Raw genomic sequence first — 72089 nt, forward strand, 5'->3', positions numbered from 1 at the left:
CCCAGTGTCTGAACTTTGAAGTGTAGTTAATATTAGTTTATGATAAGATTTGTAAAACTAAGTCAGAACATTCTTTTATTCATTATAATAACTACATAAATATGTACTTCTATTAAAACATATAAGTACTAAGTAGGGATTTGCAAAACAGACTTTTTGGCACATTTTATGTTTTAATGGTACTTTTTGAATCAAGTACATATTGTCTAAAGGGAATTATTTGGTACTTTTTACAATTACACGGTATTTTTTTTTAGTTTTCTATTTTAATAAAGCTAGATTAAGCTGTAACAAATTTTTTTGCAAGTGATCCCTTTTGAAATGGGTACTCTTTTTGGTACTATATGTTACTTTTTCTTACTTTAATAAGTACTTTTTGATTTTTTCATTTTATTATATATGAAAACGTGCTATAAAGATTTACATGTGTGAATTTGATCAACTGAAATATTCACTTTTGTTTATTAGCATTAAATAATTCACTGAACACTGAATTCTAAGGATATTTTCATTATTTTTCATAGTAGCAACGCAACTCTACTCTACAACAGGGAAATTTTATTTATTACTGATTAGCTTTAAGCCTTTTTTACATTCCTTTTTGTTGGGCAACCAAGCATATTCGTTTTTATTATAGTATTAGCTATACCCAGTGTGCTTCGCCACCCTTTAAACAATATAAACTAGAAGAAAAAAAGATTAAGATGTTTCATATTTCCTTTTTAATGGGAAAAACGCGCTCCCATTTTTCTAGTCGAAGTATTTGTACTCTCACTATTTCTGTTTCTTGATGAGAGCGCCCAATAGGCTCTAATAGTTTGCCAAATATATAATTTTTTTATTTAGTTCATAGGGGAAGTGCCACGCTCTCTAATGCTTATCCGTCAACTTGCTACCCAAATGTTTACATCGATGTTAAAGTTGTACATGTTTAGCTCCAATAGTTCCCCAGATATAACATTTTTATGAAACTTATATAGGTGGTGCCACGCCTACTGTTTTACTGTTCCGGTGTTCTAGATAAACACTTAATATGGGTGGTGCCACACTCACTGTTGCTATTTCGACGACATTTTTGTCCTAAATATTTATATTGAAATTAATGGTACTTGAGGTGTCTTGCTGTTATAGTATTAGTATTTACTTTATATGGGAGGTGGCACGCCCACTTTTGCTAGATCGTCTTTTTCTGTCCAAAATATTTTTATTTACACTGAAGATACTTGTACAAAAATTGGGCACTTTAGCTATTCAAAAGTTAGTATAATTTTAATATGGGGGGTGCCACACCCACTATTGCTATTTCGCCCACATTTTTGTCCAAAATGTTTATATTGAAACTAATGAAACTTGAGGTTTCTTGCTGTTTTAGTTTTCCCAATATTTCTATTATCTTGCAATAGTAGGTAATGTCAATCATGACATGAAAAATTTGAGTATTCTCTAACGATATCCCAGACATACAAACTTTTATATTTGATTCATATGGGAGATGGATTGCCCATTTTTATCAAAGCTCAGATTTTAGTATTTACTTTATATGGGAGGTGCCACACCCACTATTGCTAGTTTGTAGATTTTTGTTCAAATGTGCCCACTTTTGCTAGATCGTCTATTTAAACTGAAGATACTTGTACAACAATTGGGGACTTCAGCCGTTATATATGCGGAATTTAGTATTTACTTTATATGGGAGGTGCCACACCCACTATTGCTAGTTTGTAGATTTTTATACAAAAGGTTTATATTGAAACTAATGTTACTTGAAGTGTTTTGGTATTATAGTTTTTCCAAAATACCCATTTTGTTATTAGTTTGCAATAATAGGTTATGTAGTATATAGGGGCGTGGCACATCGCTTACTTGAAATTTGCCCCAATTATGAATTTTAAAAAAATTTAGTAGCAAAATTTTAGTATTCTATAATGATTCCCCAGACATGAAATTTTATATTTAATTTGTATGGGAGGTGCTGCTTCTTATGAAAAGTTCCATGCCCCCTAATAATGGATCGCCCATTTTTATGAAAAATATTCATATTGAACCTAAAGATATTCATACAACATTTGAGCAGTTTAACTGTTCTGGTTTCGTAGTTAATCTGATTTTAATATTTACTCCATATGACAGGTGCCACGCCCACTTTTGCTAGATCGTCTATTTCTGTCTAAAATACTTATATTTAAAATGATGTTACTTCTACAAATATTGGCTACTCTAGCTGTTACAGTTTTCAAGATAAGGGAGGTGCCATACCCACTATTGCTAGTTCGCCCACTTTTAGCTAGGTAATGTAGTATATATGGGCGTGGACTATAGCTTTTAACAGACATACAGGATAACACAGAGAAAATTTAAAGAAAATCGGTTCTGCCATTTAGCTATCTTCAAACATACAGACAAACCCTCATCCATTTCTATACTTATACATACATATATACATGGATAATATTATTTTGGCGTTGAACTCTTTTCTTTTTCAAAATGTTTATTAACCCTTTAAACGTACAAGTACTTTAAAATACTTGCTGAAATTTAGAGATAAAAATGTTATTAAAAAAAAAACAAAATGTGTTAAGCAGATAGAGATTGCTTAAGAGAATTTTTTTAAATATTTTTTTATAGAATTATAACAAAACAAAGGATAAGACCTCTTGAAAAAAAGAAGGAAACAAAAAAATTAAGGAATTTTTATACTTCATAAGTTTTTAAATTTTGTATTTTTTTTTTTTAAATATGCACAATTTAAACCCTTTTTGAATTTGTTTTGCTGTTTTTTTGCATTTTTTTTTGTTGGAAAATCAACCATTGATTATTGGTTTTGCTTGGGTTAATTTGAGCATATTGTTTTGCCTGTATTTTATCGGTTTGTTGATGATGGTTGTCTTCCTGCTAGTTGTGTAATGGTTGTTGTTGTCAATTACGTTGTCGTTGTTGCTGCTGTGTTGTTGTGGTTGCCGGGTTTTCTGGTACTTTTATTTGTCGTTTACATTTTCCATGGTGTTTTTCCTCGTTTTTCATGTGTTTTTTTCTTCTACCGACTGTTTGTTATTAGTGCGGCACATGTTTTCGATTGCTGTGTGACACTTCATGACTTTCCACGGAATGTTGGCATGTGATGCTTTTAAGTGTCATTCTTAGACATAAAGCGTAGAAGTTACAACGATACGCAAATATTTTGCTCAAGTCATGAATGTTATTATGGTTTTGTTTAAATTTAAGTTGAAAATTATGTTTTTAAAAAGGGCCATTATTGTTGAAAATTTCACAGAATATACATATTTTTATCAAGACAAATATCTGTTCTCATTTTCATAAGAATTTAAGCACACAATTACTTTAAAATACTCTTAAAATACGTTGATATTTTGTTACGTCTTAAGGCAAATGACAATTTTATTATAAGCGCCTTTAGACAAGCCCTTCAGCAGGCTATTTTGCTGGAGCAGATTATTTTGTTGGGAAATATGTTTAGAGTAAGTTATAGGCTTGTTGGTAATAAAATTTTGTTTTAGCAATTGTCAACAAAATATTTTTTTCTAAAACAAGAAATCTCTTTAAATAAGTAAATTTTCTTAGAAAATGTTAAATACTTTAATTACAGTATAAAATTCCCTTGAAATCTTTGTTATGTGTAAATAACGCCTTTAATTATGCCATAAATAATGACAATTTATGAAATTTGTTTACAATTTTAGTTATATGGCGGAAACGCCTTTAACTTATAATATCTATAGCAACATAAAATTTATTACTGAATCACTTTAAATAAGGTTTTAATTACGTTAACGCCTTGGAGTAGGCAATAATTAGAAAAACAAGTTCATTAATGAATCAAATCACTAGCTTTATATTTATAGCAAATCATTTTAAATTATTTAAAAGTTGTTTGTTAAAGCTTGGCTAGTTTATCTTAATTAAGTTTATTTCCTTAAATTACACTTTAAATATTTTCTTAGTTACACTTACTTAAACTAGACTATAGACAAGACTATAGCCTAGACTTTAGGCTATACTATAGACTAGACTATAGACTAGACTAAAGACTAGACTATAGACTAGACTATAGACTAGACTATAGACTAGACTACAGACTAGACTATAGACTAGACTATAGACTAGACTATAGTCTAGACTAGACTATAGACTAGACTATAGACTAGACTATAGACTAGGCTATAGACTAGACTATAGACTAGGCTATAGACTAGACTATAGACTAGACCATAGACTAGACTATAGACTAGACTATAGACTAGACTAGACTAGACTATAGACTAGAATATAGACTAGACTATAGACTAAACTATAGACTGGACTATAGACTAGACTATAGACTAGACTATAGACTAGACTATAGACTAGACTATAGACTAGACTATAGACTAGACTATAGACTAGACTATAGACTAGACTAGACTATAGACTAGACTATAGACTAGACTAGACTATAGACTAGACTATAGACTAGACTATAGACTAGACTATAGACTAGACTATAGACTAGACTATAGACTAGACTATAGACTAGACTATAAACTATACTATAGACTAGACTATATACTAGACTATAGATTAGACAAGACTAGATTAGACTGGAATACTATAGACCAAAGAATATACTATAGTCTAGTTCATAGTCTCGTCTATGGTCTGGTCTATAGTCTATATTCTAGTCTATAGTCTGGTCCATTGTCTAGTCTATAGTGTAGTCTATAGTCTAGTCTATAGTCTAGTCTATAGTCTAGTCTATAGTCTAGTCTATAGTCTAGTCTATAGTCTAGTCTATAGTCTAGTCTATAATTTAGTCTATAGTCAAGTCTATATTCTAGTATATAGACTAGTCTATAGTCTAGTCTATAGTCTAGTCTAGTCTAGTCTATAGTCTAGCCTAGTCTAGTCTAGTCTAGTCTAGTCTATAGTCTAGTCTATAGTCTAGTCTACAGTCTAGTCTATAGTCTAGTCTATTCTATAGTCTAGTCTATAGTCTAGTCTATTCTATAGTCTAGTCTATAGTTTAGTCTATAGTCTAGTCTACAGTCTAGTCTATAGTATAGTCTATAGTCTGGTCTATAGTCTAGTCTACAGTCTAGTCTATAGTCTAGTCTATAGTCTAGTCTAGTCTAGTCTATAGTCTAGTCTAGTCTATAGTCTAGTCTATAGTCTACTCTAGTCTATAGTCTAGTCTATAGTATAGTCTATAGTCTAGTCTATATTCTAGTCTATAGTCTGGTCCATTGTCTAGTCTATAGTGTAGTCTGTAGTCTAGTCTATAGTGTAGTCTATAGTGTAGTCTATAGTGTAGTCTATAGTCTAGTCTATAGTCTAGTCTATCAGTCTAGTCTATAGTCTAGTCTATAGTCTAGTCTATAGTCTAGTCTATAGTCTAGTCTATAGTTAGTCTAGTCTAATAGTCTAGTCTATAGTCTAGTCTATAGTCTAGTCTATAGTCTAGTCTATAGTCTAGTCTATAGTCTAGTCTATAGTCTAGTTCTATAGTCTAGTCTATAGTCTAGTCTATAGTCTAGTCTATAGTCTAGTCTATAGTCTAGTCTATAGTCTAGTCTATAGTCTAGTCTATAGTAGTCTATAGTCTAGTCTATAGTCTAGTCTATAGTCTAGTCTATAGTCTAGTCTATAGTCTAGTCTATAGTCTAGTCTATAGTCTAGTCTATAGTCTAGTCTATAGTCTAGTCTATAGTCTAGTCTATAGTCTAGTCTATAGTCTAGTCTATAGTCTAGTCTATAGTCTAGTCTATAGTCTAGTCTATAGTCTAGTCTATAGTCTAGTCTATAGTCTAGTCTATAGTCTAGTCTATAGTCTAGTCTATAGTCTAGTCTATAGTCTAGTCTATAGTCTAGTCTATAGTCTAGTCTATAGTCTAGTCTATAGTCTAGTCTATAGTCTAGTCTATAGTCTAGTCTATAGTCTAGTCTATAGTCTAGTCTATAGTCTAGTCTATAGTCCTAGTCTATAGTCTAGTCTATAGTCTAGTCTATAGTCTAGTCTATAGTCTAGTCTATAATCTAGTCTATAGTCTAGTCTATAGTCTAGTCTATAGTCTAGTCTATAGTCTAGTCTATAGTCTAGTCTATAGTCTAGTCTATAGTCTAGTCTATAGTCTAGTCTATAGTCTAGTCTATAGTCTAGTCTATAGTCTAGTCTATAGTCTAGTCTATAGTCTAGTCTATAGTCTAGTCTATAGTCTAGTCTATAGTCTAGTCTATAATCTAGTCTATAACTAGTCTATAGTCTCTTCTTTAGTCTAGTCTATAGTCTTGCCTAAATTCCAGTCTATATTCCAGTGTGTATTCAAGTCTATAGTCTATTCTATAGTCTCGTTTTTTTCTAGTCTACAGTCTAGTCTATATTCTATAGTATATAATCTAGTCTACAGTCAACTGTCAACTGGAATGGAATTGACGCTTTGTTGGCACCAATTTGGAACTGTTAAAAAACTTTTTATACATTACGTACATATGTGTATTTACTAAAAACTCGTTTTCAGAAGATACTTTATCTACTATGAATCCCATGTTCTTTAGTCCTACACCCAATATTTTAAATTAAAAACAAAGAAAAACTAAAACTTACCCAACATTCTAATGACGGCTTTACGTGACTTCAGATGCCTTGATTCTTTATGCATGGAACCTTGCTGGACACCTGTTACAAAAAAAAACGAGCAGGCGCGAAAAATAAAAAATTCAATTATAACAATTGCCAGTTACATGCAGTCGTCTATGATTTCATGCTAAAATAAAACAATAAAAAAATATATATATTTTTTTTTTGAAACTCACCCAATTTTTGTGTTCTTCTTGTGTATATTTTAACACCCATGGAAAAATAAAAATAAATTATAGCCAACATGGGTATAATAAAGAAGGCCAAAGATGAAACCTCAAATATGGGTATATTTTCAGGCGTATCAAAACCACAAAATCCTGACTCTACAATTGTTGAATTATCTTTATGTTTTGGGGGAAAGGGGAAATAAAACTTGTTAATAGAATTGTAGCATAGAATGCAATCACTGGGTTACTATATTTTTTTTTACACTTACCTGGGGGATAGTTCAAGTAATTAATTTCGGTATATATGCAAAATGGTATGGCTCCTAAAAAACTCCATAGCCATAGTACGGCAATTATAAGTAGGGCTCTTTTAAAACCAGTCTGTAGATACAAATATAATGGATGACAAACCGCTATATAACGTTCCGCCGAAAATGCCACTATTGTTAAAACTGATACGTACGTTGATCTGTGAGTTTTTTGTTTGGTCAGGGTTTCAAATAGGAAATAGTAAAAAAAGAGAAGAAGAAAAATGTTTTTGAGTTTATAATTTATGAGGGTAAAAAATATAAAAAAAGGAAATATTAAACAAATTGTATGGGTACAGTGGGCTGAGAAAAATTAAAAATTTTTTAACATAAACTTTTAAATTATAATTGACTTCAGCCAACTTTAAGACCACTGTCTCCACTACAACCACACAACTCTCTATTCAAATGAAATAACTTACGCTTCTGATATATAAGCTCTCGCTTTACAAAACGGCAGACCAAAATAATACGGATATTGATGCCAATACAAAAGCACTTCCATGGGCAGGCCTGTAAAAAAAAGAAGAAAAAAAGTTTGTTTTATAAAAAAGAAAATTATTGGAAAAAAACACAAATTTTTCACACTAAAGAAATAAATCATTAAGAAAGCATATTTTGTGTTATTATTTTACGAAATAATAGAATTTGATTGATTTTTAAGCTGTTCAATATAACAAATAATTTACGATATCTTTACTAAAAAAAAGAAAAATAATTTTTCTTTAAGTTATAAATTTCACACAAAATTTACATGTCTTCTTTCATATAATTTTTTGAGGATTACTTTTATTGTTCATGCAAAAAGTCTGTCTATCGGGTTGTCTGTTTTTGTTATAATATAAATAAAATATACAAATAAACAGAAGACTATAGACAAGGAACCAAAAATATGTATTGATGTTTTGTTTAGGGGGAAAAAATAGCTAAAAAGGAAATAAAGACAAGCCCCAATAGCTACTATTCAAAGGCATTAAAATACATTTTCCCCAACTCCAAAAGAAAAGAATATTAAATAAAAAACCAAATTGAAAATAAAGAAAACATGAAAAATGCCAACATTTTCAAATAAAAATTGTAATATTCATGATATATTATAAAAGTGGTAACTTGCAGTTCGGGGTGTTTGTATCGATCTAACTCTTATTTGGGGATTTTTTTTAAATATTTATTTAAAATGTTATTTCTACTCCACTTCAATAAGAAAATATTGATTTATTTTGAAATATATCAGTTATTGTGCTACTATTCAAAAGTAACAACTTTCTTGGTTACTTAAGTCACTATCGGGCCATTTTGCAAGTCTTTTTGTTACCAGAGTCTCTTGTGGGAATCAAGCCTAAGACCTTCAGAGTGACACTCAAAACCTCTACAAACATTCACTTTATAAGTTACACTACAGAATAATAACAGAATAATAGAATAACCTAATAAGGGATATATCTCTAGATTGCAACGGATACCTATACTCTTTCGAAGGATATTGGGCAATTTGTGGTTTTCTTGTTGCATAAATAAATATTTTTGCCCGTTGTATAAATGTTTGCGGTTTTAGGCCTTTAAGGAATATAGTATATAGATAGGGTGTACCCTTCTTGTTGCATAAATATTTTTGCCCGTTGTATAAATGTTTGCGGTTTTAGGCCTTTAAGGAATACAGTATATAGATAGGGTGTACCAAATTTGTCCCATTGGGAAACTGACTGACTGACCGACTAACTAACTAAGTAACTAACTGACTAACTAACTAACTAACTAACTAACTAACTAACTAACTAACTAACTAACTAACTAACTAACTAACTAACTAACTAACTAACTAACTAACTAACTAACTAACTAACTACTAACTAACTAACTAACTAACTAACTAACTAACTAACTAACTAACTAACTAACTAACTACTAACTAACTAACTAACTAACTAACTACTAACTAACTAACTAACTAACTAACTAACTAACTAACTAACTAACTAACTAACTAACTAACTAACTAACTAACTAACTAACTAACTAACTAACTAACTAACTAACTAACTAACTAACTAACTAACTAACTAACTAACTAACTAACTAACTAACTAACTAACTAACTAACTAACTAACTAACTAACTAACTAACTAACTAACTAACTAACTAACTAACTAACTAACTAACTAACTAACTAACTAACTAACTAACTAACTAACTAACTAACTAACTAACTAACTAACAACTAACTACTAACTAACTACTAACTAACTACACTAACTAACTAACTACGACTACTAACTAACTAACTAACTAACTAACTAAACTAACTAACTAACTAACTAACTACTAACTAACTAACTAACTAACTAACTAACTAACTAACTACTAACTAACTAACTAACTAACTAACTAACTACTAACTAACTAACTAACTAACTAACTAACTAACTAACTAACTAACTAACTAACTAACTAACTACTAACTAACTAACTACTAACTAACTAACTAACTAACTACTAACTAACTAACTAACTACTAACTAACTAACTAACTAACTAACTACTAACTACACTAACTAACTAACTAACTAACTACTACCTAACTAACACTAACTAACGAACTAACTAACTAACTACTAACTAACTAATAACGAACTAACTAACTACTAACTAACTAACTACTAACTACTAACTAACTAACTAACTACTAACTAACTAACTAACTAACTAACTAACTAACTACTAACTAACTAACTAACTAACTAACTAACTAACTAACTAACTAACTACTAACTAACTAACTAACTAACTAACTAACTAACTACCTAACTAACTAACTACTAACTACCTAACTACCTAACTAACTAACTAACTAACTAACTAACTAACTGACTAACTAACTAACTAACTAACTTGTATAGGTATACCGCTAATCCCACAGTCACTCCTGGTATCTGTTGACTCCGGCAACAGCACCGAACTTATCCCGAATTAAAGATTCTACCGTGCATCAGTCTTTTAACCGACAAATTATTTTCCGGCGAATTTCTGTTTACACCACTACGTGGATCCCAAAAGAAACCTCAACCAACTGACCTGCCAGGACAAAGTCCTGCAGGCAACTGGCCACACGTAGTACCAGAATATGTGGTTCTCTGGTTCGACCCAATCAAATTCAAATCATTCCAAGGAAAGGCCGATCAGACATTTGATCAACGCCGGGATTGCAGTACACCATAATTGGGTATTCATCAAAGAAACATGTCCCGGATGGAGTATTAAATTGTAAGGTAAATACCACATGTTCCTGGTGGTAATGTAAGATGTTGAGAGCTTCATATCGAACAAAAGCCAGGGAATTCGGTGGAAAATCAACTGTCAAGACCAGAATTATTTAGCTTATGTTGATGACGTTTCTTTGCTCTCAGACTCAGCGATCGAGAGCGTAAATGAAATGTACGGGATTTAAAATTAACGCCGGCAAAACGAAAGTCCTGAAAGAAGCTGACGTTTTTTATAACGTCTTTAATTTCGGCTAACTGGGCTGCGAGATAAATGTTGACGGAGGTTGATACAGGTATCATTATATTTGCCCCAATAGAACAACCTAGGCTATTAAGAGCTCTTGCAACTAACCGGTTCATTAGCGGTCGGCTGTTATGGGCGCCTTATTGTCCAGTGAAAGTTAGAGGAACTCATATACATACTTATATACTTTCCTTCATAGCCAAATACCGTTCGTTCGGCAAACACTGTACAAATATTTTTATTGCAACACATTTTTTTATAAATTTCATTCCAACATACGTTATTTTTTCAATTTCATAATAAATTTTCTTTTATTGTTATTGATACATTGTTGGTGTTGGTTTTTGCAATAATAATACTATATTGTTTTCTACTATGTCTAAGAATTTGTTTTCTTATATGTCAGCCTTACATGCAAGTCCCTGGAAATATTTATGATGATGATGGTGTAGAAAAATTTTATTTTAAAAGTGTAGAATTTCCTTTTTATACTAAAAAAAACAAATATGCTGAAATATTAGCACTTAAACAGCAATAGCTTTAAGCAGCTGTGGTAAAGGGGTGGCAAAATAAAAAAAACAAGTGATACTTTTTACAATCTTACTGTTTTATTTTTTTCCTGTTATTGGGGGTTTTTAGGAATAATATTTTTCCTGGAAATTCAACTGTATCAAATGATAAAAAAATGTGATAGAAGGCACACAGAGAAGAAGAAAGACTTGTATAGTGTTTCTTTTATTTTAAAGAGATTTTTCTTTTAAACCCTTCGGAATGAAATATAATGAAAGAAAGGAAATTAAATTTGATTTTTAAGAAAATCTACGGAAATTATATGATTTTATTTTATATTGCTATTTTGGCTTCAGGTATAAACTGAAATGGGTTTTTATGTTTTTCTCATAACGCCATTTTAAATTACAAAAGAAAATAGAAGAAAACAAAGAATATTGTTTTGAATATGTACATTATGTGGGTGCAAATTTTATGATTTATAAATGAAAAAAAGAAACAAAATCTATATATATAAAAGAGTAGCGTTACTGACTGACTGATTCATCATCGCACAGCCTAAACGGCTAAACCTAGAATCATGAAATTTTAACAGTAGATGTGTTTTTGGTTATGTAGATCCACTAAGGAGGGATTTTTAGAAATTTGTACATTTACGGGTAAAAAGGGGGAAAAAACGGGTAAAACAGGTTTTCTTAATTATCATACACAATATTAGTGATACAAGAAAAATTTTAAATGCACATGTATCTACTCTTAAAAAGAGCAGATGGGTGTCTGGTACTTTTTTCAAATTCGTACTTTTAAGGGGTAAACATGTGATTTTGGTACCTTTTTTAGCACATTGAGAAAACTTTTTCGGTTTATTGAATTATTCCTATTAAATTACGGACTAACTCCGTAATATTTATTGTAATAACATTTTTGCTATTTCACTGGGGAAAAAAGTACCAAAAAGGGGAAAAACGGGAAATTCATTGAGTAAATTTTTATAAAATTTGAAAAAGTAGTATATTTACTCACACAAAATAAGCTGTTGGTATATTATTTTGGAATTTGAGTACTAAGGACCAAATTCGAGTAAATAGTTTGGTACTTTTTGAAAGCACTACTTTTCTGGAACAAATGAATGCAGATTTGAATCGTTTGAGTTTTATCTGTGATATATAGATTTAAATACGGAACATTTTGTAAACTAAATTCTCGAAAAAAGTATATTTCTAAGCGAAAAGGGAAAAATTGTACTCTTTTTATTAGTACTTTCCACTTAGGTAAAATTTATTCCACTTTTGGTACTTTTTCCTCCTTCAAATGTATTTTCTTTAATATGAACTCAAAACACATGATTATTAAACATACACGGTCCTCATTGAATAAGATTTTTTAAGAGAGAACTTTTTAGTACTTTTTATCTCATAAATTGTACTTTTTTAATTTTCTAAAATATTCATCCTAGGAAGATTAATTTTAACATATGTACATGGTCTTGACTGAATAATATTCTGTAAGTGGGAACTATTTGGTACTTTTCTATTCTTCAAATGGTACCTTTTAGATTCTTTATAATGGTTAACCGGAACACACGGTCCTTATTAAATGAGAATTTATTGAGAGAGATTTTTGTACTTTTTCCTTTTTCCGATGGTACTTTTTGATATTTTTACGATATTGAACATAGATATTGAAAATAAAATTTAAAATGTAGGGACATTAGTGAATGAGAATCTACTGAAAGGGACTTTTGGTACTTTTTCATTCATTAAAATAATTATTTTTTAAATTGTATATATTATTGAACAAAGAAACATACAATTTTTGATTAAATGATAATCTATTAAAGGCATTTTATAGTACTTTTTTCAAATAGTACTTTCGAAATTTTCTATAATGTGGAAGCTAAATGAATGAAACTTAAAATAGAAGCTTCTTACTGAATGCGAATTTAATCACGTGATATTGAACGTATAAAACTGAAACATTAAAAAAATTTTAATCAATTTTAATTTTCTATAAAAGTAAACAAAATTTTGTATGTATTTAATTTAAATTAGGGTAGCGAAGCACCTAGGGTATGCTAGTTTTATTTAAAATTGTAAAAATTTCAAAAAAGAAAAATATAATTAAAAATCTTTGATTAATTTTAAAACATTGCAAATAGATCAAGAAGAATGTATGTATGTATCTCATAAAACATGTTTAAAATGTTGGGAATCGCTACACAAAAAGATTAAACTTAATACATTTGACTAAAAATGAAATACGTTATCAAGATAAAAAGTTACAAATAAAAAAAAGATACGCATTCAAATCTATACCACAGCAACAGTGACGGCAACAAAAAATAATAATAATAATAGTAAAAATAAAAATAATAATAGTAGTAATAACGATAACAATTTATTTTACTTACCAAATATTAAATAAATAAGATCTGACACAGCAAGACTGAATAGATAAAAATTTGTTGCCGTATGCATATTTGAGTGTTTATAAATCACAATACAAACTAAAACGTTACCAAAAAGACCCGTAATTAATATGCCACCATATAGAATTGTTGTCTAAAAAAGTGAAAGAAAGAAAATATATTGAAATTAAATGGAGCTTGCAAAATTCTATAAATCATTATAAATTATATATACTATAATGATTTTTTCAGTGAATAGATCAAATAATAGTAATAGTCCAGACTATAGTCCAGACTTTAGTTTAGAATATAGTCCTACATTTGGTGGACCATAATCTAGACTATAAAATAGAGTATAAAACTGGGCCCAAATTATGGCATACGATATCGATCGAAATCTCCATTTATATCCTATTGAGATTTCGATCGATATCGTATACTGTAATTTGGCCCCTGAATAAACTGCTGACAATAGTTCGGACTATAATCCAGGAAGCTGTTCACACTATAGTCAGATCAATATCCCAGACTATAGTTCAGACTATAGCGTAGCCTCCCACTTATAATTCTGCTTATAGTTTAGACTATAGTCCAGTTATAGTCCATACTATAATTCACACTATAGACTATAGTCTAGACAGTACTGTAGACTATAGTTCCATCTGTAGTCTAGACTATAAAACGAGCTCCCGATAGTAAAATCTAGGCTATAGTCCATACAGACTACAGTCTAGTCTATAGTTGAGGCATTTGTCTAGTCCATAGTCTAGTCTATAGTCTAGTCTATGGTCTAGTCTATGGTCTAGTCTATAGTCTAGTCTATGGTCTAGTCAAAAGTCTAGTCTATAGTCTAGTCTACAGTATAGTATATAGTCTAGTATATAGTCTAGTCTATAGTCTAGTCTATAGTCTAGTCTATAGTCTAGTCTATAGTCTAGTCTATAGTCTAGTCTATAGTCTAGTCTATAGTCTAGTCTATAGTCTAGTCTATAGTCTAGTCTATAGTCTAGTCTATAGTCTAGTCTACAGTCTAGTCTACAGTCTAGTCTATAGTCTAGTCTATAGTCTAGTCTACAGTCTAGTCTACAGTCTAGTCTATAGTCTAGTCTATAGTCTAGTCTACAGTCTAGTCTACAGTCTAGTCTATAGTCTAGTCTATAGTCTATTTTATAGTTTAGTCTATAGTCTAGTCTATAGTTTAGTCTATAGTTTAGTCTATAGTCTAGTCTATAGTCTAGTCTATAGTCTAGTCTAGTCTATAGTCTCGTCTATAGTCTCGTCTATAGTCTCGTCTATAGTCTCGTCTATAGTCTCGTCTACAGTCTAGTCTATAGTCTCGTCTATAGTCTAGTCTATAGTCTAGTCTATAGTCTAGTCTATGGTCTAGTCAATAGTCTAGTCTATAGTCTAGTCTATGGTCTAGTCAATAGTCTAGTCTATAGTCTAATCTATAGTCTAATCTATAGTCTAGTCTATAGTCTAGTCTATAGTCTAGTCTATCTAGTCATAGTCTAGTCTATAGTCTAGTCTATAGTCTAGTCTATAGTCTAGTCTATAGTCTAGTCTATAGTCTAGTCTATAGTCTAGTCTATAGTCTAGTCTATAGTCTAGTCTATAGTCTAGTCTATAGTCTAGTCTATAGTCTAGTCTATAGTCTAGTCATATAGTCTAGTCTATAGTCTAGTCTATAGTCTAGTCTATAGTCTAGTCTAGTCTAGTCATAGTCTAGTCTATAGTCTAGTCTAATAGTCTAGTCATAGTCTAGTCTATAGTCTAGTCTATAGTCTAGTCTATAGTCTAGTCCTATAGTCTAGTCTATAGTCTAGTCTATAGTCTAGTCCATAGTCTAGTCTATAGTCTAGTCTATAGTCTAGTCAATAGTCTAGTCAATAGTCTAGTCTATAGTCTAGTCAATAGTCTAGTCAATAGTCTAGTCTATAGTCTAGTCAATAGTCTAGTCTATAGTCTAGTCTATAGTCTAGTCTATAGTCTAGTCTATAGTCTAGTCTATAGTCTAGTCTATAGTCTAGTCTATAGTCTATCTATAGTCTAGTCTATAGTCTAGTCTATAGTCTAGTCTATAGTCTAGTCTATAGTCTAGTCTATAGTCTAGTCTATAGTCTAGTCTATAGTCTAGTCTATAGTCTAGTCTATAGTCTAGTCTATAGTCTAGTCTATAGTCTAGTCTATAGTCTAGTCTATAGTCTAGTCTATAGTCTAGTCTATAGTCTAGTCTATAGTCTAGTCTATAGTCTAGTCTATAGTCTAGTCTATAGTCTAGTCTATAGTCTAGTCTATAGTCTAGTCTATAGTCTAGTCTATAGTCTAGTCTACAGTCTAGTCTAAGTCTAGTCTATAGTCTAGTCTATAGTCTAGTCTACAGTCTAGTCTACAGTCTAGTCTATAGTCTAGTCTATAGTCTAGTCTACAGTCTAGTCTACAGTCTAGTCTATAGTCTAGTCTATAGTCTAGTTTATAGTTTAGTCTATAGTCTAGTCTATAGTTTAGTCTATAGTTTAGTCTATAGTCTAGTCTATAGTCTAGTCTATAGTCTAGTCTAGTCTATAGTCTCGTCTATAGTCTCGTCTATAGTCTCGTCTATAGTCTCGTCTACAGTCTAGTCTATAGTCTCGTCTATAGTCTAGTCTATAGTCTAGTCTATAGTCTAGTCTATGGTCTAGTCAATAGTCTAGTCTATAGTCTAGTCTATGGTCTAGTCAATAGTCTAGTCTATAGTCTAATCTATAGTCTAGTCTACAGTCTAGTCTATAGTCTAGTCTATAGTCTAGTCTACAGTCTAGTCTACAGTCTAGTCTATAGTCTAGTCTATAGTCTAGTCTACAGTCTAGTCTACAGTCTAGTCTATAGTCTAGTCTATAGTCTAGTTTATAGTTTAGTCTATAGTCTAGTCTATAGTTTAGTCTATAGTTTAGTCTATAGTCTAGTCTATAGTCTAGTCTATAGTCTAGTCTACAGTCTAGTCTACAGTCTAGTCTATAGTCTAGTCTATAGTCTAGTCTACAGTCTAGTCTACAGTCTAGTCTATAGTCTAGTCTATAGTCTAGTCTACAGTCTAGTCTACAGTCTAGTCTATAGTCTAGTCTATAGTCTAGTTTATAGTTTAGTCTATAGTCTAGTCTATAGTTTAGTCTATAGTTTAGTCTATAGTCTAGTCTATAGTCTAGTCTATAGTCTAGTCTAGTCTATAGTCTCGTCTATAGTCTCGTCTATAGTCTCGTCTATAGTCTCGTCTATGGTCTCGTCTATAGTCTCGTCTACAGTCTAGTCTATAGTCTCGTCTATAGTCTAGTCTATAGTCTAGTCTATAGTCTAGTCTATGGTCTAGTCAATAGTCTAGTCTATAGTCTAGTCTATGGTCTAGTCAATAGTCTAGTCTATAGTCTAATCTATAGTCTAATCTATAGTCTAGTCTATAGTCTAGTCTATAGTCTAGTCTATAGTCTAGTCCATAGTCTAGTCTATAGTCTAGTCTATAGTCTAGTCTATAGTCTAGTCTATAGTCTAGTCTATAGTCTAGTCTATAGTCTAGTCTATAGTCTAGTCTATAGTCTAGTCTATAGTCTAGTCTATAGTCTAGTCTATAGTCTAGTCTATAGTCTAGTCAATAGTCTAGTCTATAGTCTAGTCTATAGTCTAGTCTATAGTCTAGTCTAGTCTATAGTCTCGTCTATAGTCTCGTCTATAGTCTCGTCTATAGTCTCGTCTATAGTCTCGTCTATAGTCTCGTCTACAGTCTAGTCTATAGTCCTCGTCTATAGTCTAGTCTATAGTCTAGTCTATAGTCTAGTCTATGGTCTAGTCAATAGTCTAGTCTATAGTCTAGTCTATGGTCTAGTCAATAGTCTAGTCTATAGTCTAATCTATAGTCTAATCTATAGTCTAGTCTATAGTCTAGTCTATAGTCTAGTCTATAGTCTAGTCCATAGTCTAGTCTATAGTCTAGTCTATAGTCTAGTCTATAGTCTAGTCTATAGTCTAGTCTATAGTCTAGTCTATAGTCTAGTCTATAGTCTAGTCTATAGTCTAGTCTATAGTCTAGTCTATAGTCTAGTCTATAGTCTAGTCATAGTCTAGTCAATAGTCTAGTCTATAGTCTAGTCTATAGTCTAGTCTATAGTCTAGTCTATAGTCTAGTCTATAGTCTAGTCTATAGTCTAGTCTATAGTCTAGTCTATAGTCTAGTCTATAGTCTAGTCTATAGTCTAGTCTATAGTCTAGTCTATAGTCTAGTCTATAGTCTAGTCTATAGTCTAGTCTATAGTCTAGTCTATAGTCTAGTCTATAGTCTAGTCTATAGTCTAGTCTATAGTCTAGTCTATAGTCTAGTCTATAGTCTAGTCTATAGTCTAGTCTATAGTCTAGTCTATAGTCTAGTCTATAGTCTAGTCTATAGTCTAGTCTATAGTCTAGTCTATAGTCTAGTCTATAGTCTAGTCTATAGTCTAGTCTATAGTCTAGTCTATAGTCTAGTCTATAGTCTAGTCTATAGTATAGTCTATAGTATAGTCTATAGTCTAGTCTATAGTCTAGTCTAGTCTAGTCTATAGTCTATCTATAGTCTAGTCTATAGTCTAGTCTATAGTCTAGTCTATAGTCTAGTCTATAGTCTAGTCTATAGTCTAGTCTAGTCTAGTCTATAGTCTAGTCTATAGTCTAGTCTATAGTCTAGTCTATAGTCTAGTCTATAGTCTAGTCTATAGTCTAGTCTATAGTCTAGTCTATAGTCTAGTCTATAGTCTAGTCTATAGTCTAGTCTATAGTCTATAGTCTATCTATAGTCTAGTCTATAGTCTAGTCTATAGTCTAGTCTATAGTCTAGTCTATAGTCTAGTCTATAGTCTAGTCTATAGTCTAGTCTATAGTCTAGTCTATAGTCTAGTCTATAGTCTAGTCTATAGTCTAGTCTATAGTCTAGTCTATAGTCTAGTCTATAGTCTAGTCTATAGTCTAGTCTATAGTCTAGTCTATAGTCTAGTCTATAGTCTAGTCTATAGTCTCGTCTATAGTCTAGTCTATAGTCTAGTCTATAGTCTAGTCTATAGTCTAGTCTATAGTCTAGTCTATAGTCTAGTCTAGTCTATAGTCTAGTCTATAGTCTAGTCTATAGTCTAGTCTATAGTCTAGTCTATAGTCTAGTCTATAGTCTAGTCTATATCTAGTCTATAGTCTAGTCTATAGTCTAGTCTATAGTCTAGTCTATAGTCTAGTCTATAGTCTAGTCTATAGTCTAGTCTATACTCTAGTCTATAGTCTAGTCTATAGTCTAGTCTATAGTCTAGTCTATAGTTTAGTCTATAGTTTAGTCTATAGTCTAGTCTATAGTCTCTCTATAGTCTAGTCTATAGTCTAGTCTAGTCTAGTCTAAGTCTAGTCGATAGTCTAGTCTAGTAGTCTATAGTCTAGTCTATAGCTCTAGTCTATAGTCTAGTCATAGTCTTTGTCTATACTCTAGTCTAGTCTAGTCCATATTCTAGTCTATAGTAGTCTAAGTCTAGTAGTCTAGTCTATAGTCCTGTCGATAGTCTAGTCTATGGCCTACTATATAGTATAGTCTAGTCTATAGTCCTGTCGATAGTCTAGTCTATTGTCTAGTCTATTGTCCAGCCTAGTCTATAGTTTAGTCTACAGTCTATAGTCTGCTCTATATTCTAGTCTATAGTCTAGTCTTTGGTCTAGTCTATAGTCTAGTCTTTGGTCTAGTCTAGAAATAAAAGATATCTAGAACTTTATAAAATACATAAAATACTTATTTTAATTAAAGTGATTTTGCTTCTAAAGTGACCAAAAAAGTGACAACTTAAAACATTTCATATCTACCCAATCGTTACATTTATAATGAAACCTTCTACATCCCACACTTATCGACCAATAAAATATAAAAAAGGAATTTTGCCATAATTCCTGCCATATAAAAAAGGATTTTAAAATTCTAACAATTTTAACCAAAACGATATAAAAGAACAAAAAGGAATATATAAATGAAAACAATATAGAACAAAAATTTAATGAAAGGTGGTAAATGAGTGAAATAAAAGAAATTTTCCATTGTATTGGGAATTTAGAATATTTTTTTGGGAGAAAATTTATGTGGTTTTTCATTTTTATTGTTATGTGAAACAATGTTTAAACAATCAACTTTAATAAAACTCATGTTGTTTTATTACACATTTTTTATACAAAATTTTTTCAACAAAAATTTTATAATTTTTTTTTTTTTTGCACAATGAAAATGAAAAATAATGTTATTTAACTTATGAGGAAAATTATTGCAAATGAAAACATTTTTCTAAGAGCCTTTTTAAGAGCAAATTTGTATGTTAACTGTCACCAAGTTTGAAAAAGCGTAAAAGGTCATAAAAAACATTAAAACATATTTAAATATGTCCTTAAAATATAACCAGCTATTATAATGAAAAAAAAACTGAACAATTCAAAATTAAAACAATTATTATTAGCATTGTCTGTCGGTTGTTGGTTTCCGCCTCGTTCTTTGTTTTACATGCCCTTTATATACATATAAGTTCACCATATAGGGGGGGCTTTTTTGGGGGAGGCCTTAAGACATTAAATACATTTGTGTTTCTTTTCATTTGTTTGTTTACTTGCCTGCCTGTCGTTTTTTAACAAAACAATAAAATAAAAAACGATTTTATTTTTACCGAAAAAAAAAAAAATGGCAAAAATAGAAAATTGCATATTCATTTTCCAAACAAAAGAAGCCTTTAATAATACAAACAGGACTTTATTTAAGTACCTCGCAAAAAAGTGCAAAACAAAGACCCCAAAAATAAAACCCTAAAATACGCAAATAAATAAACAATTCATATTGAAAAGAACTGTTTTTAGGGGATTTTTTTATTTTTGGTATTTATTGTTTAACTTCATGCAAAGTCATATAGGGGGAAGGGATCAGAGGCTCTTAAAGTATTAAATAAAGTAGGAATCGTAAAACGTATGGACAGACACGTTCTACAATGTCATACCGTAGATTTTCGAATGTCAATCATGAACCGATCCTTTATTAAACGATAGTGTTTGAGCTAATGTGATGGATAAATTCTCAGCCCAGATTCGGCTTCAGCGTCGCTCAATCCTTCTCATATCCAAAAGTATAAATTGGTCTCCATATTTATAGATCTACAGTCAATAGTTTTGACTATAGTCAAGACTATAGACTGGTCTATAGTCAAGACTATAGACTGGTCTATAGTCAAGACTATAGACTGGTCTATAGTCAATACTATAGACTGGTTTATAGTCAAGACTATAGACTGGTCTATAGTCAAGACTATAGACTGGTCTATAGTCAAGACTATAGACTGGTCTATAGTCCATACTAAAGACTGATTTATAGTCAAGACTATGGACTGTTCTATAGTCAAGACTATAGACTGTTCTATAGTCAAGACTACAGACTGGTCTATAGTCAAGACTATAGACTGGTCAAGACTATAGACTGGTCTATAGTCAAGACTATAGACTGGTCAAGACTATAGACTGGTCTATAGTCAAGACTATAGACTGGTCTATAGTCCATACTAAAGACTGATTTATAGTCAAGACTATGGACTGTTCTATAGTCAAGACTATAGACTGTTCTATAGTCAAGACTATATACTGTTCTATAGTCAAGACTATTAACTGGTCTATAGTCAAGACTATAGACTGTTCTATAGTCAAGACTACAGACAGGTCTATAGTCAAGACTACATACTGGTCTATAGTCAAGACTACATACTGGTCTATAGTCAAGACTATAGACTGGTCTATAGTCAAGACTACATACTGGTCTATAGTCAAGACTATAGACTGGTCTATAGTCAAGACTATAGACTGGTCTATAGTCAAGACTATATACTGTTCTATAGTCAATACTATAGACTGGTCTATAGTCCATACCATAGATTGGTCTATAGTTCAGACTATAGACTGTTCCATTGTCAAGACTATAGACTGGTCTATAGTACAGACTATAGACTAATCTATAGTCAAGACTATAGTCTGGTCAATAGTCAAGGTTATAGTTTAATCTATAGTCAAAACTATAGACTAGTCAAGACTATAGATCAAGACTATAGATCTATAGACAAGAATATAGACTGATCTATAATCAAGATTTTAGACTGAGCTATAGTTAAGACTTCAGGTTGGTTTATAGTCAATGCTCTAGACTGTTCCATAGTCATGACTTTTAACTGGTCTATAGAATGAACTATAGTGAATACTATTGACTGATCCATAATAAAGACTATTGACTGTACGTTGTACTTAAATCATTTTAAAATTGGAAACTTTTGCAGCTAGTTTTAAAACTACCCACAGTTTGAGTATCTCTGACAGCTAAAACATTAATATCATTTAGAATTGTTGGGGAGTAAATATGTATGTATAGGAGCGAATAAATTTTGATATACAATGTTAAATAATTTTTTATCTTTTTTTCGAAATGTCATGAATTTGTAATTTTTATTCAATTCAAAATTAATTTACAACTTGTTGGTTAAACAATTTCAATTTCAAAAGTATTAAAAGTTAAGCATTTCAAAAGTAAATTAAGTGTTAGAAAAATATGTATTTAAATAACAAAAAGATAGATGCTATAAGATTAAAATGCATGACAAGTTGGGATCTTAAAATGTGACAAAAATTATTTATTACAACTGCATGATTAATTAGAAGAATTTTATTTATGGTAAACAATTAAGAAATATTTAGGGTCATAGTAGTAGGTTTATGATCCAAAGTTTAAAGTTTTATTATAATAAAATTTAATTTTATTGTGATAAATAAAATTTAAATTCTACTGGTTTTTTATTACATATTATGTTTAAAAGAAAGGAAAACAACGTTTAAATTGAAAGAAAACCTAGAAAAAAATATCAAGGAGAAGAACTATACTGTCATGGTATATGTTAGACAATAATAATAGTGAAGGAAAATATACTTTACATTACAATTATTTTTGGTATAGAATGTACGTAAATGTATATAATTTTATACAGATTTTTTTTGTTTTCTTTAAAACTACAGAAAAAATTAAAACCAAACAAAAAGATACAAAACAATTGAATATATAATTTGAAACGAAATGAAAGAAAAATAGTTTAGGTTTTTTTGTTAGTTTATCGTCCGTAATAAGAATGCATTACAATTTGAACAAATAAAACGGAAACAACATTTTTGCTATTTCATAGTGACCGACCGAATATGCAATTTTAGCTTAGGCCGAAGCTAAACTTGAAATATGCATTAAAAATACGTTATTTTGAAATCAATTTTACTAAATTTCAATTGAAATTTAATTATGAACTATCTGCCCAATAAAATCTAGTCTTCTTTAGCACTTCCCCCCAGAACATGTTTACACGTGTTATAGATAATGATCAGCAATAAATTACAACACTCAAACGTTAGAAAATTATTTTGAAAAGTAAAACAGAAAAAAAACAATCAAAATCTATACTGTTAACTTTACTAAACAAAAAAAAACTAAAAAAAACAAAAAAGAAAATTTGATTGATGTTTTTGCCCATCAATGCCTAAATAATTGTTGGCCATTAAAAACAATATAGAAATAACTTGCTAAAGGACTTACTGCCGTTAATGTTATTCTATTCTTAACGAACAATACGTCAAAGTGAATATCTATAATTAGCATAGATTTGTTAAAAATAGTAACGAAACAAAAAAAAAAGAAACTTTTGCCGACATGCTCTATTATACTTAAGTTATTTCAAATATTGAAACTAAATTGCCAAGAGAATATTGGTATTGCTACGCTTGAAATACGAAAATATTTAAGTTTTTTATTTTGCCTATTTTCGAAAACAAAGAAAAATAATATACTAGCAAGGAAATGTGGGTGGGCCAAAAAGGAAGAAGAAAAAATCCCCTAAAGGAAGTTGGCCATTTTAGTGTTGTTTATTACTGCTAGAATTTTGGTGCAAAAATAAAATAATTTTCTTGTTAAGAGCTTTTTACAGCTGTTTTGTTTGTTCTTTTATTTTATTTATTCGTATTTTTTGAAGACATTAATATCCGACATGCAAATATTAAAAGAAAATTGATATTCCTTTCTGTAGAGAGTTTCTTTTTTGTAGCCTCCAGCTTATTTATTACTATTTTTGTCTGGAACAAATAGAATATTTAAACTGAAAAAAAAAAAAACAAAAAAATCTTTGCAGGGGCCTTAGAAAGGAATTAATCAAAAGTAGAATCATTTCATTTATAACTAACTAACTAACTAACTAACTAACTAACTAACTAACTAACTAACTAACTAACTAACTAACTAACTAACTACTAACTAACTAACTAACTAACTAACTAACTAACTAACTAACTACTAACTAACTAACTAACTAACTAACTACTACTAACTAACTAACTAACTAACTAACTAACTAACTACTAACTAACTAACTAACTAACTAACTAACTAACTAACTAACTAACTAACTAACTAACTAACTAACTAACTAACTAACTAACTAACTAACTAACTAACTAACTAACTAACTAACTAACTAACTAACTAACTAACTAACTAACTAACTAACTAACTAACTAACTAACTAACTAACTAACTAACTAACTAACTAACTAACTAACTAACTAACTAACTAACTACTAACTAACTAACTAACTAACTAACTAACTAACTAACTAACTACTAACTAACTAACTAACTAACTAACTAACTAACTAACTAACTAACTAACTAACTAACTAACTAACTAACTAACTAACTAACTAACTAACTAACTAACTAACTAACTAACTAACTAACTAACTAACTAACTAACTAACTAACTACTAACTAACTAACTAACTACTACTAACTAACTAACTAACTAACTAACTAACTAACTAACTAACTAACTAACTAACTAACTAACTAACTAACTAACTAACTAACTAACTAACTAACTAACTAACTAACTAACTAACTAACTAACTAACTAACTAACTAACTAACTAACTAACTAACTACTAACTAACTAACTAACTACTAACTAACTAACTAACTAACTAACTAACTAACTAACTAACTAACTAACTAACTAACTAACTAACTAACTAACTAACTAACTAACTAACTAACTAACTAACTAACTAACTAACTAACTACTAACTAACTAACTAACTAACTAACTAACTAACTAACTAACTAACTAACTAACTAACTAACCTAACTAACTAACTAACTAACTAACTAACTACTAACTAACTAACTACTAACTAACTAACTAACTAACTAACTAACTAACTAACTAACTACTAACTAACTAACTAACTAACTAACTAACTAACTAACTAACTAAACTAACTAACTAACTAACTAACTAACTAACTAACTAACTAACTAACTAACTAACTAACTAACTAACTAACTAACTAACTAACTAACTAATTAACTAACTAACTAACTAACTAACTAACTAACTAACTAACTAACTAACTAACTAACTAACTAACTAACTAACTAACTAACTAACTAACTAACTAACTAACTAACTAACTAACTAACTAACTAACTAACTAACTAACTAACTAACTAACTAACTAACTAAACTAACTAACTAACTAACTAACTAACTAACTAACTAACTAACTAACTAACTAACTAACTAACTAACTAACTAACTAACTAACTAACTAACTAACTAACTAACTAATTAACTAACTAACTAATTAACTAACTAACTAACTACTGGTTTTACTCGTCATCAATCTGTTATTAAGAAACTGGACTGATCTACACTAGAGTCTGTAAACTGATTAAAAGTGAAGATCTATAGACAAAAGTATAGACAGTTCGATAGTTATGCCTGAATGCTTGTCAATAGACAAGACTGATCTATAATCAAGCATAAAGAATTTTCTTATCAAGACTATAGACTGATCCAGAGTATGGAGTGATTTATAGTAACGACTATATACTGCCCTACCGTCAACTCTACAGACAGATACATTTGTAGATATTTACATTCAGAATTATAGACGGTCCATTATTTCACCTTGCCTCCATACAACTGAACCTTCCGAATAGGGCTTTTGAGTTCATAATTACTTATGTTTAATAAACTCGTATCTCGACAAAGACCCATTTGACCTTAGCTAACTAATTGTAGGATCGTCATCAAGTTTTAATCATAAGAAAACTGAACTGATCTATATTACAGACTACAGACTAATCAAAAATCAAGATCTATAGACGATACTACAGACAGTAACTATTGTCATGGCAAAAACTTGTCAATAGGCAAGACTGATCTAAATTCAAGCATAAAAAGTGATCTTATCACGACTATAGACTGATCCACTGTGTAGACCAATCTATAGTTAGGACTGCTTATATACTGTCATACAGCTAACATTACAGACTGATATATAGTCAAGACTGATCTGTGGTCACGAATATGTCTATAAGTCTATTGTATTCGAGACTGGTCCATAGCCAGGACAACAGGCTGGTTTGCACTCTAGGCCATAGTCTGATCTATAGACTGTTATAAAGTCAATGCTATAAACTTATCTTTACTACAATCTATAAGCGGATGTATAACATGCAACACGAAAAAATATGATCATTTACGGACACCACTACGTGATGATAGAGCAAAAGAAAAAGATTTGCAGTCATGCCATTTCTTTGGATCCCCAAAGTTTTGAGGCTTCGATGACTTTTTTGCAAAAAAAAAGTAATCATTTTCTCAGGCTTATATCTTCGGAATTTTGATTTATTCCTTGAGCTTGTAGCTCTTGTCATGTAAAATCAAATTAAATTCATCTTTTTCAAAATCAAAATTGCAAAAAACCTGAAAAGTTTAAAGTTTAAAAAAAATCAATTGCTTCTCTTAATTAGGCGAATACTTAATATTTGTAATATCAATAAATCATTAACACGTATACGTACAGGTGTCGTTAATAAAAACAGAGCAATTTCACAATGTAAAACTTTCCACCTGAAGTGTAAAAATGAAAATTAACTGTTTTTGGTTTTATTAATCAAAATTCCGATCAATTTGCAAGATGTGAGCCTGAGAAAAAATTTGCAAAAATTAAAATAAAAGAGAAATTTGTTTATTACTGTGTTCGAGAAATTATATATTTCGGATGTAAAATAGAGATCATATTATGGATCAAAGTAAGTCGGTTGTTAATGGCTAGCTAATATTACTCTATTAAAACTCAAACCTTTAACAAATATCAAATAATTGTTAACAGACTTAACTAAAGGCATTATTCCCTACAAACTTTATTAAATTATACAAATTGTCTCAATATTTCAAGGATTTCTTTTGTAAAGCTCTTTCAAATTAAGTTGTGAGAGAAAAACAAGCCTTAATATTATTTATTAAATTTTAAATTTCTGTCTACTTACACCAGCTGCTTTAAAAATACAAGTTTGTTTCTTACTAACAAGTTGTTTTCGTTTCAGCCAGATAGAGTAGAATTAAAATTAAAAACAAGCAAAAGGAAAAAAAAATGGAAAAAACTCTCAATTTGGTCTATACTTTTGTTAAATAAACTACGTGATACGAATTTAATGTGTGTATATCATGTTGGTAGTTTGTGTTCGTTGCTTTTGAAAATAATACTGGGTCTGGTGGTCACAGTTTTTTAGACTTTTACGTTTTTTTTATACGAAATTAAATAGACAATAACAATCATCTCAAGGATAATGCAATAAGGGTCAACAAAAAAAAAGCAGAAAATAATACATTCATAAGTGTCTATTTGCAGACAATAAAATAATTTCAAATTATATAGCAATTTTGGTGGTGTTTGTCTGCCATTTAGGCTTTAATTTTCTTGGAATATGTAAAAAAATGGTAATTCTTGAGGATATTGTTTAACTAAAGAGAGAATTTTTAAATTTATTTTGTATACAAATTTTTAAAGCTAAAGTCATTTGGAGAACTCAATATTTTAATTATTGGAAATTTGTTCAAAGATTTATGTTTAAATATTTCCTGTTTGAGATGATTTTGAAATCAATTTTAAATGAAACTTAATTTCTCTGCCTTATTAAACTTTTTTGTTGCTTATTTAGTTTTAAATTGCTACATTTTGCTTTGGAAATGTTTGTTGTTTCCAACAATTTTTAAATTATTAAATAGAAAAAAATATATCTTCTTATAATGCTTTTAAACTATTACGTTTAGCTTCATTAACCTTAATGTTTATTTTTATACATTTGTTGTATTTTTAGCTTAAGGATATTTTCATAATTTTTTTCTTTTTGTGTTGAAATACATATGTACAGTTCGTGAGAAATGCTAAAGCAACTAGAATTTTAAATAATTTAACCATAGTATTTGACCGAGTTTGAAAGAGTAATCCACGTCATATCTAATTGAAATGCCTGCAGGGTCATAGGTCGAATTTTAAGAGATCAATAGTTTTAGTAAAATACTTTTGAAACACAATTATTGGGACGAACGACGAATTTCGTATAGCACGACGAACTAGTCGACAAAAATTCATTGCGTAAATTCGTCGAATGGAACACAATCAAATTATTCTTACGGCGAATTCGTTTCAAAATTTGTTTGTTCGAAATTGGAAAAAGTAAGAAAAAGGTACAAAAATTATATTTTTGTGAATCTTCACGATTTTGAGATAATTTTAACAGCTTTAAAATTTATTCGAACATTATTTCGAAATTGGAAAATGTAAGAAATTGGCCTCGAAAAGAACTAAAATTATATTTTTATGAATATCTCCAATTTTGAGATTATTTTAACAGCTTCAAAATTTTTTCGAACATTACTTCGAATTTTCGAACTTATATTAAATATTCCAACATTATTCCAACATGTCATCAAGTGTACTCCAGACTTCCAAATTTCAGACAATACGTGCCACGAGAATTGGTTTTAATGGCTTTAAAAATTTTTCGAACTTAAGTTTGAATTTTCGAAAATTTTATTTTTAGTTTTTATGGCCCAGAGATTATTTTAAGAGCATAAAAAATGTTTCGAACATAACTTCGAATTTTCGATTATAATTTCAAATATTCGAACATAATATTGTATTGTCATTAGCTGTACTCACAATCTCCAAATTTCAGCAAATTCGGGATACCGGAATTGGTTTTAAAACAATTAATTCGTCGTTCGTCTGAGTAAGAAATAGAAATAATCCTATCGCATAGTTCGTTACGTACGACGAATTTCGTCATACGCAATGATTGTATACATTTTCATATACCCAAGTGTGTTCTATTTCTGACGACGAATATTCGTTCCGAAAAATTCGTCGTTCGTCTCAATTGAGCGTATACTTTTATTTAACTAAAACTAAAGTTTCATATATTTAACTGTCAATTTAGATTTATAATTATACCCTACACTTTTACTGGGGACGTTATATTGGGTTTTGTGCTGATGTTTATAACGCTTGGCTTTCGAATAATTTTCTGAGTCGATTTATATATGTCCGTCCGTCCGTTCATGTAAACCTTATAATCAAACTACAGCTCCCAATTTAGAATATAATTCAATGAAATTTGCAACAATATCTCTTATTCTGCCAAGGACGAAGGTTATAGTTAAAAAAATTTAAATCGATCCATTAATTTACCTAGACCCCATACTACTGAACCTCCCGAATAGGGCTTTTGAGGTCACAAATATGTTTAATACTTATATTGGTAACCAGACAAAAAAGTAGCACAAGTAAGTTTTTTAATAACTTTAATGACCCTGCCTAATTTTGTAACGATCGGGTCTCACTTGACCCTAGCCCCCATACAAAGACAACTTCAGAAAATGAGTTAAATGCCCACAAATCGCTTAAAAAGGTTAAAAGGCTATACCCAACAAATTTTATGAGCATCGGTCCGCGATCCCCCCGATATAAAACCTCTTTCAGAAAATAAGTTTTTCATCAATAAATTGCTTAAATATAAAAGATAAATTTCTAATTTATCGAAATTGTAAGTCCTTCGATACCAAACTGTATACACTGGGGGTAGGCATGGACATCGAAGGCGCCTTAAATAACGTACATACTGATACTCTTATCCAATCTTTAGATCAGTTTTATATTGACCGGATGCTCAGTAACTGGATCATCAACATGCTAAAGAACAAACGTATAAGATGCGAGAAAAATGGTATTTCGCGGTACACTCTTTACTTAGATAACCACGACTAATAGCCTTCTAAGGGCCCAAACCGAAACAAGATTTAAATCTGCCTTAATACTTGTAAGGATAAAGGATCCAAATTACTTGTGTAGAAGGGCTGACGAGGCCATGAACTGAGCTCAACCTTAAACAGGGCTCAACACAGAAATTGTTTACCTAATCGCAGCACTAGCTTGAAGACAGAAGTTCGAGCAATAACGGAATACGTAAAATGGATTAGAATAAATATGGCGCCAACAGGGCTTAACATATTTACCGACAACCAGAAGCAATAAGGGCGCTGTCAGGTGATAAAGTTAAATCTAAGACAGTATTGGATTGCAAGAAAGCTCTAACCGAATACTCTCCCAGAGGTAAGGTTTACGTTATACGGATACCTAGTCAGTCGGGAGTGGTCGGCAACGATGATCCTATGGCGTGACCCTAACAAGATCAAGACGAGAACCCTCCTCAAAATGAGCATGTCAGAAGTTAGTATGATGGTACATATTCTGAGTGGACGCACAGGATTACTGGTACAGTTATATAAAACTCAGGCAAATGTAGATCATATAGAGAGGACAGTGAAACTCTGGAGCACATACATATCTGTCAGAGACTCTGGAAAGGATCACACAATATGCCCGAATCACTTTAGTACACCGATTGCTCACCTAAGCTAATGGTGAAGGTGGTTTTCAACGTGCGAGAGATAGCTTGTGCGGTTCAGAAGTGGTGAAGACCATGAATCGGTGGCATTACTCAATGGCAGATTGTTATGACACTAAACAAGAGTTATTCAAGCAGCAATTTAAAAATACTTGCGAATAGTAGGATTCATCAAAAATGCTGCTTGATCGAGGCCAAAGCCGAATATCGATAGCTCTAAGTTGGTTCGTTTAAAACGAACCTAGAACAAGAGCACATAATAGCCTAATAAACCATCATGGTAGTGCTCTAAATTATGTTGCGATACTTAATAAAATCTATTTATAAAAAAGTTATTGGCAATTGGCAATAACTTGGCAGACTACTAATTGGTTTCCACCGTTCTTTTTTTGCGGATTCCAATTGATCAAAAATATGGAAATGGTTGCTATCAAAAATATTGTACAAAGGATTCAAAAGCTAAGATTTTTCTTAAAAAGCATTAATTTTAATTCAAATTAAAGTTCAACATTTGAGTTTCCCTAAGCTGAATTAAAATTTTTGACAACTAAATTAAAAATTAGTTTGAAAGTTTAGCTGAATTGAAGATTTTGATAATTTAGATTAGCTGAATTAGAAAAATTTTAAATTTACAATCAATTACGTACAAATAAGCTATAAAATTTATATTCAGCTTTGCTGAATAACTTATTTATTAGCTGAATTGAGAATTTCAAGCAAAAAGGTGTGTTAGAGATTTAAGAGGTTCACTGAATTAAATATTTCTTAAGCTGAATTAAAAATTCCCTAGAAAATATGAAAATTTTTGAAATGTTCATTAGCTGAATTAAAGATTTTGTTTTAAAATTTAAAATTAAATATCAACTATATATAAATATACTATAAAATCTGTATTCAGCTGTGCTGAATAAGTTTTTTATTAGCTGAATTGCCAAATTCAAGCAGAAAAGTTTGTTAGAGATAAGTTCTCTGCAGATAAATTGTTTTATTTTAAGCTGAATTGAAAATTTTGCAGATGAATTAAAAATCTGTTTTGGGAAGTTTTGCTGTATTGAACATTTTTTTAAAATTTCATTAGCTGAATTAAATTTTTTGTTCTAAAATTTAAAACTTACAATCACTTATGTCTAAATAAGCTATAAAATTCACATTCAGCTGTGCTGAATTACTAAATTATTAGCTGAATTGAAAATTTCGAGTACAAACTATGGTTAGACAAAAATTGCTAAAATTATGGACCAAATTTCCTTATATTTATACTATGACTCGCTCCTATAGATAACCTTATCTTTAATAACGAAGTGTATAAAGTAAATAAGTTCCATTAAAATTCAGTAGTTGAAATCACGCATCATTTAGCAACTATAAGTAAAAATAAATTTTACCCCAGAAAACAAAATTGTTGCTTCGTTTCTTAATAGAAAATAAAAATATCAAAAAAAAAAAAAGGAAAAGGATAATAACTACTAAATAATGCCATGTGTTAGACACTAACAAAAAAGGAAACTAAATTTACTATAAAGGGCCAAATTCACTATAGAGCCGACAGTATAATACTCTACACCAAGTATGCTCCAAATCCCTCTTCAGATCCACTTTATATATGCAAGTCCTTCAATCTTGCATATAAAGTCTACATTGCCAACCAGCCGGACGGACATAGCTTAATCAACTCAGAAACTGAGGGGTCGCTAGATTGGTCAGCACAAACGCATAATATCTTCCCCACCATAATGGTGTAGGGTGCCGAAATAACAAATAAATTAAAAAAAAAACTTCAACTTAAATCTTTTAAAATTTCATTAAACTTACACTCAGAGATTTAAAGAGCGGCATTGTTTGGGGTCCCAAAATGAATAACATATAATCGGAGCGTGAACAATTAAAGTTTGGATTTTCTGGATGACATTCATGCATGTCATCATAGTAATTGCTATCATCAGCTAATTTTGTATTTTCTCCAATGAGATCAGCATTTAGTATAAATGGAGAGGAGGATGCTGATGATAACATCGTGGAGGTGGTACTACTAGTGGTGGTGTTGATGATGTTGTTGTCGTTGGCAGGATTTGAAAAATTTGTAAAACTGCTACTGCTGCTGTCGCCAAATAATGACGACGACGACAATGATGGTATGGTATAATTTAAAATACTATCGGTGGGTGGAAACAATGTGGTTGTGGTTTCATTGCTGATACTACTGGTTAAATTTGCGGCAGTTGTTGCTATTGTTGTTGTCAACCATTGTGTGGCATAATCAACAACAGCCGCCGTGGCATTCACTACCAAATCCGTGAGCAACATTGTTGTGTCCGTGGTGTCATTTTGTTGTTGGCTCGCGTAGGCAGACGATGACGACGTTGTAATGGCGGAGTAGGAGGAGGACAATAGCAGATTATCATTATTAGTGTTATTACTTTGATTAACATTTTCTATTATATTTGTTATTGTGGCTGTCGCATTTAAATTGTTCACATCAAACATTTCAATCATATTTTGTTTGGGGGGGCGGTTTTTTTCTTGTTACTTTTTGTGTTTTAGTACTTTTGTGCTGGTCTTGTGTAAATTATCTGATATTTCTTGGAAATTCTTTTCTTTTCTTCACTTTAACATTTTAGCTTTATTCGAAATAGCTTTGGGTTATGTTTATTTTGTTTTTCTCATTCAAAACTTTATCTTGTTGAAACTTCTAGGAAATTTTCTGAAAGTAGAGATTGAGAGAAAAATACATTAAATTAAGAAATTTATTAAAGGCGGCTTTTTATTATATCTAAAACTTAATTTTTTCTTAAATTTCTTAAAGAATTAACTTTTCATATTAAAGCTTTTCGCTATTAATGACATTTGTGATTTATAATCTATTGTTTCATATACCAGTTTTCATGCAAATTTTATAAGACGAATATATAAGTACATAATTTTTGATATCAGTAAATCAATGCAATGTCAGCTGTAAAATTGCAGTAGAAGTGATATAATTACACCAGCCGACAAATAATTTTTGATCCAACGCAGCTCAATTCTTTCGAAAAGTAAACTTTGGTTTGTAAGTTAAAATTCGTAGACCTGTGTTATTTAAACTAAGGTTATCGACACGTATATTTTATCCTAAACAAATAATGGAAAGGGCGTTCAGAAGTCTGTCAATTCAGATTCCTACAAGAAGTAACTACTGAGGAATACGACTATCTAAACTAACTAACTAACTAACACTAACTAACTAACTACTAACTAACTAAACTAACTAACTAATAACTAACTAACTAACTAACTAACTAACTAACAACTAACTAACTAAACTAACTAACTAACAACTAACTAACTAACTAACTAACTAACTACTAACTAACAAACTAACCTAACTAACTAACTAACTAACTAACTAACTAACTAACTAACTAACTAACTAACTAACTAACTAACTAACTAACTAACTACTAACTAAATAACTAACTAACTAACTAACTAACTAACTAACTAACGAACTAACTAACTAACTACTAACTAACTAACTAACTAACTAACTAACTAACTAACTAACTACTAACTACTAACTAACTAACTAACTAACTAACTAACTAACTAACTAACTACTAACTAACTACTAACTAACTAACTAACTAACTAACTAACTAACTAACTAACTAACTACTAACTAACTAACTAACTAACTAACTAACCTAACTAACTAACTAACTACTAACTAACTAACTAACTAACTAACTAACTAACAACTAACTAACTAACTACTAACTAACTAACTAACTAACTAACTAACTAACTAACTACTAACTAACTAACTAACTAACTACTACTAACTAACTAACTAACTAACTAACTAACTAACTACTAACTAACTAACTAACTACTAACTAACTAACTAACTAACTAACTAACTAACTACTAACTAACTAACTAACTAACTAACTAACTAACTAACTACTAACTAACTAACTAACTAACTAACTAACTACTAACTAACTAACTAACTAACTAACTAACTAACTAACTAACTAACTAACTACTAACTAACTAACTAACTAACTAACTAACTAACTAACTACTAACTAACTAACTAACTAACTAACTAACTAACTAACTACTACTAACTAACTAACTAACTAACTAACTAACTACTAACTACTAACTACTAACTAACTACTAACTAACTAACTAACTAACTAACTACTAACTAACTAACTAACTACTAACTAACTAACTACTAACTAACTAACTAACTAACACTAACTAACTAACTAACTAACTAACTAACTAAACTAACTAACTAACTAACTAACTAACTACTAACTAACTAACTACTAACTAACTACTAACTAACTAACTAACTAACTAACTAACTAACTAACTAACTAACTAACTAACTAACTAACTAACTACTAACTAACTAACTAACTAACTAACTAACTAACTAACTAACTAACTAACTAACTAACTACAACTAACTAACTAACTAACTAACTAACAACTACTAACTAACTAACTACCTAACTAACTAACTAACTAACTACTACTAACTAACTAACTAACTAACTAACTACTACTAACTAACTAACTAACTAACTAACTAACTAACTAACTAACTAACTAACTACTAACTAACTAACTACTAACTAACTAACTAACGAACTAACTAACTAACTAACTAACTAACTACTAACGAACTAACTAACTAACTAACTAACTAACTAACTAACTAACTAACTAACTAACTAACTAACTAACTAACTAACTAACTAACTAACTAACTAACTAACTAACTAACTAACTACTAACTAACTACTAACTAACTAACTAACTATAACTAACTAACTAACTAACTAACTAACTAACTAACTAAACTAACTAACTAACTAACTAACTAACTAACTAACTACTACTAACTAACTAACTACTAACTACTAACTACTAACCTAACTAACTAACTAACTAACTAACTAACTAACTAACTAACTAACTAACTAACTAACTAAACTAACTGACTAACTAACTAACTAACTAACTGACTAACTAACTAACTAACTAACTAACTAACTAACTAACTAACTAACGAACTAACTATCTAAGTACTACTTCGGATTTTTAATAAAGTCTTTGAAATCGGATGGGAAATGACAAATATATGGCTCACGAATTTACCCCTTTTTGAGCGCCCATAGCGCTACCTCCTCCCCTAGAGGAGGTGAGGGGTCCATTCACAATACTTTTTGGCTACGACTATGTACAAATTTATCCCGATTGAACAATCCGTTTTGAAATGGCAGATTTTTTCAAAAAATTTCTATTCTGACCCACTGCGCAATGTACTTTTATAATATTATTTCTTGATTTAATAGATTTACATATGGTTGATTAAAAACTTACAATTTATTTTATAAATATTTAAACGCTGAAGTGTATATGAATATTATATGTATAACACGTTTGCTATTAATTATTATTGAAGGTTAGTTATTAATTTATTAAAATATTTCAAAACACTTCTCTAGAAATAACACTTTATTTAAGTAAGACTTTTCAAAAATTATTATTTTTTTTGGTAACTAACACTTTAAAATTGTTTTTCTTCTTAATTTTTTATGGAAATTTTTTAATTTCAAAGATAAAGATTTTTTATATTTTTTTTATATAAATTCCAGCTTGATATTTATAGCATTAATGAAATTTATTGAAAACAATATTCACTTAAAAAATCGAACAACAACAAAAAAAGCCAACATTTACGCGTTTTAATTTCACATACTAAAAGTATTCATTGGTTTTACTACAATTACCGTGAAAAAAATCAAAAAGCAAAAAATTAAATTACAAAAAAATAACGATAAATTAACAACGAAATTGGGTGAAAATTGTGCAGAATCAACGAGCGAGCGTAAAAGCGGACTGTGGTTATCGTAGAAACTGTAAAAGCGGACGGTTAGTGGATGTGGTGGGTGGTTGTTTGAGTTTGAATATGTGTGATTGTGTGTATATGAACGAATGAACAATAATTAAACAAATGAATGTTTAAACAATAAAAAAAAAATGATGTTTAATACTGCAGTAATTTCACTTTATCTCTCACTATCTCTAACGTTAGCTACACACAGCGAGATACACTGGCGATGAAGAGATGAAAAATAGTACAAATAAATTAAAAAAATATAAAATAAAATTTAAAGCGTAATTTAAACTCGTACATATATTGTTTATTAAACGAGTAATAAAAATTAATCAAATTTAACTGAATCAGTAATACCGCAATATGAAACTACAAATTACTTTTTATTTCTACTTTTTTATATGATTTTAAAACACTGTGTTCCCTCTACATGTTAAAGATAAAAAAGTTTTATATTGAGAAATGATAACAGAGTGGCAAATTGAATTGAAAAATTAAAGAGATATATTTTATTCACTAGTATGTAATGAATTCAACTATTTATTTAATTTAGTTGTTTTTATGTAAATGCGTTAAAATTCATTTCCAAGCGTAATATTATTAATTTGCTTGCAATTGAAAATCTTACTGCCACCAGTTATAGTCTAGACTAATAATTTTATCCAAGAGTATTAAGTAAATTTCCTCTAACCTTGAAGAAGTAAAATAAATATTTTATATATTCGAAGATCACAAATAAAATTTTAGCAAAATTTCAAACAAATATAGTCCAGCCCACAGACGACTTTGTAGTTCAGTGTAAAAACTACAGGGTCGTTTTTAGACTATAGACGACTCTCTCTGTATTCCAGACTATAGACGACATTACAGTGCAGATTATATACTACTCTATAGTCAAGATAATAGACTACTCTTTAATATAGACTATAGACGACTCTATAGTCCAGCCTATATTCGACACTATAGTCCAGACTATATACGACTCTATAGTCCAGACAATAGACGACTCTATAGTCCATACTATAGATGACTCTATAGTCCAAACTATAGACGACTCTATAATCCAGATTAAGGACGACCATATTATAGACGACTCTACAGTCCAGACTATAGATTACTCTACAGTCCAGACTATAGATTACTCTATAGTCCAGACTATAGACTACTCTATAGTCCAGACAATAGATTACTCTATAGTACATACTGTAGAACACTCTATAGTCCAGACTATAGACTACTCTATAGTCCAGATTATAGACTACTCTATAATCCAGACTATAGACTACTCTATAGTCCAGACTATAGACCATTCTATAGACCTGACTATAGACTACTTTATAGTCCAGACTATAGACCACTCTATAGTCCAGACTATAAACTACTCTATAGTCCAGACTATAGACTACTCTATAATCCAGACTATAGACTACTCTATAGTCCAGACTATAGACTACTCCATAGTCCAGACTATAGACTACTCTATAGTCCAGACTATAGACTACTCTATAGTCCAGACTATAGACTACTCTATAGTCCAGACTATAGACTACTCTATAGTCCAGACTATAGACTACTCTATAGTCCAGACTATAGACTACTCTATAGTACAGAAAATAGACTACTCTATAGTCCAGACTATAGACTATTCTATAGTCCAGACTATAGACTATTCTATAGTCCAGACTATAGACTATTCTATAGTCCAGACTATAGATTATTATATAGTCCAAACTATAGACTACTCTATAGTCCAGACTACAGACTACTCTATAGTCCAGACTACAGACTACTCTATAGTCCAGACTATAGACTATTCTATAGTCCAGACTATAGACTATTCCATATTCCAGACTATAGATTACTCTATAGTCCAGACTATAGACTACTCTATATTCCAGTCTATAGACTACTCTATAGTCCAGACTATAGACTATTCTATAGTCCAGACTATAGATTATTATATAGTCCAAACTATAGACTACTCTATAGTCCAGACTACAGACTACTCTATAGTCCAGACTATAGACTACTTTATACTCCAGACTATAGACTACTTTATAGTCCAGACTATAGACTACTCTATAGTCCAGACTATAGACTACTCTATAGTCGAGACTATAGACTACTCTATAGTCCAGACTAAAGACTACTCTATAGTCCAGACTATAGACTACTTTATAGTCCAGACTATAGACCAGACTATAGTCCAGACTATAGACTACTCTATATTCCAGACTATAGACTACTCTATATTCCAGTCTATAGACTACTCTATAGTCCAGACTATAGACTACTCTACAGTCCAGAAAATAGACTACTCTATAGTCCAGACTATAGACTATTCTATAGTCCAGACTATAGACTATTCTATAGTCCAGACTATAGATTATTATATAGTCCAAACTATAGACTACTCTATAGTCCAGACTACAGACTACTCTATAGTCCAGACTATAGACTACTTTATACTCCAGACTATAGACTACTTTATAGTCCAGACTATAGACTACTCTATAGTCCAGACTATAGACTACTCTATAGTCGAGACTATAGACTACTCTATAGTCCAGACTAAAGACTACTCTATAGTCCAGACTATAGACTACTTTATAGTCCAGACTATAGACCAGACTATAGTCCAGACTATAGACTACTCTATATTCCAGACTATAGACTACTCTATATTCCAGTCTATAGACTACTCTATAGTCCAGACTATAGACTACTCTACAGTCCAGAAAATAGACTACTCTATAGTCCAGACTATAGACTATTCTATAGTCCAGACTATAGACTATTCTATAGTCCAGACTATAGATTATTATATAGTCCAAACTATAGACTACTCTATAGTCCAGACTACAGACTACTCTATAGTCCAGACTATAGACTACTTTATACTCCAGACTATAGACTACTTTATAGTCCAGACTATAGACTACTCTATAGTCCAGACTATAGACTACTCTATAGTCGAGACTATAGACTACTCTATAGTCCAGACTAAAGACTACTCTATAGTCCAGACTATAGACTACTTTATAGTCCAGACTATAGACTGGACTATAGAGTAGTATATAATCTGGACTATAGAGTAGTCTATAGTCTGGACTATAAACTACTCTATAGTCCAGACTATAGACCACTCTATAATCCAGACTATAGACTACTCTATAGTCCAGACTATAGACTACTCCATAGTCCAGACTATAGACTACTCCATAGTCCAGACTATAGACTACTCTATAGTCCAGACTATAGACTACTCTATAGTCCAGACTATAGACTACTCTATAGACTATAGACTACTCTATAGTCCAGACTATAGACTACTCTATAGTCTAGACTATAGACTACTCTATAGTCCAGACTATAGAATACTCTATAGTCCAGACTATAGACTACTCTATAGTCCAGACTATAGACTACTCTATAGTCCAGACTATAGACTACTCTATAGTCCACACTATTGACTACTCTACAGTCCAGAAAATAGACTACTCTATAGTCCAGACTATAGACTATTCTATAGTCTAGACTATAGATTATTCTATAGTCCAGACTATAGACTATTCTATATTCCAGACTATAGACTATTCCATATTCCAGACTATAGATTACTCTATAGTCCAGACTATAGACTACTTTATAGTCCAGACTATAGACTACTCTATATTCCAGTCTATAGACTACTCTATAGTCCAGACTATAGACTACTCTACAGTCCAGAAAATAGACTACTCTATAGTCCAGACTATAGACTATTCTATAGTCCAGACTATAGACTATTCTATAGTCCAGACTATAGATTATTTTATAGTCCAAACTATAGACTACTCTATAGTCCAGATTACAGACTACTCTATAGTCCAGACTATAGACAACTTTATAGTCCAGACTATAGACTACTTTATAGTCCAGACTATAGACTACTCTATAGTCCAGACTATAGACTACTCTATAGTCGAGACTATAGACTACTCTATAGTCCAGACTACAGACTACTCTATAGTCCAGACTATAGACTACTTTATAGTCCAGACTATAGACTACTTTATAGTCCAGACTATAGACTACTCTATAGTCCAGTCTATAGACTACTCTATAGTCCAGTCTATAGAATACTCTATAGTCCAGGCTATAGACTACTCTATAGTCCAGATTATAGACTACTCTATAGTTCAAACTATAGACTACTCTATAGTCCGGACTATTGACTACTTTATAGTCCAGACTATAGACTACTCTATAGTCCAGACTACAGACTACTCTATAGTCCAGACTATAGACTACTCTATAGTCCAGACTATAGACTACTCTATAGTCCAGACTATAGACTACTCTATAGTCCAGACTATAGACTACTCTATAGTCCACACTATAGACTACTCTATAGTCCAGACTACAGACTACTCTATAGTCCACACTATAGACTACTCTATAGTCCAGACTATAGACTACTCTATAGTCCAGACTACAGATTACTCTATAGTCCACACTATAGACTACTCTATAGTCCAGACTATAGACTACTCTATAGTCCAGACTATAGACTACTCTAAAGTTCAGACTGTAGACTCTGTAGTCCAGACTATAAACGACTCTATCATTCAGACTATATTCTATATTATATAGGCCAGACTATAGTTTATAGAGACCATAGACTACTCTATAGTCCAGACTATAGACGACTATATAGTGCAGACTGTAGATGACTCTCTAGTCCAGACTTAAGAAGACTATATAGTCCAGACTATACTCTACTCTATAGTCCAAACTATAGACTACTCTAAAGTCCAGATTATGGACTATAGAATACTCTATAGTCCAAACCATAGACTACTTTAAAGTTCAGACTATAGACTCTGTAGTTCAGACTATAAACGACTCTATCATTCAGACTATATTCTATATTATATAGGCCAGACTATAGTTTATAGAGACCATAGACTACTCTGTAGTCCAGACTATAGACGACTATATAGTGCAGACTGTAGATGACTCTCTAGTCCAGTCTTAAGAAGACTATATAGCCCAGATTATAGACTACTCTATCATTCAGACTATATTCTGCAGGCCAGACTCCATAGTACAGACTGTAAACGACTCTCTAGTCCGGGCCATAAACAACCCTATAGTCCAGACTATAAATGGCTCTATAGTCCAGATTATAGACTACTCTACAGTTCATCCTCCATAGTCCAGACTGTTGACGACTATATATTGCAGACTATAGACAACTCAATAATCCAAAATACATTCGACTCTATAATCAAGACTATAAACGACTCCATAGACACGACTTGTTGTTCTGAAACAAGTTTTTTTTCATAGTAAGAGTGTGTGCCAATCGGTAACAATTTACTTGAAAATGTAAATTTTTGATAGATATGAGGTGAATAAAATTTTACTAGCTCATAGGGCTATATAAATTTTTGACAAATGAAAAGAAAAATTTGAAAATACAAAAAATAAAATATTTTATAATTTTAGTTTATAATACATTTGTGATTGTAGAAATTTATTTTAATAATAAAAAAATTAATAAAAGTGTTTCATTTATTAAAATAAATGCAGATTTTCTTGTGAAATTAGTGACAATTGTAAAAATTTAATGTAATCAATAAAGATATCGTTGGCACTGCAAAATGTAAAAATGTTCCCACCATAGGAAAATTACAATCCACCATAGAACTTTGCTATCATTTGGCACACGCTCTAAAAATAAAAATTTTGAACACCTTTAATAAAATTCATTTACATTTTAAAAATCAACAGCTGATAATGCATTTTTGTCATTCTTTACAAACGTGTAATGATACATACACACACACTACATATCTCTATGACTTATTTAGAATTTGCATATTTTGCACATACAAATTTATTTATTATCTTTCTATTATAATTCATATTAAATTTAAGTTTAGTTATTTCATTTACAGGCAATTATTTATCTACTTAGTATCTAACAACAAGTAGGTTCATATATTTTTTCCATTTGATATCATAATTTCTACTATACTCGTGCATTTATCTTTGACGACCTGCCTGTAGGATATCATTTTATTATTAAAATATTATTATTTTTTTAAATTTGACATAAATATATACACACATGTCTGTCTGTCTGTCTGTCTATCTTACTGTTTGTCTCTCTATCTAACCACAAGCCAAAAAAAAGTTGAAGATGAAAAAAAAAAAAAAAGAAATAAAACCAAAACATAATACCTCAACCTCTGTCTGCAAAATCTAGTCTGCTGTTTCCTTCCTTCCTCTATAAGAATGAACATGCATTAACTTGTTCATGGTTTAGGTTGTTATCTTCTCTAGATTTTACTTTTGCTACTGATGATTTTTTTTCTATATACATATTTCATTTTTGAGATAAAAAAATTAAAAAATAATAATAAAAACAGCAACACATCATCAACCTCAAGAACATTTAATATGTGTGTGTGTATAAAATAATATTAGCAGCTGGAAAACTTAAAAATGTTGCTGTTGGCATAAATTATAAGGTATTTTTAATGTTCCATTCTGAGTTGTTATTGTTGTTGTTTTTTCAATTTTATTTAAATTTATTCAAAATTTATTAAGATAAAAACACAAAATGTGTCTAACGTGTTTAAATCTAGAGGTGGAAAAAATATGTGCTATAAAAACAAAAACAATTTATAACATTTTATTTACCTTTTATAATGTGTTCACACTAGAGTGATTTAATTCGCCAAAAATTGCTTATTATTGCTTGTTTATTTAAGGCTAAAAAAATATTTTTATATTAACTATTTTGGTTATTTTGACCAATGCATGGAACATTATAAATATTCTATAATCGAAAGTAGAAATTAGTTTACAGTTAATAAGAAAGATCATTATATAATCGAGACTTCAGTCTCAGTCTATAGTCTGACCTATACATCAGTCTGTAGTCTGGCGAATAGATCAGGCTATAGTCTGGCCAATATACCAGTCTATAGTGTGGCCTACATACAAGTCTATAGTCTAGCCTATAGATCAGTCTATAGTCTAGCCGATATACTAGTCTATAGTCTAGCCTATGGAATAGTCTTTAGTCTAGCTTATATACCAGTCTATAGTCTGGCCTATAGAACAGTTTATAGTCCAGCCTATATACCAGTCTATAGCCTGGCCTATATACCAGTCTATAGCCTGGACTATATGCCAGTCTATAGCCTGGACTATAGACCAGTCTATAGTCTGGCCTATAGATCAGTCTATAGTCTGGCGTATAGATCAGTCTATAGTCTGGCGTATAGATCAGTCTATAGTCTGGCCTATAGATCAGTCTATAATCTGGCCTATAGATCAGTCTATAGTCTAGCCTAGTCTATAGTCTAGCCTAAAGACCAGACTATAGTCTAGCCCATAGACCAATCTATGGTCTGGCCTATATACCAGTCTATAGTCTAGCCTATTAACTGTCTATAGTCTAGCCTATACACCAGTCTATAGTCTGGCCTATAGAGCAGTTTATAGTCCAGCCTATATACCAGTCTATAGTCTAGCCTATAGACCAGTCTATGGTCTGGCCTATATACCAGTCTATAGTCTAGCCCATAAACTGTCTTTAGTCTAGTCTATAGACCAGTCTATAGTCTGGCCTATAGAGCAGTCTATAGCAGTCTATAGTCTGCGCTATAGACCAGTCTGAGCTGTAGACCAGTCTATAATAAATCATATAGTCGGACATATATATTAGTCAATAGTGTGGCCTACAGACCAGTCTATAGCCTAGCGTATAGACCATATATATAGTCTAGCTTATAGACCAATCTATAGTCTAGCGTATACACCAATCTATAGTCTGACCTATAGAGCAGTTTATAGTCTAGCATATAGGCCAGTACATAGTCTAGCCTATAGACCAGTATATAGACTAGCTTATAGACCATTCTATAGTCTAGCCTATAGACCAGTCTATAGTCTGACCCATATAGTAGTCTATAGTCTGGCCTATATATCAGTCTATAGTCTGGCCTATAAATTAGTCTATGATCTGTCCTATATACCAGTCTATAATCTGAACTATAGAAAAATCTATAGTCTGCGCTATAGACCAGTCTATAGCATGGGAAATAGTCTGGCCTAAAGATCAGTCTATAGTCTGGCCTATAGATCAGTATAGATTTATCTATAGTCTGTCCTATAAATCATTCTATAGGTCAGTCTATGTCTGTAGACTGTATATAGTCTATACACTGACCTATAGGCCAGTATGCAATACTTTTATGCTATTGTGTTACCCTATTGTACTGTTATAAAAATTTTAAAAAATATTCTCTCTGTGTAATATGTCTTTTCCAAAAAAAATATACCCTTGACATTGAAGAGTTTTTTCTTGATAATTTCCTTTTAAATATGAAACAGTAATAAGCATGTGATTGTTAAAAATATCATGTGTAGAGGTCGACGTCAAACATTTTAGAATTCACGTACTAAAGAAATGGTAACACAACAAAAATAAAATATAATTTATTATTACCTTTTTTTAGAAAAGTTAATGTGCTTTTAGGTTATTTATATTTTTGTCCATAAACTTTTGGTGTAAAATGTTAATAATTTTAAATTATATCAAAAAAATTTAAAAAAAAACTCTCATAATAATTACATTACATGTATGTATGTAGGTGTTTTCGTCTTGAAACTAAAATGAAATGTAACAGGTTTTATATATCTAACTTACGTTTAATGTCAGAGTTCATGAATTATTATCTTTCTTTTAAACAATTTCCAGCTGGTTAATATTGCAGAGCATATAGAAAACGTCATTATCTTTATTAAAAATTAAGTTTACATATAGTCTTTTTTGGTAAATCAAATATTTGTTAAACAATTTTGTCTTATCTCTTAATTAAAAAATATGTTATAATAAAAATATTCAAAACAAATTTACGAGTTCGCAGTCGTACATATATATTTAAACACAATTATAACTGCAGTTATAATAAAAAAAAAAAAACAAAACAAAACGTAAGAGTCTTGATATTGTCTAAAAATAAAACAAGCTAAATGAATAAATGAAGCAGAAAAAAATCTTTAAATTTAGCTGAAACCTCAAAACCAAAATGATAAATCCGGTCAGTTACAAGAACTGTAAAGTACCCTAAAATATGAAAAACCTAATTCTTGCTTTTGTCTAGAATATGTCTTCAATATATAGCCTCGTATTCGTTTCAAAGCGTTGTAATAGCTTGAAATTGCCTTATATTGGTCTAAGATCCATAAAAGTATACACACAGCTAACATTTTACGAAATCTTTGATCACATTCTAGTCATTTCTTTTGTACGATTAAAATGATCATACATGCGCTCATTTTCTGAACATAAATGATACCTCTTCGTCGGGAGAATATGATAGTATAGGCAACTCTTCTGAAATAGTATTTTTTTTGCCCTTCTTTTGATCAGTTCTGACTCATTTTTGAGTCGAATTACTGGTCGCTTTAGAGTAATTTTTGAATCATATTTAAGTAGTTTTTGAATCTGAGTTGTCAGTTACAAACAAATTACAATAATAGGGAAAATATTTTTTGATCTTCCAACTGATTGAAATATGATACAAATTATGATTGTTATATATTTTATTAGCGTTTTTATTTCAAATAATCAGTTTTTAATGATATGTTGAGAACACCTTCGAATTTTGTTAAGAGTGCAACTTAACTTACTAACTAACTAACTAACTAACTAACTAACTAACTAACTAACTTCGCGACGGGTAGTCATCTTGACGCGATGCGAAGGCTTATGTGTGATGACCCATGCAGGCCGTGCTGGTAGGGCTACCCATGCCAGAGGGGCTCATGACGAGCACATACTAAGAACTACCCTTCCCACGACTGGTAGCGTCTGTTTCTCCCCGATGGGGCGGCTACCAGTCCAAGTACTTGTCAAAAGATCTCTACTCATCCTTCGGATGTGTATCTTTTGACAGTACAGTCCGTTCGGGATCCTTAGATCCCTAAACTCCACGACGGTCCGTCTAAATCCACCAGCGTCTGTTCCCACATTGGGCGGCTTGGTGGTCTGCAAGCACATCATATGCAGAATCATATACTTGGCAGCAAGTATAAAATGCACACCGTTTTTAATGTCCAATGTCCGACAAGAAACCGTGCCCCGCGTATCCGGTAAGGGGCCTAATAATCTCCGGAGACCCTACCCCCACGGCGAAGGCGACAGGCTGTGGAGAGTCGAGTGCTACTGCCACCCAGGTTAGTCCGGCGGAGACACCGGGTCGGGCTAGTCTGAATGCTACCGGCGCCAAACCCAAAACAAAAGCGTCTGCGGATTTAGGGAAGCCTGGATCCTGCAGTCGCAAAACAATAACAGCATCTGGCTCCAAAGCTGGATGCAGCAAAATAAGCAGCGAGGCACCTCTGGACGTCACCCCAAGTACCTCAAAGGCAGCTCAGGTCTGTATTGGCAAAATGCCGATAAAACCCCCTGTTTCGGGGACTACTAAGGTCACCAAAACCAAGGTAGCAACCCCAGTGCCGGTTATGCACGAGGGAACTGCGAACAAGATTTCGGGTTCTCAAACGGCATCTCCCAATGCCAACACGGCGAATAGTAAGACCCCCAGGCACGTAACACCAGCAAGAAGGGCCTTCCTACAACGGCGCTCCGCCGCCAAAATTCTAGCGCGCTTAGCTGGCAAGCCAGTTGAGTCGCTAAGTAAAGAGGACAAGTCCTCTCTAGAATGGGCTAAGGGAAAATTGGCCGTTCTGGAGAAGAGTCCCCCCCTCACGTCTAAGGACGCGCCTAAACGGCAACGTTCTGAGGAGGAGACTAATCTTCAGGGCCAGCAGCCCGGGACAAAACGTCCGAAACCGTTGCCCCCCAAGCCGCATGACAGGACCTCCGGTGAAGTGGTTGAGAACCAATTCACGCGTGCTGTCATCGACAGGGGTGACATAGATGGCGCTATGTCTCCATCCAGATGGGACATAGTGCGAAAAAAGCTGATGGGGGTGTTCTGGGAAGTTCTTAAACAGAACCCTGGTCCCCCCCCACAGTGTGAGGACGGCGGTTGGTTTCACAACAGAGTGAAGCTAATGGCCTGTTCCAACGAGCGCTCAGCTTTGCTCCTGAAGCAGGCTGTGTCGCTGATAAAGGATCCGTGGGAAGGTGCTAAGCTGGAAGTGGTCTCTGTGGACGAGATCCCACGAAGGCCTAGATCCACCGCCATAATTCCTGCGGAACCACATAAAAAGGCAGCGATACTGGAGCTTCTACAGGTTGGCAATCCGGATCTTCCAACTCAAGATTGGAAGGTCGTCAGGGTTTCTCAACCTGTAGGAAGCTCCAGAAGGAAGAAGTTGTGATCCTGAACCAGGAGTCTTTGGCGCCGCTTCGCGAGAAACAAGGGAAGGTCTACTACGGCTTCGAGTCGATCTTCCTCCGTGTCTACCGAGGCGATGACAAGGGACTATTGGAACAGGATGATCCCGATCCTGACCAATCCGCTGCGGATATGTCTTGCGACGAGACTGACCTTTCGTTGAGTCAATCAACTTCTAAGTTGGTTAAGGAGGGGGAAGAGTCAGTTGACGAGGACGATCTCCTTGCCTCTGACAAGGAGGACGCCAACGTCACAGTGTTGCGTAAGGACAAAAAAGGAGATGGTGAGAGTAACCCAAATTAATCTCCACCACTCCAAAGCAGCCTCGGCTGCACTGCTCCTCCGAATGGGTGTAAGTGGGGAGGAGCTCGCCCTAGTCCAGGAACCCTGGATTCACCAAGAAAGGGTGAGTGGACTAGGCATGAAAAGCTTTAAGCTATTGTACGCAAAAGGATCTGGTAAGATTCGATCCTGTATAGTAGCCAAAAGCAGTCTCAACATCTTCATTCTTTCTGATTTCAGTGATGAAGACACCGTAGCAGCCATATGGGAGACCAGTGTAGGTGCTATATTGGTTATCTCGGCGTACATGGCTCACGACCACAGCGACCAGCCACCGAACAACCTGGTCTGCAGATCCATAGAGATGGCAAACTCGAAAAGCATGCCGATCATTATGGGGGCTGATGCCAATGCCCATCACACTGTCTGGGGAAGCTCGGACATAAACGCTAGAGGTGAGTCAATCTTTAACTTCATTCTAAGCAATAATCTTGATATTTTAAATACAGGATCCGAACCGACCTTTATTGTTTCAAACAGAAGGGAAGTTCTCGACATTACGCTGGTTAGTTCTATGCATCATGATAGGATCAGTACATCGATTTTGAAATCGTAGTTGACAAAGTGGCCCCAAAGCCCTTTATAAACAGGAGACGAACAGATTGGGAAATGCAAATGGGGCTAATCTCACGTTCACTCCAGGATGTACCGATCATCGAAAACCGATCGGACATAGAAAACGCGGTTGAAACCATAAATCAAGCTTTCAAACACGCGACTTCACTGTCTTGTAAACAGAATATGCACAAAGGCAGATGCAGGCCCCCATGGTGGTCTGCGGACATTGCGAAATCTCGAAAAGAGACGCGCAGACTGTTTAACGAGGCAAAGAAAACAGGAAACTGGATTTCTTACAAGACCTCGGTTAATCGTTTCAAGAACCTGGTAAGAAATGCAAAGCGCAAATCTTGGAAAACCTTCTGTAGCGGCGTGGAAGGTTCTTCTGAGACCAGTCGTCTGCGCAAAATCTTATCATCTACTCCTCCTGTCCCAAGTTTCATTCAGAAACCTTGTGGCAGTTGGACGACCAGTAGCCAAGAAACCTTAGAAGTTTTAATGGCCACTCACTTTCCAGGCTGTCAATCTCCGGAAAACGGTACTGACATGCAGTTTACAGATCTCCCAGCTGATACAGGAATATCCATAAATGAAGATAAAATCAACTGGGCGATAAACAGCTTCGACCCCTACAAATCACCGGGTCCTGACGGTATAATACCTGCGGATTTGCAATACAATGCTGTCCATCTTATGCCTTGGCTAACGCGGATATATGATGCCTGTTTAAAATGGTCTTATATACCCGAACCCTGGACCAAGTGCACAGTGGTTTTCATTCCGAAAGGAGGAAAGACCTCTCACACGAAGCCAAAGGATTTTAGACCAATTAGTCTATCCTCCTTTCTTCTCAAAACTTTGGAAAGGATAATTGATCTGCATCTCAGAATGCATATCAAACCTGACCATTTATCAGCATCTCAACATGCCTACATGAGGGGAAAATCTGTTGAGACTGCATTACATTCGCTAGTTTGTCACATTGAAAAGACAATAGCGCAAGGGGAATATACACTGGTTGCCTTCTTGGACATCGAGGGGGCTTTCAACAATGTTCACCCTGGGTCGATAACAACGGCCCTAACTGGTCTGGGTATAAACCAACCAATAACAGCTTTCATCAAGAGATTACTGACTCAGCGAATCATTATCTCCGAAATGGGAGCAGCGAATGTCACAAAAGTGGCAAATCGCGGTACCCCACAAGGTGGAGTTCTATCTCCACTTCTGTGGAACCTAGCGTTGAACCCACTTCTTATGGATCTTAGATCTATGGGATTTAAGGTAATAGCATATGCAGATGATGTGTCTGTAGTAGTATCTGGCAAATATCTGGATACTTTATCGCAAAGGATGGAGATTGCACTCAGGACACTCAGTACATGGAGCAACGTCAGTGGCCTTGGTGTTAATCCATCGAAAACGGAACTTGTTCTCTTCACTAAGAAGTACAAGATACCCACCTTCACTCTCCCACGACTGAATGGGATAGAATTGAAGCTATCGGATAGTGCTAAATATCTGGGAGTAATCCTAGATTCAAAACTATCATGGCATTTGAACACTCAATCTAGAGTATCAAAAGCGGCTGCGGCCTTATACTCGTGTAAAAGAGCAATTGGCAAATCATGGGGCATAAACCCCAAGAATACCAAATGGCTCTTCGACATGGTAGTCAAGCCCATACTATTGTACGGTGCACTTGTATGGTGGAAGTCTGTACAAAAGGACTCACACCGCAAACGTTTTGAGGGAATCCTTCGCACATCAGCTCTGTTGATAACGGGGGCTCTCCGCACCACCCCATCAAAGGCTCTCTTTGTCATGATGGGATGGCTACCTATTGATCTAATGGCCCAAGAGGTTGCCCTCAACGCGGCTATTAGACTCAATACAATTGGTATGTGGCATATGATTCAGTCAGGTCACTCCACCATCCTCAATTGTCTAGGAGAAATTCCTGGCAATATCGACTATTGCATCGCCAAACCGTCTTTTGATAGAAGCTTTTCGGTGAATATCCGAGACGACCCAAATGTAATGGAAACAATCCTCCATGATGGATCGTATAAGGTTTTCACTGATGGCTCAAAATCAAACCATGGTGTAGGCGGTGGCTTTTACATAGCACATTCGGGAACGGAAGTATCATTCAAGCTTCCTGACCAATGTAGCGTCCTTCAGGCTGAACTATCAGCCATTAAACGGGCTGCAAACTGGCTCAGGTTTTATCGAATATACGGTGTTAATATTCGAATTTATACCGACAGCCAGGCAGCCCTTAAGGTTCTAAGTGGTGTCTACACGACGTTAAACTTAGTCCTAGAATGCCGGGCATCCCTTAACGAGATGGCGAAACATTCCACAATAGGACTGTATTGGATTCCAGGACATCAGCAAATTCCTGGTAATACCATCGCGGACTCTCTTGCCAAGTTAGGCTCCTCGCTTGCAGGAGAGCATACCGACCCTTTTGTCGGTATACCGCTTTCAACCTGCAAACGCTCGATACGTGAAAAACTATATGAGCTTGCGCAATGCAGATGGTCGACTGAAGCCACCTGTAGACAGGCAAGGATCATGTGGCCATCTTACGACCCACAAAGATCCCAAGCCCTTTTCTACATTCCGAGAGTTAATCTACGGAACTTAACGGCAGTGGTAACTGGCCACTGGCCTTTCGGACTCCATGCAAGAAGACTGAACTTACCCAGTAACGACTTCTGCAGGAGCTGCCAGGATGAAGAGGAAGAAGAGAGTATAACTCACTTCCTCTGTCATTGTCCTGCCCTAGCTGATCACAGAGTGGGTCTGCTAGGTAGCTATTTTCTGCATGACTTAGCGGATCTATCGGAGGTTGATATCCGAAAGATAGATTCCTTTATTCGTGCGACAAACTGGTTCGGTGGAAACCAGAGTGATTAGGTTGAAGTGTACTAATACGCCGACCGTTCGTTTCAGGTATCACAAAGGGATCAAAATTCTGGACCCAAGTGTGTCCCCAGTGATGACATCGCGAGGACGACCTGCCTACCTAACCTAACCTAACCTAACCTAACTAACTAACTAACTAACTAACTAACTACTAACTAACTAACTAACTAACTACTAACTAACTAACTAACTAACTAACTAACTAACTAACTAACTAACTAACTAACTAACTAACTAACTAACTAACTAACTAACTAACTAACTAACTAACTAACTAACTAACTAACTACTACTAACTAACTAACTAACTACTAACTAACTAACTACTAACTAACTAACTAACTAACTAACTAACTAACTAACTAACTAACTAACTAACTAACTAACTAACTAACTAACTAACTAACTAACTAACTAACTAACTAACTAACTAACTAACTAACTAACTAACTAACTAACTAACTAACTAACTAACTAACTAACTAACTAACTAACTAACTAACTAACTAACTAACTAACTAACTAACTAACTAACTAACTAACTAACTAACTAACTAACTAACTAACTAACTAACTAACTAACTAACTAACTAACTAACTAACTAACTAACTAACTAACTAACTAACTAACTAACTAACTAACTAACTAACTAACTAACTAACTAACTAACTAACTAACTAACTAACTAACTAACTAACTAACTAACTAACTAACTAACTAACTAACTAACTAACTAACTAACTAACTAACTAACTAACTAACTAACTAACTAACTAACTAACTAACTAACTAACTAACTAACTAACTAACTAACTAACTAACTAACTAACTACTAACTAACTAACTAACTAACTAACTAACTAACTAACTAACTAACTAACTAACTAACTAACTAACTAACTAACTAACTAACTAACTAACTAACTAACTAACTAACTAACTAACTAACTAACTAACTAACTAACTAACTAACTAACTAACTAACTAACTAACTAACTAACTAACTAACTACTAACTAACTACTAACTAACTAACTAACTAACTAACTACTAACTAACTAACTAACTAACTAACTACTAACTAACTAACTAACTAACTAACTAACTAACTAACTAACTAACTAACTAACTAACTAACTAACTAACTAACTAACTAACTACTAACTAACTAACTAACTAACTACTAACTAACTAACTAACTAACTAACTAACTAACTAACTAACTAACTAACTAACTAACTAACTAACTAACTAACTAACTAACTAACTAACTAACTAACTAACTAACTAACTAACTAACTAACTAACTAACTAACTAACTAACTAACTAACTAACTAACTACTAACTAACTAACTAACTAACTAACTAACTAACTAACTACTAACTAACTAACTAACTAACTAACTAACTACTAACTAACTAACTAACTAACTAACTACTAACTAACTAACTAACTAACTAACTAACTAACTAACTAACTAACTAACTAACTAACTAACTAACTTAACTAACTAACTAACTAACTAACTAACTAACTAACTACTAACTAACTAACTAACTAACTAACTAACTAACTAACTAACTAACTAACTAACTAACTAACTAACTAACTAACTAACTAACTAACTAACTAACTAACTAACTAACTTACTAACTAACTAACTAACTAACTAACTAACTAACTAACTAACTAACTAACTAACTAACTAATTAACTAACTAACTTACTAACTATTTTCAGTTTTTACTGGTTTTACTCGTCATCAGTCTTTTACCCTAAGAAAACTGGACTACACTAGAGACTGCAAACTGATCATAACTGAAGATCTATAACAAAATTATAGACTGTTTGATAATTATGCTTGAATGCTTGTCAATAGCCAAGACTGATCTATAATTCAAGCATAAATAAAGGTCTTATCAAGACTATAGACTGATCCACAGTACTGCTCTACAATCAAAACTGCAGACAGATATATGGTCTAGAGTACAGAATTAACTGTATTCAGAATTATAGACTGATTTATAAACACGACTATTTATATTCAATGCTATAGATTGGTTTATAGTTAGGACTACAAACCTATCAGTACTCAAGGCAATATTCTGATCTATAAGCTGATCTATACTACCATTTATAGGCTGATTTATTAATATATTTCAGAATTATAGATGGTTCATTATGTCACCTTTTCTCCATATAACTGAACCTTCCGAATAGGGCTTTTGAGCTCATAAAGTGATAATTTTCTGAGGCTCTTGCAAACCATTCGAAATTTTAATATATTCCTTGAGTTTGTAGCTCTTGTTATCTAACAGCAAAGAAACTTCATCTTCAAAAGATCGCAAAAAAAACAACTTTAAATATTTCAAGTGCTTGTCTAAATAAGGCGTATACGTAATATTTGTAATATCAATAAATCACGTAACACGTATACGTATAGGTGTCGTTAATAAAAGCATTGAAATTTTACAATGTAAAACATTCCACTTAAAATGAAATTTTCACAATTTTTGTTCCTTATGACAAGAGCCTACCACTTTGCCAGAGAGTAAATCAAAATTCCGAACGGTTTACTAAATATGAGCCTTTGCAAAAATGACACGGTGGCCCCAAATCTTTAGGGGGGGTCACTCAAAAAGAGCATGACTTTTGGCAAAACTGGGAGACAATGTTTGGAGCATAAGGTACTACTTTCTAATAGTACTTTTTCTATGAAAGTGTTAATTTATATTTATACCCTACACTACTATACTGGCGTTTATGTTGATGTTTGTAAGGCACTAAAATATTAGTTCTTATTAAATTTAAAATTTCGACACAGTTATTGGCGATAAGAATGCCTAATCATTCTGAACATTTTATAAATTTTTACTTTAAATATTTATAAGAAATTATAAAATAAAATTGAATAATTAGTAAAGAAAATTCTATGAAAATTTTTTATATTTGACATTTTCTTTACTAAGAAAAAAAAAAAAAAAATATAAAAGAAATGTGAAAACAAAAGAAAACTTTTGTCTATTATGATTTGTTTTATTCAAAAAAGATAAATAATAAATCCTTGAGAATAAAGATATTTAATGCACAATACTATATGTTGTTATATTGAGGATTTTTAATATTTACTTAGATTTAACTTTATAAAATTTTCCATTGTCTGGCAAAGAAAAAAAATGTATATTTAAAATAACCAGGACAAAGGATACTCCCTAAATACTGTTAGCAAGAATGAAAGGGATGGATAATGACAAATTTTTAATTAATATAAAAACAATACACATATAGTAAAAACACAAACACCTACATGCACATAGTATACATATGCAAAAGACAACAATAGAAATTGGATTTTCCAGAAGAGGGGAAAAATAAAAAATAAAATAGAAAACTTCATGACTCAATTCAATAATAAAAAGTCATAAATCATGTTGCACAAGGATAATATTACTAACACACGCATTTTATAGCAAAAAAAAAAAAAAACACACACACATATTCACATGAAAATCCTATTACACCCATACAAATTGAGACACGCACACATATGTACAAATCCTTAAACAAATATTGTCTCAACACATGCATGTTGATATTTAACAACAAAAGCATGTTGCAATGTTTTGATTTGAAGTAATAAAAGTTAGAATTTTTGCAACAACAACAAGAAAGTAATAATAAAACTATTCAAAACAAAATATGTACTAATAAATGATGAAAAATATCTTTGTATAAAGTTTCTAAAAACTAATTGATATAAAATCTAAAAGTTTAGTAAAAATAGAACAATTCTACGGATTACATATTTATACAAAAGAGAAAACAAATGACGAATACAAAAGCGTTCAACGGAACGAGGGCTGAATTTAAAAAAGACATGGGCGATAGAATGCCTGAAGGACATTAGGAAGAATGTAATGGTAGGGTAGTACCACTAGAATCTTATATAGATTATAGACTACTAACTAGTCTATGAAGCAGCATGTGGACTAGTTTAGATACTAGTCTATGGTCCACTATATGGACTAGTCTATGAACAAATATGAGGACTAGTATGTGAAGAAGTCTATATTGTTATCTATGCACTAGTGTGTAGACTAGTATATGGTCTAGTCTAGGTTCCAGTCAATGGAATAGTATGTGGCCTATTCTATGGTCTAGCCTATGGACTAGTGTTAGTCCATAGACTATTGCCTAGATTAGTACCATTGTATGGTGTAGTCTATGAACTAAATTATGGTGTAGTCTATAGTCTAATCTGTTTACGAGTCTATTGACTAATACATATATTGAATAGGCTACTTACTAGTCTGTGGTCTAGTCTAAGGATTAGTCTATGGTCTAGTATATGGATTAGTCTATGGACTAAATTATGGACTAGTTTATGGACTATGGTCTATGGTCTAGTCTATTGACCAATATATGGACTAGTCTATGGATTAGTCTGCGACCTATTCTAGAGACTAGTCTGGGGACTAGTCTAAGATCTAGTCTGTGAACAGATCTTAAACTACACGACTACTAAACTGGACATTTTGCTGTCTCAAATCGAGCTGATATGGGTCCCAGGACATGAAGTCATCCAGGGAAATGAAGTATCTGATGAATGCGCAACCAACGGGTCGTCCCTAGACGTAATTATTGTTCAAACGGTTATTCACACTGATGTTTGGTGACCTTATCGAAATTGATAAATGAAAGGGAACTCCTATGGTCAAATATCATCACTTGTAGTCCGATCCCGATTGCTCTGACCTACTGTGACAGAGGATAGGACTAGGACTTTTGTCTTTTTATAAGAATTTGATTCACTGTATGACTGGAGACATGCCAGAACGAAGAGTTATCCACGTTACAGCTATTGTAGAAGATGCTGAGATGAAAAGGAGGAGGAGGAATTGGTACAACATCTTCTATGTGACTGTCCAACATATGCTAGGCTTCCCCTCAACGCGGGGCATGTTTCCTTGATAACAGACCCTATCTTGGTGTATTGCAATTCCGGGTTAAAGAGGTGCTACCAGTACCTCTAGTCTGCCGGGACTATTAGCTGCTAATATGAATTCACTCCTGGGACTTTCCTTGGAATGATTTGACATGGGGTCGAACCAGATAACTACATAATCTGGTACTACGGGTGGTCAGTTGCTGGACTTATCCCGGCTGGTCTGTTGGTTGAGGTTCCTTCGGGATCCACGTAGTGGCTGTGGTTTAAACCCAAATTCGCGGGAAGATAAAGTGGCGGTTAAAAGACTGATTCCCGGTGAAATCTATAATTGGGGATAAGTTTGGTGCTGTTGCCGAAGGACAACAAATATCCCACAGAGGAGTGACTATGGGACTAAGCGTGAAATATGAATCTAGGGGTATACGGATCTCATCTGACCAGTCGAATGAGTCTGTCGTATGTCGTTCTCTTATGAATGTTTCGGATGAATGAGAATATGCAGGGTTGAATGATGATGGATGAATGGTATCTTATACAAGTGTTACCATTAAATTTTCCTTCCTTGTTCAGGGAAAACTCTGTTCATACCAGATTTACAACAGTGTGTTCTCTATTAGAAAGAGCAATAACTTGGGGCGGTGTTGAATCATCACAGAAGCTCACCCAGTGGCTGAAAAATATCACCGTGATATAGGCCAACACGGCAGGTGTTCACGTAAAGCACTCGACATTCATTTGTCCAGTACTATGATCACGTTGACCTAGAATCTTGGGTGCTTCTATACTAGCGCCGAAGGATATATTCATGCGTGAATTGAACCTGGTATGGTGAACTTACAGCTTTGTGGTCCTTAGTGTCCTTTCTAATATAATTTATGTGACTGTCTAGCCTTACAAGAGCATAGACTACTACATCTAGGTAGAGCTTTTTTCCATGATCTGGACTGTTTCAGAGATGTGTACGGGCTGGTTCTTACGGGGACCACATAGTCAACGAAACAACATAAGGGAATAGTAATTCCTAGGTTTCCACAATAGACCGCAAGGCATCCGAGTGAACTCGCTAACTGGCGAACAATCCACACAATCTAACCCTTAGTTCACTCCCAATGTGCAGAATAAGCTTTAAATGATTATTTACAAAATTGTATAGTGTTAATGTAATAACTTTTTTTAAAAATGACCTTACAAATCTTGGTTTCTATACAAATTTCAAAACTTAAATGCACTTTAGTCACACAATATTCTTTATCGCTCTGATTCATATTAAGGAAATGAACAAAAAAAGTTATTTAAATAAATTACAAAGTGTCAAGATAATAATGCGAATAACTTTTAAATTTAAAAGTATTATTTACAAAATTTTATGACTTTTATAAAGTATAAAAGTTTTTCTTTATAAAGCCATTAAACTTCTTAAAAAATATTGCTAGTATTTGATAAGCAATTTATAAAAATTTTTAACTTTTAATAATGTTGATAATCTCTTAAGCTAACAGTCAATAATTTTTTTTTTTTTTTTGTAAATTTAACAAAAAAAAAAAAAAACTCAAAAGTACAGGGACATTTTAGTTTATTATATAAAGGAAGCTGTCTAGATTACGGTAAACAATTTGATTGATTGTTTACAATTACTGTTATCTGCTATTAGAACAAGCTTAATAATTTAAATTGTTAACTAGGATGTTGACTGTTTAAAGTAAACAGGAAATTTCAAACAAATAATTGAAGCTGAAAAAAAAATTATATAAAACAAGTAGGAAGGTATAGTCGGGCATGGTCGACCATATAATACCCTACACCATGAGTATATTTTAAAAATTTTTATTCTTCACAAAGAAACTTGTATGTTGAATTTTACCTTAATTCCAAAGTATTTATGCAATTTATTGATAAAAAACAAATTTTCTAAATGAGGCTTTATATAGGAGTATAGGTCAAACATGGGCCGATCCTCTTTAAATTTGGGAAAAGGATATATTTTTAAATAATAGTTAATTATGTTGAGTTTCATTGCGATACAAATGGTTACAAGTCAATTTTAGACGTTTAAGACATTTTTTGAAGGGGGGTTTGTATGGGGGCTAGGGTCAAATAAGGGCCGATCATTACGAAAATCTGCAGTGTCATTTATACTTATATAAAACTTATTTGTGCCAATTTTTAGAGAGATAATAGCACGTAATTATGACGTAATTATGGCATAAAAAGCCCAAATCGAGAGGTACGGTTGTATGGGGGCTGGGTGAAATAATGGACCGATTTCAACCATTTTCAATAGGCTTTGTCGTCCTTGTGCCAAATCCATGCTTGGTCCAAATTTTATCAAATTATCTTGAAAATTGCGGCCTGTACCTTGCGCACAAGGTTTACATGGACAGCCAGCCGGACAGACGGACGGACGGACGGACATGTCTTAATCGACTCAAAATGTGATTTTGAGTCGATCGGTATACTTAAAGGTGGGTGTAGGACCAATATTTTTGTGTGTTACAAACATCAGCACAAACGTATAATACCCTCCCCACTATAGTGGTGTAGGGTATAAAAATTGGCAGATAAAAAGGAAATTGTTAAATGATAACAAACAGTTTCAATATTTAAACTTTAGAGCTTGATTAGTGATCAAAAACTCTTGAAAAAATTAGTAACAGAAAGAAAGTAATTTCTTAAACAAACTTTAAATAAACATTTTAGAAATTTATTGCCCTGGCAAACAAACAACCATTTTTAACATTTAAATAATATCATTTAAATTCCCAACACAGCTATTATTTAGTCAATGAAGCATTGATAATAATGACATTTAATTGCAATAAATAAATTTAAATATTTAAACATTCTAATGTCTTTTTTACTTTCTCCTTGTAAACCATAAAGAGACAACCCTTTTTAAATCCTTTTGGTAAATATAGACAACATTTATTAAAATCCCATTTCAATAGATATTTATTGCAAAAACAAATCCTTTTAGAAATCCTTGAACTTAAAAAACTTTTCAAGATTTTTCTTGTTTTTTTTCAGAAGTCTTATGTTTTCTTGTATATATTGTTTAAATAAGTTAAACCAGCTGTAAAATGTTACTCATTCTTTTTATGAATTGCAAATATTTACCTTGTAACCTGTTACAAAGTAAAGTAATCCTTTGTTATAGACATTAACATTTACATTTAGCTATTTATAGGCGACAACAAAAGTAATAGAAAAATGAACTTTTTCTATACATTTACACCTGTTTGAATACATTTTTGTTCAGATTTTTTTAAAATTTATAAGACATTTTTGACAGTTTTAAATGTTAATGTATTTTTGTTTTAAGAAAGTTTTAAAGTTAAGAAATTTTTTAAAAGAAACTAAACTTATAGGACAGTTCAAGTTGAAAGAAGATTGTATATTCGTCAGGTCGAAAAAAAAATGAATCTAGATCTCAAACGAAAATGTTGATGGAAAAACTTTATATAGAGATCTTTGACAGTAATTTAGAAACATTTTATTTTCGAGGGGTATACACAGAGGGAAAAAGAAATATACATGCCTGGTACCAAATTGACACCAAACTGTTAATAATTTTTCAATACCATCCGTTGTCAAAGTATATAGATACGTACGACAACACTATGTAATGTTGACAACAATGCAACAATTCGTTGTCTAAATCTAAATTTTATACACATCCGTTGTCTAAATGTTAACAAACGTAGTAAGCTCATTATTGACAAACAATCCGTTCCCTATAGTGATTTCGACAACGAATTGTAGTGTTGTCGTACGATGTATATACTTTGACATCGGATGTTATTGAAAAACTATAAACTCTTTGGTGTCAATATGGTACCAGGCGTGTATATTTCTTTTTCCCTCTGTGTATGTATATAAGTTTGTGATTCGATTACTATTTCCTTTTATATAATTTTTCGACACTTTATTCACGATCGTCGTCATCCTGCAATCATGAGCAAAAAACTACTACGTAGGGGGGTACTTGACCTCCGTGGCGGACAATTCGCCAAGTGTACAGCATACCATTGGCAAAAACTTAGGGGTGAAAGAGAAGGATGTACTCGGAGAGAGCTCTAAGGTACCAAATAAACGAGATGGTTACCAACGCTCTGATGGCTAAAATAAACACAGGTAAGATATACATACATATATAGCTTTAATCCTAGAATCTTGGGCGATTCGAAATAAAGTTTCTGGCTTAAATAACGTAAATTTCCAAATCTCTCCGGTGCTGTTGCCATCTCAATAGATGTCACTGGGTGATGTGACAGAGCAACTTATGCTGGATTCCGGAACTCGTTGAGTATCTCTTACTATTCGCGTAGTAGGGCGCCAGTATAGGTTGGGGAATTGGAATCAGGTTGACACTTGATAGTTGCCTGTCATTTCGTAGATCATTCTTTATGGTCTGAGAATGGAACTGATGTAATTGGTGAACGATCGGAAAGGACTACCTGTTACTTTAGGCGAGTTCTCGGTGCTGTTGCCATCTCAATAGAATTCATATTGCTTCATGCTACGCGACTTATGGTTGGGGCCCACCACTCAACTTGTCGAGCCAATTATTGAGTTCAAATTGACTTTGGAAATTCCTACATCGTTTGTCGCATTATCTGACATACAGAGGGATCCTGATTTATTGGCTGGGTATTTCGGACTACCAAGTACGTCTCTAGATTAAAAACGTTCAAAATACTTCGGCCACTACCACAGCCGATTAAGTGTCGGAATAAATCTAAAACTAATTGGACAATGTTCGGGAAATTACTAAAGAACCACTTTTTAATGTCGAAATAAATAGGATATAGATGCCAATGTAGAAACGTTCACAAGTGTCCTGGTTGAGTGGTTCGATGACAGCTGTCCTCTACAGAGACACAGGAGAAACGCTGGGTAACCTTGGGAAGACTCTTCGCAAACTTTTGAACCGGGCAAGGCGTAAAAAGGCCGCAGTATACTGGGAAGAGTATCATAGTAAACTTGGTGAATACAAGAAAATCGTTCGAAAGGCTAAACAAGACTCCTGGAAACTTTTCTCTTAATGACGTATCGATGGTAAAAAAAAATTCCTATCCAAAACTCATATCCAACCGGAATCTATGATCGACGGCATTGACAGGAGGGTGCAGGATATGGAGGAGACAATGAAACTCCTAATGGACTCTCATTTCCCACCTGGTATATCGGGTACCATAGATGAACCGATGTTGGGGGAAGGGGAGGCTAACACCGAGATAGTTGATACAACAACTCATGATTGAGGAGGCAATAAAGAGTTTTGCGCCCTATAAAGCTGCAGGTCCGGATGGTATTTTTCCGGCACTTTTGCAGATGGAGACGGGGGTGGTTTCAGTTAATTTGTCAAAAATGTTCACTACATGCTTACAATTTACATATATACCAATTAAATGGCAGGATGCAAGGGTAATATTTATACCCAAACCGGGAAAACCTAGTTATGCAACACCAAAATCCTATCGACCGTTAAGCCTTACGACCTTCCTACTTAGTCGGATAGTCGATAGTATGGTTAAAAGCAGTATACGAGAGCATGCTTATGTAAAGGGACGATCCGTGGAAACGGTATTGAATAAAGTTGTCCACTATATAGGTGAATCTTTCGATAGCAAGCTGTATATATTGGCGGTATTCATTGGCATCGAAGGCGCCTTCAATAACGTATACACTGATACTCTTATACAATCCTTATGTTGACCGGGTGCTCCGTAACAGGATGCATGCTACGATGTAACCATCAGGAAAAGGGTATTTCGTGGTACACCACAGGTTGGCATTTTGTCCCCTTTACTCTGGGTAACCACGATTAATAGCCTCCTAAGGATCCTAACCGAGAAAGGACTTAGAACTGTCTGCTATGCAGAAGACTTTGTAATACTTCTAAAGGGGGGGAGGAAATCCAAATTGTTTATGTGGAAAGACTGAAGAGGCTCTGAACACGGCCTTGAGTAGGGTTAAACCTAGAGGCCTCAATGTTAACCCGGCGAAAAGGAAAATATGGTTTTTTCACAAGAAAGACTAACATTTCTAAGTATATTTTCCTGGGCAAGAAGATACCGGTGACCGACAGAGTTAAGTATTTAGATCCTTGTTCGGAAATTATGATGGAGGCACCACGTAGAGGAAAGGATTATGTATGTATTAGAACCATAGGCATGATATGGGGCCTGAGACACATTGGCTTTATATAAGTGTAATTAGACGAATTTTAAGTTATTCTTCAATAATCTTTCTTTCAAAAGAATTCCACCAGGCTCTGGAAACGACCCTTGATATACTATCCATTGAAACATATACATATAAGATATGAGGCGGCACTTACAGCCGAACGGCTCATAAATTTATGCGAACTGTCAAAAAGCTGTTATAGGACATGTCATCAATGTATACTGGACACATTGAAAGTCTATAGACAATCATCAGACGTGCCGGATTGTATACCAGACACAAAATATGTCGGAAACTTTGAAACACAGATCCCAGATAGAATGTCATGGTCAAGCGGAACATTAGAGCAAATACCCGTAGGAATCCGTTGCTACACGGATGGTTCTAACTTGGAGGACAAAGCGGACCTGGAGTTATATATTGAAGACCATAATACTAGCTAGTAGTCTGAGCAATTAACTTTTGGAATATTTAAACAATTTTCAAATCGAATGGGAAACAACTTTAAAAAATTTTGAAAATTTAAACTCGAACAAGGAAAATTCGATCGTACCCCACAGTGCCAAGACATATTTAGCAAATATTTACAACCAAAGTCTTATCATTATATGTTCCGGTATTATATAATTCAACAAACGTTTTTAACAAATTTTATTTCATTGCTCTCACTTAAACTTTGATCGCTTTAGCCTTTGAATTGGAGTCAAATGGCTTTGTTTTTATACTCTACCCTAATACATAATATATGACTGAGGTTTCCAATAAACATTCCCAAAAAATAATGTCAATTGCAGGGAAAGAGCATTTGACATAAAATGTGTCCTTGATAGAGAAAAACATAAAATATGGACATAAAAACGCTGGTTCGTTTTTTCCGAAAAATATTTTTATTTTAACATTTCTTAACACTTTAAAACCATAAAAATGTTATCAGTTGAACTAAAAACAAAAAAAGAAATATTTTTAAACATTTTTGTTAACTGTTTGTTTAAATGTCTGGCTGCAAAGTGAGTGTTCTTTTCTACTTTTACGTTTTTATTGGTTTTTAATGGCATTTAGATTATCTAGGACTAAATAAACGAAAACCGAAAAGGAAGAAGCTTTTAATATTCTCACCTCAGCACAGGTAACATTTTAACGACTTTCAATAAAAACTACAACCAATACAAACACTTTGGCAAATTTTATTGCTTGTAGATACAATAGTAAATGATTTTTTGGTTGAAGTGATTCGAAGACTTAATCTAGAAATTTTGTATTAAACCAAAAGACGACCTTACCTTAACATTAAATAAGGATAATGTGCTGTTGAAAAAAAAAAATTAAGAAAAAATGCTAAGGAAAAACTAAACGTAAAATCAGAAAATACATTAAATTGAACTTCGATTTAACAATTTTTCGCTTTAAAATCCTTTTTTACCCATCTTCAAATAAATTTCTCATTCCAGGAAAATGTAGCAAAATATTCATATCCAGCATTCCGCCAGCATCTTATTTTACATTAATAGTTTGTTTTTCCTTTATTATTCCTGTTGTTTTCATAAAAAGGTTATTTATTTAACTGTGCTTTTCCATTTGCGTTAATATTTTTTTAAATATTTTCTTATTTCCCTATTTTCAGTACATACATTTATTATGTATCCACTACTTGTGCTGGAATGTGGGAGACATTTCTTTCATTCGAAGTTTTTTATTAACTCGAGTGTGTATTTTATTGCTATTCAAAAAGTAATAAACCTCAATATTGAATTTCTTTTTTTTGAATCCTTTGAAGCGCCAACATTTTGTTGTATGACCTTTATGGGTTTTTTAAATAAGAAATTTTAATAAAGTGCATTTCCTTTTTACACCCTTCACCTTCGTCAGAAGGGTATATATAAGTTTGTCATCCCGTTTGTAATTTCACTATATAATTTTAAATTATTTAAATGTAAAGTATTTATATTCTGTAGTCGATTAAGTCATGTCCGTCTATATGTCTGTCAGTCTGTACGTCGGTGTGTCTGTTGTCAATTTTCTGAAGACCCCAGGTAATTTCGGGATCCAAATAATTCTGTCAGCAACAACATTGCTTATTGAAAAGCGTCTATTCTATAGTCTAGTCTATAGTCTAGTCTATAGTCTAGTCTATAGTCTAGTCTATAGTCTAGTCTATAGTCTAGTCTATAGTCTAGTCTATAGTCTAGTCTAGTCTAGTCTAGTCTAGTCTATAGTCTAGTCTATAGTCTAGTCTAGTCTATAGTCTAGTCTATAGTCTAGTCTATAGTCTAGTCTATAGTCTAGTCTATAGTCTAGTCTATAGTCTAGTCTATAGTCTAGTCTATAGTCTAGTCTATAGTCTAGTCTATAGTCTAGTCTATAGTCTAGTCTATAGTCTAGTCTATAGTCTAGTCTATAGTCTAGTCTATAGTCTAGTCTATAGTCTAGTCTATAGTCTAGTCTATAGTCTAGTCTATAGTCTAGTCTATAGTCTAGTCTATAGTCTAGTCTATAGTCTAGTCTATAGTCTAGTCTATAGTCTAGTCTATAGTCTAGTCTATAGTCTAGTCTATAGTCTAGTCTATAGTCTAGTCTATAGTCTAGTCTATAGTCTAGTCTATAGTCTAGTCTATAGTCTAGTCTATAGTCTAGTCTATAGTCTAGTCTATAGTCTAGTCTATAGTCTAGTCTATAGTCTAGTCTATAGTCTAGTCTATAGTCTAGTCTATAGTCTAGTCTATAGTCTAGTCTATAGTCTAGTCTATAGTCTAGTCTATAGTCTAGTCTATAGTCTAGTCTATAGTCTAGTCTATAGTCTAGTCTATAGTCTAGTCTATAGTCTAGTCTATAGTCTAGTCTATAGTCTAGTCTATAGTCTAGTCTATAGTCTAGTCTATAGTCTAGTCTATAGTCTAGTCTATAGTCTAGTCTATAGTCTAGTCTATAGTCTAGTCTATAGTCTAGTCTATAGTCTAGTCTATAGTCTAGTCTATAGTCTAGTCTATAGTCTAGTCTATAGTCTAGTCTATAGTCTAGTCTATAGTCTAGTCTATAGTCTAGTCTATAGTCTAGTCTATAGTCTAGTCTATAGTCTAGTCTATAGTCTAGTCTATAGTCTAGTCTATAGTCTAGTCTATAGTCTAGTCTATAGTCTAGTCTATAGTCTAGTCTATAGTCTAGTCTATAGTCTAGTCTATAGTCTAGTCTATAGTCTAGTCTATAGTCTAGTCTATAGTCTAGTCTATAGTCTAGTCTAGTCTATAGTCTAGTCTATAGTCTAGTCTATAGTCTAGTCTATAGTCTAGTCTATAGTCTAGTCTATAGTCTAGTCTATAGTCTAGTCTATAGTCTAGTCTATAGTCTAGTCTATAGTCTAGTCTATAGTCTAGTCTATAGTCTAGTCTATAGTCTAGTCTATAGTCTAGTCTATAGTCTAGTCTATAGTCTAGTCTATAGTCCTAGTCTATAGTCTAGTCTATAGTCCTAGTCTATAGTCTAGTCCTATAGTCTAGTCCTATAGCTAGTCTATAGTCTAGTCTATAGTCTAGTCTATAGTCTAGTCTATAGTCTAGTCTATAGTCTAGTCTATAGTCTAGTTCTATAGTCTAGTCTATAGTCTAGGTCTGTCTATAGTCCTTAGTCTATAGGTCTAGTCTATAGTCTAGTCTATAGTCTAGTCTATAGTCTAGTCTATAGTCTAGTCTATAGTCTAGTCTATAGTCTAGTCTATAGTCTAGTCTATAGTCTAGTCTATAGTCTAGTCTATAGTCTAGTCTATAGTCTAGTCATAGTCTAGTCCTATAGTCTAGTCTATAGTCTAGTCTATAGTCTAGTCTATAGTCTAGTCTATAGTCTAGTCTATAGTCTAGTCTATAGTCTAGTCTATAGTCTAGTCTATAGTCTAGTCTATAGTCTAGTCTATAGTCTAGTCTATAGTCTAGTCTATAGTCTAGTCTATAGTCTAGTCTATAGTCTAGTCTATAGTCTAGTCTATAGTCTAGTCTATAGTCTAGTCTATAGTCTAGTCTATAGTCTAGTCTATAGTCTAGTCTATAGTCTAGTCTATAGTCTAGTCTATAGTCTAGTCTATAGTCTAGTCTATAGTCTAGTCTATAGTCTAGTCTATAGTCTAGTCTATAGTCTAGTCTATAGTCTAGTCTATAGTCTAGTCTATAGTCTAGTCTATAGTCTAGTCTATAGTCTAGTCTATAGTCTAGTCTATAGTCTAGTCTATAGTCTAGTCTATAGTCTAGTCTATAGTCTAGTCTATAGTCTAGTCTATAGTCTAGTCTATAGTCTAGTCTATAGTCTAGTCTATAGTCTAGTCTATAGTCTAGTCTATAGTCTAGTCTATAGTCTAGTCTATAGTCTAGTCTATAGTCTAGTCTATAGTCTAGTCTATAGTCTAGTCTATAGTCTAGTCTATAGTCTAGTCTATAGTCTAGTCTATAGTCTAGTCTATAGTCTAGTCTATAGTCTAGTCTATAGTCTAGTCTATAGTCTAGTCTATAGTCTAGTCTATAGTCTAGTCTATAGTCTAGTCTATAGTCTAGTCTATAGTCTAGTCTATAGTCTAGTCTATAGTCTAGTCTATAGTCTAGTCTATAGTCTAGTCTATAGTCTAGTCTATAGTCTAGTCTATAGTCTAGTCTATAGTCTAGTCTATAGTCTAGTCTATAGTCTAGTCTAGTCTATAGTCTAGTCTATAGTCTAGTCTATAGTCTAGTCGTCTATAGTCTAGTCTATAGTCTAGTCTAGTCTATAGTCTAGTCTAGTCTATAGTCTAGTCTATAGTCTAGTCTATAGTCTAGTCTATGTCTAGTCTAGTATAGTCTAGTCTAGTCTATAGTCTAGTCTATAGTCTAGTCTATAGTCTAGTCTATAGTCTAGTCTATAGTCTAGTCTATAGTCTAGTCTAGTCTATAGTCTAGTCTATAGTCTAGTCTATAGTCTAGTCTATAGTCTAGTCTATAGTCTAGTCTATAGTCTAGTCTATAGTCTAGTCTATAGTCTAGTCTATAGTCTAGTCTATAGTCTAGTCTATAGTCTAGTCTATATTCTAGTCTATTGTCTAGTCTATAGTCTATAGTCTAGTCTATAGTCTAGTCTATAGTCTAGTCTATAGTCTAGTCTATAGTCTAGTCTATAGTCTAGTCTATAGTCTAGTCTATAGTCTAGTCTATAGTCTAGTCTATAGTCTAGTCTATAGTCTAGTCTATAGTCTAGTCTATAGTCTGGTCTATAGTCTAGTCTATAGTCTAGTCTATAGTCTAGTCTATAGTCTAGTCTATAGTCTAGTCTATAGTCTAGCCTATAGTCTAGTCTATAGTCTAGTCTGTAGTCTAGTCTATAGTCTAGTCTATAGTCTAGTCTATAGTCTAGTCTATAGTCTAGTCTATAGTCTAGTCTTGTCTTGTCTAGTCTAGTCTAGTCTAGTCTAGTCTAGTCTAGTCTAGTCTAGTCTAGTCTAGTCTAGACTAGTCTAGTCTAGTCTATAGTCTATAGTCTACAGTCCATTGTCTATAGTCTAGTCTAGACTATAGACCAGATTATAGATTGGACTATAGACTAGACTATAGACGAGACTATAGATTGGGCTGTAGACTGCACTAGACTATATTTCAAAACACTATGAATTAGTTGACATTTTATGAAAATTTCAAGACCGCTGGGTTTGGATTGAAACCTCGTGTTTAATTTGGAATTGATATTAACTTTTGGAATAAATTTTGAGAACTAGTATTTGAATAAGTTTCCAATAAATTAACGTTGTTGTTAGAAAGCTATAATTATCAAATTATTATGAAATATTGTGCGTTGAGATTGATTTTCAATAATTAAAATTTTCAGATTAAATCATCTAAATGCTTCAATGGCAGCGACTAACATTGGATTAATTTACATATATTATTTAATAAAAATATGGCGTGTATAAAATTACCTGGATAATATATGAACAATTGTTAAGCATTTTCATTTCAATTTTATTTCAAGAATCGTCTTTAATGCACTTGGAAAATGTAATTTAAGTTTATTTCAATTTATTATACAAACAAAACGTAAAAAAGCATATTTTTATAGATACCCGTATGTACGACTAGACATTACAGCAGACAATAGATAAATATTTAGATATATTTGGCGTGTCGTTCTTTTATTCATTATTTTCTTTATTCGGTCTGTTATAAAAAGACTCTGTATCTAACGTTAAAAATTTATTGATTTTGTAATTTAGAAAGAAAATGAATAAATGAAAAACCTCAATGTACAATCAAAACACCACAATCTACATATAGGGTCACATAAGGTCACATATATTTCATAAAAATTATTCCTTTTCATATTCCTAATAGAATATGATAAAAATATTAATTTTTAATATAAAATATTTATAAATTAATATCAACAATATCAAATTATTAAAATTTAGTTGAGAAATTTTTCCAGAAAATGTTATTTAAAACAACCATTATAAATAAATGCATGGCACTGATGATAGTTTGTGATTGTTTTATTTTCTAACTTTTATCTGACTAATTAAAATAAAATATAGTTGAAACTTTTTAACACACTGAGTCATATGAATGTAAATATTTAGTTTGTGTTACTATATGTATGAATGTATTTTTCATTGTTTAAATTTTGGTTTGTAGTTTCTAAAGTAAATTAAAAATAATTTTGTTTTTCATGTGACTTACTGTCAAAAGTTGTATATGTTCATTTTATGATTTCTTTCATAATGGATTGCATTTGTATGGAAAATACAAAGGAAAAGTTTTGCAAAACTTTGGACAGTAATCTGCAAAGTACCTTTTTAAAAAGAGTTTAATAAAATACTATATTTAAGGGGAGATTTCCTTTAGATGTATACCAAATGCATGCATTTTACTAGACTCTAAATTAGACTAGAATATAGACTAGACAATGGACAGCATACTAGTTTTCACACTCGACACTTTATATTCTAAAAAGATTGAAAAGGGATAATAGACTAGACTTTAGATCAGATCATAGACTAAACTATATATCGAGAGACTATATTCAATAGTCTCTATCTTAAATAATACATGAAGAATAGAATAAGTAATTACATGAAGAACATGTGTACCGAATTTGATCGTAATCGGAGAGGGTCATGTTCAAAATCCAACTTATTTTGTTCGAAATTTTTTGAAATTACCCTATTATATTTTATGCACTTTAATGGAGTAAAAGAAAGCAAATTGTTAAAAAAAAGCACCAGAGTGTAATGTTTTGGTCCAATATCAATGTTATATGGTTAAACACACTAATGCGCGATATCTCGAAAAGTATTAAGCCGATTTTAAATATTTTTATTTATTTGTGTTCAACATGTTCAAATTAGTACGAAAACTTGTTTTGAAACAGAAAATTATCCAAACGGATAGAGTTTAAAGTTATTTTTGGAATAGATAGAGAGTTTTCTAGAAAATTGCCAAAAATATGTTCTTGTCTTTGAAATTTATATCACTGATGCAAGATCGTTTGCTGGATATTTTGCTATCAAAATCTTATTTTCATGAAAATTATAGATAGCGACTATTGAATATAGTCCCTCGATATATAAGACTATAGATTACACTATATAGACATGAATATACACCATACCATTTCCAGTTGTAATTCAGAAATTTCTAATTATATTTCAAAAATTTCTAATTATACTTCAGAAATCTCTAATTATGGTTCAGAAATTTCTAATTATATTTCAAAACTTTCTAATTATAATTCAGAAATATCTAAATATATTTCAGAAATATCAGAAAATCTAGTCTAGTCTACAGTCTAGTCTATAGTCTAGTCTATAGTCTAGTCTATAGTCTAGTCTATAGTCTAGGCTATAGTCTAGTCTATAGTCTAGTCTATAGTCTAGTCTATAGTCTAGTCTATAGTCTAGTCTATAGTCTAGTCTATAGTCTAGTCTATAGTCTAGTCTATAGTCTAGTCTATAGTCTAGTCTATAGTCTAGTCTATAGTCTAGTCTATAGTCTAGTCTATAGTCTAGTCTATAGTCTAGTCTATAGTCTAGTCTATAGTCTAGTCTATAGTCTAGTCTATAGTCTAGTCTATAGTCTAGTCTATAGTCTAGTCTATAGTCTAGTCTATAGTCTAGTCTATAGTCTAGTCTATAGTCTAGTCTATAGTCTAGTCTATAGTCTAGTCTATAGTCTAGTCTATAGTCTAGTCTATAGTCTAGTCTATAGTCTAGTCTATAGTCTAGTCTATAGTCTAGTCTATAGTCTAGTCTATAGTCTAGTCTATAGTCTAGTCTATAGTCTAGTCTATAGTCTAGTCTATAGTCTAGTCTATAGTCTAGTCTATAGTCTAGTCTATAGTCTAGTCTATAGTCTAGTCTATAGTCTATAGTTAGTCTATAGTCTAGTCTATAGTCTATGCTAGTCTATAGTCCTAGTCTATAGTCTAGTCTATAGTTTAGTCTATAGTCTAGTCTATAGTTTAGTCTATAGTCTAGTCTATAGTCTAGTCTATAGTCTAGTCTATAGTCTAGTCTATAGTCTAGTCTATAGTCTAGTCTATAGTCTAGTCTATAGTCTAGTCTATAGTTCTAGTCTATAGTCTAGTCTATAGTCTAGTCTATAGTCTAGTCTATAGTCTAGGTCTAATAGTCTAGTCTATAGTCTAGTCTATAGTCTAGTCTATAGTCTAGTCTATAGTTAGTCTATAGTCTAGTCTATAGTCTAGTCTATAGTCTAGTCTATAGTCTAGTCTATAGTCTAGTCTATAGTCTAGTCTATAGTCTAGTCTATAGTCTAGTCTATAGTCTAGTCTATAGTCTAGTCTATAGTCTAGTCTATGTTCTAGTCTATAGTCTAGTCTATAGTCTAGTCTATAGTCTAGTCTAGTCTAGTCTAGTCTAGTCTAGTCTATAGTCTAGTCTATAGTCTAGTCTATAGTCTAGTCTGTAGTCTAGTCTATAGTCTAGTATTGTCTAATCTATAGTCTGGTCTGGTGTAATTTATAGTCTAGTCTATAGTCTGGTCTATAGTATAGTGTATAGTCTCTAGTATTGTCTAATCTATAGTCTGGTCAATAATGTGGCCTGCAATCTAAATTCTGGTCTATAGCGTAATTTATAGTCTGGCCTTTAATCTAGTCTACAGTCTATGGTCCATTCTATAGTCTAGTCTGTAGTCTATTTTATAGTCTAGTCTGTAGTTTCGTTAAGAGTCAAGTCTATCTATAATCTATAGTTTAGTTTTTTTTTATATTTTTTAGTCCAATATATATTTGCTTGATTTCTAGGGGAGTGATGAAAATAATAACTTAACAAATATTTTGACTTACTATAAAACATTGAAAATTTGTTGATAGAATCTGTCTGCATCAGTTAATATCTAGAATGAAAGAAAAATTTCAACACAAAATAAAATTAATAAATTTGTTAACTGTACATGTATTTACTTAAGCATGTTAATATGATGCGCGTAACATCATAATAAACTTGATAATCTCTGTAAATCAATCAATCACT

The 72089-nt window shown here is 32.4% G+C and overlaps 1 protein-coding gene across 1 annotated transcript; it reads right to left on the bottom strand.

The window, feature by feature from the left end:
- Window positions 1-6595: 6595 nt before the first annotated feature.
- On the bottom strand, window positions 6596-35841 carry LOC119612847 (neuropeptides capa receptor; the record flags this gene model as incomplete). The annotated part of the gene is made up of 7 exons (XM_037968719.1): window positions 35739-35841; window positions 32169-33057; window positions 13532-13682; window positions 7529-7619; window positions 7068-7267; window positions 6805-6972; window positions 6596-6667 (listed from the first exon to the last, which is right to left on the bottom strand). Coding segments are annotated over exons 2-7 (1363 nt in total), but the record flags the coding sequence as incomplete, so codon positions are not given.
- Between the last annotated feature and the right edge of the window lie 36248 nt (window positions 35842-72089).

This window comes from Lucilia sericata, unplaced genomic scaffold (assembly GCF_015586225.1).
Source record: "Lucilia sericata isolate MDLA Ls3-8-SP2 unplaced genomic scaffold, ASM1558622v1 Contig001845F_arrow, whole genome shotgun sequence".
NCBI classification, from domain to species: Eukaryota; Metazoa; Arthropoda; class Insecta; order Diptera; family Calliphoridae; genus Lucilia; species Lucilia sericata.